At 32.4% G+C, this 72,089-nt stretch overlaps 4 protein-coding genes across 4 annotated transcripts; 2 read left to right on the top strand and 2 right to left on the bottom strand.

The window, feature by feature from the left end:
- The first annotated feature begins 15,554 nt into the window (after positions 1-15,554).
- Positions 15,555-21,403, top strand: LOC124537666 (cuticle protein 3-like). Its single transcript, XM_047114579.1, has 4 exons — positions 15,555-15,649; positions 17,226-17,420; positions 18,964-19,162; positions 20,779-21,403. Exons 1-4 carry the CDS (start codon positions 15,641-15,643, stop codon positions 20,892-20,894), a joined length of 519 nt encoding a protein of 172 aa, XP_046970535.1. The 5' UTR covers positions 15,555-15,640; the 3' UTR covers positions 20,895-21,403.
- A 2,363-nt stretch (positions 21,404-23,766) lies between these two features.
- Positions 23,767-28,448, bottom strand: LOC124537536 (pupal cuticle protein 27-like). The gene is made up of 4 exons (XM_047114410.1): positions 28,442-28,448; positions 24,847-25,056; positions 24,251-24,532; positions 23,767-23,873 (listed from the first exon to the last, which is right to left on the bottom strand). Exons 1-4 carry the CDS (start codon positions 28,446-28,448, stop codon positions 23,767-23,769), a joined length of 606 nt encoding a protein of 201 aa, XP_046970366.1.
- Positions 28,449-39,544: 11,096 nt separating this feature from the next.
- Positions 39,545-41,402, top strand: LOC124537447 (ATP-dependent RNA helicase glh-2-like). The gene is made up of 3 exons (XM_047114292.1): positions 39,545-39,661; positions 40,081-40,666; positions 41,068-41,402. Exons 1-3 carry the CDS (start codon positions 39,569-39,571, stop codon positions 41,331-41,333), a joined length of 945 nt encoding a protein of 314 aa, XP_046970248.1. The 5' UTR covers positions 39,545-39,568; the 3' UTR covers positions 41,334-41,402.
- Positions 41,403-54,235: 12,833 nt separating this feature from the next.
- On the bottom strand, positions 54,236-62,545 carry LOC124537473 (pupal cuticle protein 36-like). The gene is made up of 3 exons (XM_047114335.1): positions 62,395-62,545; positions 60,876-61,512; positions 54,236-55,064 (listed from the first exon to the last, which is right to left on the bottom strand). Exons 1-3 carry the CDS (start codon positions 62,401-62,403, stop codon positions 54,766-54,768), a joined length of 945 nt encoding a protein of 314 aa, XP_046970291.1. The 5' UTR covers positions 62,404-62,545; the 3' UTR covers positions 54,236-54,765.
- Between the last annotated feature and the right edge of the window lie 9,544 nt (positions 62,546-72,089).

Genomic DNA, 72,089 nt, shown 5'->3' with positions numbered 1-72,089 from the left:
TTCTTCCCACAGTTCCACGGTTAGGAATTGATAGGAGCATAACGCACTACTCCAATGCGAATTGGTGGATTCATTTCAACAGAATTTCGTTGAAATTAGACACATGCAGGTATCCTTACGATGTTTTCCTTCACTGATAAACTCGATACGAATTATAAACACATGAAAATTAATTGGTAATCACTGGATCATCTCGGCTGTTTTTTTATAAACAGCTGTCAATAATTAATTCACCGTCAATCAACATCGGCCCTAGGTCGTTGACTTTCATACGACATCCGTTTTTGTAACTTAATGTCGAAGTAACTTAACTAAGCAATCATTATGTGTAACTTAATAAATGTCTAGAAGTAATGAACGTTGTTATGCGTTATTTAAATCAATCATGAATATTTTGTAATCAATACATGCCCTTGTATAATTATATCAATTAATGTGTCATTTTAATCGAGTAATTAAAAGTTATTATTCAAGTATTATTTTGGCTCCTTAATTAGACAGAGTTATGGAGAAATGTATTACCAACTCATTAATTAAATTTAACGATTGAATTGAGAAAACTTTTATATTACTGTTACGTAATTGAAACAAAAAATGGGAATTTTCTTCAAAGTAATATCTCATATATATATCTCATCTCATATATATAATTATGTTCATATATAATGTCATACTATGGACACTATGAAAACAGTGCACTTTTAAATTTTATAAAATTGAAAAAAATTATTCGAGCTTTTTTGGTGCATTTTCGCACAACGAGGTATTTGTAATATATTTTTATATAAGGTAATAAATTAGTTAAAACGTTAATAATTTAAATATAATAAAGATGAAAGTCATTAAATTTATGTTTATCACAAATTAATTTATTACTTCATCAATACAATAAATATGTGATTGTTGGTAATCCTTCATATATAAATAGTTAAATGTATGCATTTATTATTGCCTGTAATTAATTATCATACAGATGTAATTACCAAAATAAAATATCACAATTAGCTGGAAAATATATTTTGAATTATAACGACATTTTAAAAGCATCCCTATTATATACAAAAAATACCATCATAAAAAGTCCCTGAATCTTATAGGGTTGGGTTGTGGCAACCCTAGTGTACCTAATTACGTCATAGCGCATAATCCACTCCCTTGATACTAACTAATGACTATTAGATAAGTTAAATGTTATATGCAGCCATAAATTCTCATTTATGCAGACATAAAGGGCTCGAGTCAAGGTTGAGATGACCAGAGCGTTATGTGGAACATCTGATGTCCGGGAGAAATAAATTACCATCAAGGTTATTCTTAGTATTTCCTATTTGTAAAATAATTAAAAAGTTAAATTAATTTATAGACATTGTTTACATCTTAAGGTGTGATAGTTAGTCTTACATATTTATCCCCAGATATTTTTTAATATAGGTAATGAAGACCGCTTCACGATTTGTGGAAGAAATTGTTCGATTCATGTTTTAAGGAAATTCAATGATGGGATTTGACAGAAATTTTGATATTGGACTAAAATATACTTTTTTTTTATTTCAACTTACCCCAACTGGCAATTTTAATTACAATGCTATCGACACAGAAAATTTTTGGAATTACTGTCGAATCTTCATTAAACTTTTTATACCAAATTCTCAGATTATTGGGCGTCTTTAAAAATATTATCAATTATACTGTATTCACGCGAAATATTTTAGTCAAGTATGATCTAATTTTTATTCCATAGTACAGAATATTTAATTGTTGTGTTATTTAAATCTCATTAAAAATTCAGTTCGAAAGTTTTAGCTAATTATCCTAAAACGTCAAATCTATTAAAATATTTGACGTTTATCCTTTATAGCAAGTCATTTGGCTAATAAAACTGCAAGTAATAAAACATTAGGCATTAACATTTTCTGCCTCGCACAACCACTTTGTAGAACCAGCTTTCGCCAGCGGTTTTTCAGAACCGATACGACATGGGAACCTTCAAGAAAAGAGCGTACTCCTTTCTTAAAGGCCGGCAATGCACCTGCAAGCCCCCTGGTGTTGCAAATGTCCATGGGCAGTGATAGTCACTTTCCATCAGGTGAGCCTCCTGCTTGTTTCCTATTGCATAAGAAAAGGCTGTGAGTAAAATGTCCAACGCTGCGATCACGTCTCACTAATAGCCACGCTCTCCAAACACTCGAGAATCGTCGACTTAGAAGAATGCTTAACTGCTCTAGGTATGTACATGTGTCAAGTATTATGCATAGCTTACCAGCTTACTATGACGTCATTATTACCATTGTCAGGTATTATATAACGGCTGTGAAGCGCCGAAGATAACCTTAAAGCCGTCCCTAGGCTCTGAAAAAATGCCCCATTTTCGATATTTAACAGAAATTGAATAAAGAACGCGTGCATTTTATTCGATAATTGCAGGTTCAAATCCAGGTAAGCATTAGTGAATATTCATGAGCCTAATTTGTGTTTATAATTCATCTCGTGCTCGGCGGTGAAGGAAAACATCGTGAGGAAATGCATGTGTCTAATTTCGTAGAAATTCTGCCACATGTGTATACCACCAACCCGCATTGAAACAGCGTGGTGGAATATGTTCCAAACTTCCTCAAAGGGAGAGTAAGCCTCAGCCCAGCAGTGGGAAATTGACAGGCTTTTATTGTTGTTGTTTGATGAATGAAGTTTCGATACAAAGTGCATTAAATAAAATGATTTATTCATAGCAGGCAAAAAATGTTTACATTTTAGAAGATAAAAAGCATTTTTTATAAATAGATAGTTATCGTCCTTCTAATTTTGCCGCGTCTGTAAATAACTACCTGAGGACTAGCTCCTAAAACCTATATGTATATATATGTGGTCGTTTTATTGTCCGTCTTTGTAATAAATTCACAAACAAAGCTTAATTATTCAGGAAATGAGAATACTAGCAATTTATGCAAAATAACTCCTTAAAAATGCGTTTTTCTTTACGTAGATATAATTATCATACAATACTAAATAAGGTAGACCATCTTCATTTGCCTTTCTGCTCATCATTATTACCATATACATATAAAAAACAAGAAATACTTCATTTAATTAGATATACAGAAATATCTATAATTAATTGTGACTTCACACAAAGACAATTATTTTTTTAAAAAATATATTCTTAGTAAACTTATCAATTTTAAGGAAAAGTACCCAATGCATCGCAAAAATGATCTAAGATATTATATTCCTTAGCTAATATACTCACTGGCGATTAAAGGGAAATGAAGACATGAATTTCTTAATTTGGAGAACAAATATTATCAACAACATTTCACGGATTTCACGGGTGAGATATTGTTTAAAACTGGCTTTCGGTAATTCGCTTTTTGATGCGTGTAAAAAAGATTACATTACATTAATATAATTGCTTTATATAACACAAATCTGATTAAAACATTTTATGGACGTGTAAAAATCCACATTTGTAAATAAGCTACATTTCTTATGTCAAAATTTAATCATTTATACTATATTAGTCCTTTATTATAATTAATAGATTATTATATCACCAAACTTTTATACAAATCAAATTTAGTCGTTTTAGAACTGAAGTGACCTCATATAATTTTATCTTCCGACATATTGGATTTTCATAATGACGTCATAAAACATAACCAGCCTTATTTTATTATTGTTGACCTCGTAAGGAATAAATGTTATTAAAGTAATACGATTCTTAATCATTTAAACAGACACAAACAAGTTATTTGTCAACATCATCAACGTCAACATTCCAAGCTTATGTCTGTCTGTCTTTGTCAAATTAGAATTCCCATAACAAGCGATGGACTTCGATTCGAGCCAAAACTTAATGCATTTTATTAAGCTTAAGTATAGTGGCATGTAAATTTTAAAACTTACAAAAATTAATGCGAAATCGAAAATGAAAACTGTAATATTCCTTGAGCTTGTTACACTGATACACCAATTTGTTTAACAGTGATACGACAAAGGTTCTTGCACCCAAAAAACATAGGCTTCGAAGTAAACCTAGATCATATTTGGATCTAGGTGTATGTTCATAAATCTCACAAAATAAAAACATTTTTCCACCAAAAAAACTTACTTTATATATGCTTCGAAATAGACCCAGACCTAGATCTAGGTGTACATTTATTCATAAATCATACAAAATAAAAACATGACATGACAATTTCCCTGTAAATAAATAAACAAAACTAATCAAGTTATTGCATAAAAATTCTTCTAGTGAGTATTTCAAACTAGACAAATGTATTACGATTTTAGATTTATGTTCTTCATGGATAGACGAGTGGTTATTTAGTCAGAGCCGTCATCAGCTGTGAGATATTCTGTAATCAGAAACTCGAACTTCACGAGCGTGAAATGTCGGATTTTGATATGCGACATAGACTATAATAATTATAATATTTATACGATACAAGTATCAAAACTACATATCATGGTGTATCGGTATTTAATATTTTTTATAATACTATTTAAATATTCAATAAATTATAATATATATAATTTATTCTGCCGCTAAATAGCAATATTCGGTATTTTTGTTACTGTTTTATTCCGGTTTGACTGATGAGGATACAAGAGTAACTTCAGATACAAGGGTCATACTATCTTAGTTTCCAAAGTTGGAAATAGAATGGAAATTGTTATCACTGATAGCGCCAATTTCTATGGCCCATATTTTCTACTTAATATTAGATAGCCAATTTCCCAGTCCGACAACGTATTACATAAAAAAAAATAAAAAATATGTCGATAGATAAACACTCCATTTGATTTTTTTAACATATTTAATATTACTACATATATAATAAATATATATTTAATTTGAATAAATAAACAATAAATAAAAACTCAGCACTTATTAATGTCGCATGAAGCTGTAATAAACGATTTATTTATTTGCAAAATAAAGTGTTAATAAATTTATTATTAAAATATTCATATACAAAATATTACAAGCACAGTAATAGCAAAGCATAGATATTAATAGCACTAGTAAATATGATGGTGTAAAATTATTAATAAATAAAACGAATTATTAAACACGTCTTAATAGGGTGAAGTTAAAATTTAATAATTTTCATGGATCAAAAGAAAATGATAACTACATGTCATTTTATTGGTATATAAGATTTACTACTAATTTCCTTACCAGCTTACCTGTTAGTTATAATTAATAATATTAAATGCTTAAATAATATAAACAAATATGAAATAAAACTAGTTACTATATAAATGTTGACCGCGTGGATTGGTGGCAAGAATGCTAGCAGCATTTCCCCGTTGAATCGCCATTCCGATCCTCTAGGCAAAAAACAAACCAGCCCTCCTGTCACCAGTGGAGGCAATGAGGCGAGGTGATATCCTATTGATGAAGCTTTTTGCACGACTACTCCAATGGCCAAGTGTTTTCACAGCAAATAGAAAAAAAAAGTAATTTGAAAAGGCTTTGTATGTAACGTCTGAGTACCACCAACTAAACAGATATTCCGATAAAAAAAAATCATTCCGTCGGGGTCTACATAGTAGATCGTTACAAGCTTATTCCAGAGGGCTTTGGTGCAGGTTATCAACCATGCTCGATCAGATAAGTCTCATGAACGAACGATCCGTTTACGATACCTACTGCCAACAAGCACTCAGTATTAATAGCCATACATCACTACGATGATGACTGACCTCCAACAAATACAACCATACATCATCCATATATTAATTCAGACAGAAATATTTACAAAAAAAGACGTTTATTATATATACTCGTATATATATTGTTGCAATTAAAAACAAGATCAAAGCGATTGAAGTATAATTTGGCGTACTTTTATTGTCAGTGATAATTACAACCTAGAACACTCATATCATGTTACTAAACCAAGATGGCGATTGTTAACTGATGATTGCAAGTTCAAGTCAATAAATCCTTCTTGGGGCAAGGTATCTTATACTTTTAAACTAAAATTTCGCAGACATTTTTAACTTTATTAAAAATGTCTGCGAAATTTTAAATAATTAATTCAAATCGTTTAAATATATAAATAATTAATTCAAATCGTTTATAAAAAATACATTGGTAAAAAAGGCATATTGTTCGATACAAGATTTTGTAGATGATCAAAAAGCTTTGAATTAATACCGGTTAACTTCCAGGCAGGTCACACGACATACAGTATTTAACTAATATGATTGTATTTTTTAAATGTTGAAAAAGAGTGACTTCTTTATTTCTTGCCGGTTCTTCTCGGTAGAATCTACTTTCCGAACTGGTGGTAGCTTCACTTAATTGTTAAATGACGATTCAAAAGTGCTTGTAAAAGCCCACTTGAATAAAGTTTTAAAACATTTGTGTTTACAATTCATATCGTACTCTACATACATACACGTATATCGTGCGTTGAAGGTGAAACATCGTGAAGTAGCCTGAATGTGTTACCTTTCCATGAAACACTGTCAGATGTCTATCAAAACTGGATTGGAGAAGCGTTCTGGAATAAGCTCCAAAAAGTCGCCTTCAAGAGAGGGTAGGTCTTACCCAACAGTATGTTATTTACTGGTACTTTTATGACCAATATTATCAACGAATTTCAATTCAAATCTATATTAATATTATAAATGTGAACTCTGTCTGTCACTCTTTCACGACCAAGCCGCTGAACCGAATTTAATGAAATTTGGTATGAGGCAAACTTGAACTCCACAAAAGAGATACTACGGCTACGGCTAAGGCTATTTTTTACTTTTTTACCTAAGACATAACAACCGACAACAACTACTATGTATAAAACGACGTATCATATGTAGCATATTGAATTGGATATAAAATCACATACAAAAGACTTTAACGAGTTTACGATTAACTCGAAAGCTATAGTTTAGTAAAGTACACCACTGATTCTTTAGATATGGTAACCGAAAATAAGTGTCAAAGTTGGGTTATTTATTCAAGACCAGTTGTCACCGGCGGCTTCGTTCGTACTTAAAGGGTTGATCTTGATGTTTTATATAAAAAAGTAGCCTAGGTTTTATCAAATTCGGTTCAGTATTATGTTCGTAAGCACGTAATAACACAAACAAACAGAATTACTTTCTTATTTATAATATTAGTATACATTGTAGTCAAATAAAAATATACTTTTAATAGGGCTGTTTTTAATATACATAACGTTACGTGGTAAAGCTTCAAGGTTGACAACCTTGAAAGCTCGTTAAGTAATTTATTAAATAATATCATGGAACATTTGGTAGATGTTTTCAAAACATAATCATATATTATAATAATATATCATAAGGTTTGTTACAATGATGTGAAAAATCACACCATTTTTTTAACATAACTTTCTCACCTTGAAAAATTAAATAATTAATTTGTGTATTATTTTTTATGTACGTTCTAATGTCTTATAATAAACTTATTAATAAAATTTAATGTATATTTCTATGTCTAACTATGTGTGTGTGTTTATAATTCATCTCATGCTCAGCGGTGCAGGAAAACATCTTGATGAAGCCTGTAATTTCATAAAAATTCCGCCACATGCGTATTCCACCAACACGCATTGGAACAGCGTGGTGGAATATGTACCAAACGTACTCCTCGAAAGAGGCCTTAGCTCAACAACAGCCTGTAAATTCCCACTGCTGGGCTAAAGGCCTTCTCTCCCTTAGCTCATCAGTGCGAAATTTACAGGCTGTTGTTGAAATATTTAATAAAAAATAGATAAATAAATAACAAAAATAATATACATAGTTCGAGTCGGGTGTCCCACGCCTCTGGTTTTACAAAGAATTTACTTTAGTGGTAGGGCTTTGTCCTTGGTGATAGGGCATAGCCCGTCTGGGTAGGTACCACCCAATCTTCAGTTATTCTACCGACAAATGACAGTACTCAGTATTGTTGTGTTCCGGTTTGAAGGGTGAGTAAGCCAGAGTAACTACAGGCACAAGGCACATAACATCTTAGTTCCCAAGGTTGTTGGCACATTGACGATGTAAGGAATAGTTAACATTTCTTGCAACGTCATTGTCTATGGGTGATAGTGACTTACCATCAGGTGGGACATATGCTCGTCCGCCAACCTATACCATATAAAAAATTAATTTTCCAATAAATTATAACATCATCGCGTAATGACGTCGACTTTATATAATTTAATCGTGGTATTTAGGATAATGATGAGAATAATAATGCTCTTAGAGCTAATAATGTCGACTCAAGGAATTTTGGCGTCATTATTGTATGTTAATGGCGTTAAGTATCAAATATACATTGATTTTTCTATTGGATATTATTCTGTTTAGCTTTATAATCTATAATAATAAACGATGTTTATCTGAAGAAACTTTAAAACCAATATACATGAATCTAGACAAAGGAAGCAGTGGCTTTCGGAGAAGGTTTTAGTATATACACAAACAACGTCGGCTGATGTTTTTGGTCGTATCGCACTCGTATATTCGTTCCGTTCTTTGATGTCATTGGTGGTCTGTTGATGCGTCTTCAACAGTGCTCATGAAATATGATATAATATCATATTTCCAATAATAATAATATCATATTTCCAATAATAGAAATAAAAGATCATTTCAGATATCATGATGATATTTTCTATATTTAATTTATTTTTATTTAATTTCAAACCGAAAATGAGGTAAAAAACTTAAAATATTACAGCTGTTAAGAGCTTATATCAAAATGTTGCTCCAATGAAGGTTTGGAAGAATTTTATTGAATCTCAATCTATCTTATTTAATTACCTTAATATATCAACGATTACCAAATTAATTTATTCCATAAATTACTGCTTAAAATTCCAATATTCAAGTGACATACATCACTAGTTATTGCATTAGAAATGATCACATAAAGAATGTTAGAAAATAGGCCGGTAATAAAATTTAAACATGTAATAAAAAAAAACATTTACCGTACAATAGTAGTAAAAATTAATCGAAGATTCCATTTTATTGAATCAAGAATTTAACCTTTGCAGCCTATCTCTATTAGTCATTCCCATCCTTTGTTTCCACGAAGGTTAAAATGTTTTATTTGAAATATTAGATTCGCTTATGTCTAGTGATGTGAAGTAATTTGTAACGAGGTCAAAGTTGAAAAAAAAACATAAAGTTTTAATTTTATAGATGTATTTGTGTTAGTTAGTAATATATGAGGTTGGATTTGATTTTTTGCACATCTCTGAAAAATCTTTGTTACTTATGTAATACTAATGTCTTTTTCTTTCTGTTATAATTTGTATTTTATATATGAACGTCAATTTAAATATTTATTACAGGTGGTAACTCTGTATATCTGATGCGCTTCCTAGCCTAGTCCACTACATTAAATTTGATGAAATTTGAAACAAAGTAGGCTGTTACTCCAAAGACCGATATGAGATTTTTATTACATATTTTCGGACGAAGTATTTTCGGACGAGATGGCCCAGTGGTTAGAACGCGTGCATCTTAACCGATGATTGCGGGTTCAAACCCAGGCAAGCACCGCTGATTCATGTGCTTAATTTGTCTTTATAATTCATCTCGTGCTCAGCGGTGAAGGAAAACATCGTGAGGAAACCTGCATGTGACAAATTTCATAGAAATTCTGCCACATGTGTATTCCACCAACCCGCATTGGAACAGCGTGGTGGAATATGTTCCAAACCTACTCCTCAAAGGGAGAGGAGGCCTTTAGCCCAGCAGTGGGAATTTACAGGCTGTTGAATGGAATGAATGAATGAATGGACGAAGTAAGAAAACAGACTGGCAAGTGATCCACCAGATGGTAAATGTACATCACTGTGGAACATCGGGTCATTGGTAGCGTAAGAAAATTTTACTCATACGAAGTAGTTTGATCAATAGACTCTCCATGAAGATTTTGAGCCTATTATATATAACAAGAACTAATGTTTTATGTTAAGCAATTAGTATGTAACGGCTGTAAAATGTTAAGATATTGATACCATTATAAAAATGTATTTTGCGTTTTACAACTTACTACTTTCAATTTGATGATGCATTTATTTCATAATTACGAATTTTATGATGATAGTAATTTCTTAACATTTCTGGACAACTCACTTTTGGAATAACTAAGCCTAGCCATACTTACTGTTGTGTTCTGATTTGAAGGGTGAGTGAGCCTAATTCCAGATCATAGAGCATTGCATTGACAATTTAAAGGATGTATGGTCATTCTTAAAGCACCAATATATTTACATGGGGTTGACTAACAGTTGCCCTCTTTGTCAGTCTGCCTACCTAACTAAATCAGAAATCCGCGATGTTATAAAATATTAATATCTGTAATGTGCAAAATTGAGAAAAGGCAAATTATCACAAAGTCTTCATTAAATATCATAATTAATTTAATATTACCGTTTAAGTCTTTTACTATACATAATTATGCTTTGAACCCATTGCTTCGTATTACTTAAGGTAAGCAGATCTGTGAGACCGGTTTGTGATTCGAAAGGCATAGGTTCGATTCTGACCTCTCCAGCTATTACTTACTCTTTATCTCAGTCTAAAACGTCAGAGTTGGTTGAACTTAAACGTAAAATTATTGGTTTTCCTTATCCCATACACAGAATAGAACAACAGAATCTACAAAATTAGTATACATATGGAAGATACCGTCTCTTATAGGAGAATAGACTACTAGATATGTCTAGTAGTCTATAGTCTCTGCTTCAAAGTCAAAGCCAAATCCTTTATTCAAAATGGAAGTGTTTTCACTTTCTTATTGATTGTCGAAATCTACCACTGGTTCGGAATATAATACCTCAGACCAGAGAAGAACCGACGAAAGAAATTTAACGGGATCTATTTTTTTTTATATAATATCAATTTACAATATACAATACACTTCAGATGTCGACATATAGGAATAATATAATGTAATTTACTCATAGCAAATTTTCCGTAGCAGTTCGAATCTGGAATCTTATGCTATCATATTATAGAAAGAACGTCGATTGTTTTGCGCCATCTCACTCATAAATAAAGGAAAAGAACAAGACAAACACACAAGAAATACCAAAACAACTCGGTTAATTTTAATAAAATAAAAAAAAAAATAAAAAAAGTTGTCGCTGATAAACGGCAATATCTATAATTTTGAAAATAAAATAAAAATAGGATGATCCTGTTGTACATTCTAAATCTATTTGATTCCAAGTCGTAGGTTTATAGGATATTGATAAGGATTGATAAGGATCAGCTATAATTGTTCTTAGGTTTCGATTGCATTTCTTGAGAAATATTTAAAATCAAAACGATTGGTACCGCACGTAATCTTATTATAAGTTTGCTGTATTTGTGAAATGTATAATGATGTCCTCCTAAATTCATGACGTATTCCCATAATCAGTTGATAATGACAGATTAGAAGCATGACTTCTAACATGACAACCTAGTCGCTGGAAAATTTGATTACAATCCAAGTCAAGGCCATACTCAGCCTGTTCAAACATGGCATAATACTATACTTTAAATATAAATTAGTGTCCCAAGGTGTGTAATTTCTCAATACAGTTTGACCTCTTGCGGTCAAACACTCAGATTATCGAATGTCTGAAACCAGATATTGAGAATTGACTGATGGCTTAATTATTATAATTTCGACTTGAAAAATTAAATGTTAATTTTCTTTGATTGATTTTTTATTGTTGTAAGGTTTGACACTTTTTAAATTATTGGATTGCATTAAATCTGTTATTAAATATTATTGGACTAACTTACTCATCATGAGATCAATTACTCCGAATAGTATAAGCATTGTTATTTTTTTAGTGATGTAGACGCTTATAAGGAATAGTTTTTGGAAAATAATTTTGTGCGAATTTTGCCCATAGAACGTCGGGATTTTTTTTATCGCATAGATTGGCGGACGAGCATATGGGCCACTTGATGGTAAGTGGTCACCATCACCCACAGACAATGACGCTGTAAGAAATAGGAACTAAGATGTTATGTCCCTTGTGCCAATACTTACACTGGCTCACTCACCCTTCAAACCGGAACACAACAATACTGGGTACTGTTGTTTGGCGGGAGAATATCTCATGAGCGGGTGATACCTACCCAGAACCAGGACTGAACTACTAGTTAAATATATTGATGCTAGTTGCTAGTAGACAGGCAAACAATGTTACTTTGTTCAGATAGATGGGCGAGGAAGTAATTGCCATCACAAGAATGAAAGACATAGCAACTTATATTTCGTGATTGGTTTGGGGAATAAATTGGTAAAAACATTGATGCTTCTACAGATTTTTGCACCGATTATTAGTTATTTCTTAATTGTTGATATACTTTAAATCATTAAGTAAATGTTACGCGTATTTTATATCAGCATTTCGATAAAATTAAACGAATTAAATCGACTTTTGAGTGACGGGCGATTAAAAAGCCATGCTGATTATTATCTATCTTGATTTTTTTCTTTTATCACGATAATTAATCTCTTAAATAGGTACTTAAAGTATCAATTAATAGTAATAATCAAAATACATTTTTTTAATGTTCTAGTTTATCTTTATATACATATAATAATCTTGGAGTGTCTGTTTGTAACATTAAAATAACCGAGTACTAAATGCACATATGCATTATTAATATGTACCGTGTTACAAGTTCCAATATAATATGACATTTTTTTACAATTTTTATCTGTCTGGATGTCCGGCTAACATCTGAAACGGCTGGACAAATTTCAACGGGACTTTCATTGACAGATGACAGACAGACGCAATAAGGAGTAGGCTCCAAAATGTTTTTGTTAAATTCGAACGCGCACGTTGCAGGCAGAGCTAGTAAGTCAATATAATCTATCGGTGTCAATTTTTTTTTTATGTAATGTTCTTGGATTTGTAAAATTGTTACCTCATTGCTATGGACAATAAAAAGGCACATTAAAAATTTAATGGACTTTTGAGTCCAGAAATTGGTAAACGGTTCTCTGCCTAGAAAAGCAATTAAAGCTATCTGTACTGCCTCAGAAAATTTCCGATCGAATTTTAAAATCCTAACACATATTAACGTAGGCTCATAAAGTATTTTTAATTCGTCATATAGAATGAAGTCGAATGTTAGGAATGGTGTAATAGAACCGACATGGCAACCAATAAATGATACCACTTCTCATACAAAATAAAATAATTCAACTTTATATACAAAATAATGGCATGTTCTCATATGGAAATACACGAACACGAGCTAAAACCTTTTTTTTGGAATGACCTATAAAAGTATTTTTTTTTTAATTTCAATAACGATAGTAAATATAACAGTTGCAAAATGTGATCATTGTATTATCTAATAATTAATAAGTTGGTTTTGAAATTTAAAAAACTTTCTTGTGTTCCAGATTTGAATTGTAATTAAGTTTAATTACATGTACATAACGACTAATGTTGAATAACTGACGGCGTCAACGCAATGAAACAAGCTTTATACAATGTCAAGGTCGAATATTCGTACTTGACCATTCAAAATCAAGTCAATTCTCATTATTAATAATGGCACAAAGGGCACTTGCAAATATGCTTACAAGCGTGTTTAAATATAATTATTAACTATTAAGCTATTTAACTATTTTATATTAACTGTCTTCAAAAAGGAGGTTCTTTACTTTTTGTTTGGACTCTTTTAAATTTAAGAAATAAAACATCGAACAACAAAAATGTCAAATTCGGATTTTGTGTAAAACTGATTATCTCAAATTATCATTTAAAAGGATTTTGTTTGGTTAAATTATTAAATTATCCGGAGTTTTTTGCCGGTTTCTCTCGGTGGAATCTACTTTCCGAACTGGTGATAGCTTCACCTAAAATAGTTGTTAAATGACTTGATGATTCAAAAGTTCTTGTAAAAGCTTACTTGAATAAAGTATATTTTGATATTAATTTTGAAAGTTACCGCTGCTTACATCAGCTGAGATCCAGTAATTAGACTCGTATCGAAGCGCCTTTTAATACTCCCAAAAATTAAATCTTTACAAAGCATTTTATTTTCATAAGAAGGTTTGACGCTTATTTTTCAACTCAATTGCAATGTGGGATTGTGTATACATATATTATAGAATCCCTTTCGACAAATAAAAGATAGTTAACAATATGAAACCTAAGCGTGGCTTACCCGAATTGACCCGAATTTATTGTAGGACTTTGTAGAAGCCTGTTTGGGTATGTTAGGTTAGTTCATCGTATCTTCTACCGCTTTTCAGCGATTCTTAGTATTGTTGTGTTCCAGTTTTAAGGGTGAATGAGCCAGTTCTGAAGGTTGGTAGCGCATTGACAATGTAAGCAATGGTTAAACTTTCTAACAAAGCATGTCTATGGGTGGTTGTGACCAATTAACATCAGGTGGCCCATTTGCTCAACCAATACATGTAATGAAATTGGAGTGTCTGTTTGTAATATTAAAATAACCCCTTTTGACTATTATGAGTTCACGTTACATATACCAAACATATTTATACAATTATTTTGTCCTTCTGTCTGTTTGTGGAATGGTCGGTTATTTGGTTGTATTTTGCTAAGACTTATACTGGCAGAAACCCGCAATACGAAATCACTTTGGCTATAAAATTTTATTGTTGTTGAATTGAAACGCACATAATGTTGCGAGCTAATCTAGTTATATATAAATTGAATCTTTATACCAAATTATTCAATACATTTAACGCTTCCTGTGTGTACCTGTAGTTATTCCGACACCAGGACAAAATTTTAATTTCTACCTTCATCTTCCTTTCCCGAGGTTGGTACTGCATTACTTACATGAGGAATAATTATTATTTGTTACAGTACCACTCAACTTCAGGTGGCCCATCAGGTCCACGTACATATATATGACATACAAAAAAATAACGAAAATATTCGGCTGATATTCACTATTTCGCGCTAACCCAAACATTTTATATAGTTAATTATAATAAATATAAGATTACAATCACAAGTTATATTTTTACATTTTTATTTATTAATAATAAAACAATATAAAATTTTTGTTAATGATTAACTATTATACAAAATCCTTGACACTAGACATATTAAAATTTAAATTTTATTAAAATAACCCGTAATTAATCATTTCGCTCATAAAACGAGTTCTTCTATGTTTAAATATTACAATTAAAGATATTATAACCTTAAGGTTAGTAAATAATTTATTTTTAAATAAATAATGACATGACTTCCTGCTTAAACTATATTTTTTTAATGTAGATAGCAAAGGCATCATTATTACGACCCGATATGGAACCTCCTTTTTTAAACCGCTGAAGAATGCATCAATATCCTTGACATCTGGGAATTATTCTGTCATATCCGTAACAATATAGTTCACAGCACAAATGAAATAAGAATTCTTATTTTAAAATTAATTTATAAAATCAAAAGTCTTCTAAGTAGTTGGCTAACAAAATGAGGATTCCAAAAAAAAAAAAACTTACGCAAAAAAATCTAAAGTTCAACTATATATAGAGAAAAGTTACATTATAATGTTGAATGAATTTTGTAACCATCGCATCGAGTATATATAGACGAATAGACGATAGAATCGTCACTTGTGTGATCACCTCCGACCTGATCTAACATATATCATAATCATGCAGCTGGTGAGTACATATTGATACATCGATTTTAATCTTAACTTTTTTTTAAATCAATTTTAAATCAAACGTCAATTTTAATGTGCCATCCAAAATAATATTCAGTGTCTACATTTTTTAATCGATATTAAAATTCGAAATTTGAATTCGATTTTTGACAATGATAAATGATGTTTCAAAATCTGTGATAAATTATTGTCTATTTAAAAAAAAAAAAACGATTGATCGTGAAATTGGTTGTCATATGTAAATGTCTGTTAGGTTGACAAAGTTTAAGTCATTATTGACTTGACCATTGAAATAGATAAACTTTAATTTATTTTGATGATGCTTTAAGATACTTTAACATCATACGTTATGTATCAGATGTCAATGAATGCAAATAGAGTTCATATAACAATGTTTCTAGTTATTGTATGTTTTGCATATTTTTTAGTTTTTCCAATAAATTATAGACATCTTAGAGATCGATAACATAGTAACTATTTTATAAACATTTATTTTGTTTCTGGTATGCTTCTACGTTAAATATTTATTATTAAAATAATTCTAACTTATTTTTTTTTTAAATATTTAATGTTAAACATACAATTTATAAGAACCGAATTTGCCGATTTTTGTCGTCTCCTTTTCAAAATATGGATTTTGAGATTATGAATGAAATGTCATTGTCTAGTTTTTATAAGATAATTATTGTAAATATGTTAGTATTGGATAATTAATTATAGATTTATTTCTATGGTACAAGACCTTTCAGATATAATTTATCATTTAGTTAGTGAATGTACAAAAATCATAATTATTAAGTTAACGATCTTTTCAATCAAAAACTTATTATTTCACTATCAAATGTATAGTGGGAAATTAAATTTGAATATCACGCAGACTCAATGTCTGTTTATTTCCTAATCTTTGCTAAACTTGAGAACCAAACATTTTGTGAATGCCAAACAAAATACGCCTTATGATCAGGACGATAAGATTGATAATACTTCACAGCAAATTTCTTTTCATGTGAACCGCTTTGTTCAGGGTTGTAAGCGATGGTAATGTCGAGACAATGAGTATTGCATTTGAGATAAATATACGTGTGAATGATTAATTGTGAGAACGGTAGCATATTTTTATCTTTTTAATAATTATGTTTTAGTCGAAAATATTAAATAACAAGGCAAGTCAATAATGTGAACATTTCGTCACCGGAAATAATTACTGTTCTTACGGTATTCGGTTGAATGAAGTCGTTTGTATTTATAACATTTAATAGTTTTCGTTTGCGGTTTTGCTAGCGTTTGCGGTTAGGTGTTAGGCGTAAAATGTCTATGTTAGATTACATTAAGGAGTTCAAGTTTCTTTTATTCCAAATTTCCTCAGACAGTCAAAATTACTTTTGCACCCAAAATATTAGTACAAATAATTTCATTAGTCCAAATAGTCAATCCTCAATCTGTTATTGTTTATCTTTTACTAAAATTTATTGAGTATGAAACATAGCAATTAATTTTCCATAGCCCATATCAAGCTTCTTCATTTTATCATATTTATAACAGTCAACTTACTTTATCATTTCTTCTTTCCTCAGTACATCATCGCCATTGCCTGCTTCGGCATCGCCAGCGCCGCTTATTCCCCATACCCAGAACAGTCCAACCGTCCCCAGGCTGCCTACGAGAGGAACGCGCGTATCCTGGCCTACGATTCTGATGTTAAGGAAGACTCTTACAGATACAATTATGAGACCGAGAACGGTATCAAGGCTGAGGAACAAGGACGTGAGGTATGATATTATAAACTCTTACCTTCCACGAAATCAAAATACACAACTTTGAAAAATTGTTACAAGATTATATCAATTTCTATAACATAATATTTTGTCTTGTATTTTATTTACGAAGCTTCAAGTTGCTTCTTAAATTCATCATATAATTTTAGATTCCATAAATCGTATTTTATAATTAATTTTCATCGTTTTCCAATTAGCATGAAATTTCGATACGAAAATCTATTAAGTTATGCTAATAATATAACTGAATTAATTTAATCGTCGAAGCAAGCTGCAACATTATAACTCGGAACATAATAAGTCACTTAAATGTCATAAATGTAATAAATCTTTAATCAAAACCATAGATGTCGACTAGATGCGATTACTAAAACCATTTCTGATTCACTCGATCACATTAAAAGTGATGCAACACTAATTTATGCACCGGTACCTTTGACCTCCATACATTATCTGGAACTTTAAGCCGATCCCATTCGTAATACACACGTTTGATACAATCACCGGTCGAAAGGGCATCGGTCATCCGACTTGCATCCAAAATGTCGACATTGCGCAAAAGTTTAACATTTTTAGATTTATTTTATCGTCAGTAACATCAACATATCTTTACATATAGCCTGTATCGAAAACACCAAAATTTCTAACTCTATATTGGACAGTGGTTTTTTTATAACGGTACTAATGAAATTTTTTTTGTTTTTTTTTATATCCCTATTTATTCAATGTATGTCTGTCCCATCGATCTTTAGCAATTTGCCTTATCGAATACAATATACAAGCTACTTATTTCTAGTTACATTAGCTAAATCTTAAAATATCTTTACAAAACAAAACATATATATTTTTCCCCAAAATACCCTTTGAACGGCTAATTTCGCTAACATCTAAAAAATTATAAAGCAATGGGGAAATACCCAGAATTTGACAAGCAGATGTTACATCGATGTTATGAAATAGATGTCATCTGGATGACAGAATGAAATCAATTTACACATCACCTGTTACCAAAGTGTGATCAAGGTTAATTTATGGTAAAAATATTCGTCAACGTTGAACTTACCAAAATATATCTGTTTTTAAATTATTCATTACGATTTCAACCAAATATAGCATTTGATTAAAAATTCTTAAGCCATACCTTACCTTAGCGATCGTTAAATTATTTGAGGATCATCGCCATAAATATTAACTGTGACTAATGTAGAATTGCCCGTTTAAAAGTGCACTTTAACCTCAATAAATTGTCTTAAGGTTTATTCGAAGTAAGTCCGTCCGGTGGTACCACCCACTCACTATATACCGACAATTAGAAGTACTTAGTATTGTTTCGGTTTGAAGGGTGAAGAGTCATTGTTACTACAGACACAAGGGACATAACATCGTAGTTCCCTAAGTTTGACACGCTGGTGATGTAAGAAATAGTTAAAATTTCTAAGGGGCCAAAGTCTATGGACGATGATGATCGCTTTTATGTATAAAAGAAGTAATAATTCCATAGCAGATTATATAATCAGAACTTCTTTGTGAATTTCAGGTCGATGGAATCGAAGCTCAAGGTGGCTTCCAGTACACCGGTGATGACGGTCAAATCTACTCTGTGAGCTACACAGCTGGACAAGCTGGTGTCCAAGCCCAGGGTGCTCACTTACCCACTCCTCCCCCCACACCCGAAGCCATCTTGAAAGCTCTTGAACAAAACGCTCGTGATGAAGCCGCTGGAATCATTGACGATGGTGAGTGTACTTTAAAATTATAGTCTTGTTAATATGTCTACTTATAACGCTCAAGATCTCTTTAAGTAATCTTTCTTCTTAAATAGTGTTTGGATGGATTTTTGTACTTTATCATACCCGATTGGTTAAACGAATCTGAATTTAATTTGGCACAGAGTCGATTACAATCCCAAAAAACATGGATACTTTGTCCAAAGCCTGCACTCATCCTTAGGCTAGGCCACGGTCGAAACCTAGTAAAACCGATATATCATTGAGAAAATGGAAATAGTTCTAAATTTGTATATTTTTAAATGTACCCATTTAACGGTCAAGCGTAATTATGTACGATGAATACTAAATTACGAAACGTCAATACTAAAGATGTGTCTGTTTCTTCAATTAGAACGTCGAGAAATTTACGTATTGGGCAATTTTTATACACTAATGTAGGTTGTGTTGTAGCGTTTAAAGCAATTACATCGCTTGATAACAATGGGTTCACAAGACGCTGAATTGAGCAATGTTTAAATTGTTAATTTTATCTTAACAATGAAAAGGAAGACATTCATCGAAAATTTTAACGTGCATTTTTTGCAATCTTGTTGTTAGAATTTAAGTAAACGATTTTATTGGTCCACACTATTTGCTGCTTTTTAAACTCTTGATTGTGATTGGTTGAGAAGACTTTTAAATTGATATAATTAATGAAGATATGGGCATATATATCAGTTTAATAAAACAGAACACTGTAATCTGACGCTCATACCTCATGAACAAAGAGATGAGTTATCAATTTCAACAAAATCCTACAGTACATTAAGATTAGTATTTAAGTGATTCCTTATATAATAAATACGAAATATTACATAAATCTAGAATAATATATAATCTTGACGATGCAATCAAAACCTACGCTGACTAGGCGGTACATGACCTTTCTTGGATTACGTAAGTCTGGGAAGTGCTTAACCGAATCGTATGCACTTTAAATACAACTATTTCCAAAACAGTAATGATATTTACTTATGCGAACTCATGGGAATATTGGTTTCCGAATTATTTTGCAATTGAACTAACCTTACGTCTATATGAATAAGGTTCAAATTGGTTCATCAGAGAAGTGCATATGAAAGTGAATTTCAATAATTGCCTATCGTGAGAATTTATTATGTATTTTTTAACATGAGTCATTCTATTGATTTAGAGATTTATGACTCCTTGTTTATTTTTAAACTATTGTTTTAAAATTTTTCCTTAAACAATTTTACTAGTAATTTGCTCTTTCAAACGATAAGGCGAATCGTCACAAAGGAATATTCATAGTGTACGTATGTAGTACATACCTATTCAATTTATTATTTTTATGAAATTCAATAAAATTGTTAAGCAATGGCATAGCATATGAGAGAGAGAGAGCATATGTTCCCAACCTTCTCCTCAAAGGCTTCTTCTTCCTTCTGGCCTTAGCCAAGCAGTGAAAAATTTACAGGCTGTTGATGTTGAAGTCGTTTGTAAAGCAATGAGACAAATAATGTCATATAACATTCAAATTATTTTATTAAATAAATGGCTTGATTCAAAAATGTAATTAATCAAATGACATGACACTTAAGACTTTTTGTTTTCAATTCCAGGTCAATACAACCCCGGCAAATACGGTGGCGCTGCTTCCGCCAGTGCTTTCGTTCCTCAGCAGAACTATGCGCGTGCGCAGGCCTCAGCCGGTTTCCGCAAACCCTACAAGTACTAAATCTAAACGAGACCTCTTATAAGCCATGTTTACACTTAGATATCTAGAAAACTGAACTTATTACTTTTAATACTTGCTCTAAAAGGGCTAAAAATAAGAGGCTAATTATTTTAATAATGAGTTCTGCATTCTAAGTCTTCTTTCATTAAAACAAATGCTTACAGAATAATTCTGTGAACATATTGCTTTTAATCCACTGTTCATACAATTTTTTTTATAATTCTTTTAATCTTTATCGTAAGTGGACATTAATTAGGGTCCAAGACATTTTCAATATAAGTTTGAATACTGGATATCGTAGACCCTAATTAAGGCCGGCTCATGGTCGATATCAGATCATATGATCCTTTATGGCTATCTAAGTGTAAACGAGGCGTTAGATAACAACATTAGCTTACGATCAATACAAAATAATGTGATAATAATCTGTACTTCAGTAGTTATAATCCATATCATGGAAAATTAGTTTTTATTTATTCTATGAATAAAAAATCTTTTATATATAAATATTTTTTGTTTTTCTTTTTCGTCTGATTCAAATATGTACAGCTGTTATTTACGAATATATGTAAAATTATTTTGTGTTAACAACAGCATAGATCACTACTGTATAATGTTAGATAATTATATACGAAATTTAATTATCAAAATCAAAATCTAAATAAACTTTATTCAATTAGGCTTTTACAAGCACTTTTGAATCGTTATTTTACAATTAAGTGAAGGTACCATCGGTTCGGAAAGCATATTCTACCGAAAGGAACCGGCAAGAAACTCAGTAGTTACTCTTTTTCAACATTTAAAAAAATACAATGTTATGTTAGTCTTAATTTAAATTAACTGCAAATCAAAATATACAAACACTTTTTAATCGTTATTTTATAAAACTGTATTAAAATTAAAGCTATCACCGGTTCACAAATTAACATTATATTCAATTAATTAAAGCAGACATTCCTAAGTCGGATGTCGGATTTCAGCGTTTAATGAGTGAGCTAAAGAACTCACTTCTTATTGAATATAAAAATTTGTGAGTGAGCGCGTAAATTTTTCTCAAAAAAAGATAGATAGTATTTCAGTCATCGTATTAGACTCTAATAGCAATCTATACTAATAGGATATTTTCATTTATTTGAGATTATTTTGTAGGATAATCTTAAATCCAGTGGCGGATTTACCAATTGGCTAAGTAGCCTAGAGGCTAGGGCGGCGGATTAAAAGGGGCGAATTTAGCCCAAATACGTTATTATCTTTCAAAAATAAAAAATACTTATAATTATATGTATACACATTACCTCCGTAATCCGTGTATCTTCGTCACTACATAGCGGGTTGAAAAATAATCTCAGAAGTAGTACCTAGTTCATAATCATACTAATAACGGGAAAAAGCCGATGTAATAAGGACGATAGAACACAAATCTAAAAGTTGCAATTTCAAAATTAATGTAGGTAATTTGAATTTCAAGTCAGTAAGGGCGGCAAAAATTGAATAGCCTACTTGTAAATACGCCACTGCTTAAAACTATTAGCTAAATAAATTTTGACAATGTGTGATTTCAACTGCGACTTGTCAAAAAAGATGTTAAGTTTTAAATTGGTTCATTTAATTTATTAACCAAAAAGATAACAAGTCAGACTCCACGTGCATTGGCAATGTTATTTATCATAGCGAAGTATCTAATATATTTATTATAAACAGTCTAACCTCCGACCGTTGTGCTCAAGTATTTTCGATGGAAAACAAAATAGCAACATTAAAACTATGGATAGACCGATAACCGTTAAAAAGTAAATTGATTTAAGTATATTTTGAAGTTTAATACTGAAGTTAGAGAAGAACATCTTAAGCGTTTTTCAAAAACTTTTTAATAAGTTTATATGCATGCTAAATATATTTATATAAGAAATCAATTCCTATACAATCAAAGCCTAGATTTGTTCGGGGTGTAATTAAAAGTGTTTTTCTGTAAAGCTGGGAATAAAATTTTGCAAATGGAATCACCTCAGCTCAAGTTGAGCTGAGATGGCCCAGTGGTTAGAACGCGTGCATGTTAACCGATGATTGCGAGTTCAAAGCCAGGCAAGCACCACTATATATATGTGCTTAATTTGTGTTTATAATTCATCTCGTGCTCGGGGGTGAAGGAAAACATCGTGAGGAAACCTGCATGTGTCTAATTTCATCGAAATTCTGCCACATGTGCATTCCACCAATCCGCATTGGAACAGCGTGGTGGAATATGTTCCAAACCCTCTCCTTAATGGAAGAGGAGGCCTTATCTCAGCAGTGGGAAATGTACAGGCTGTTACTTTACTTTACTTTAAATGGAATCAACCTAAATGTACATTTGGATTTTGTATTTGGAAATGCTTTTGAAAGTTTTTCACATAAAATTATCTAGTTTAGAATAAAATAATTTTTTAACAAATAATATTTCCAAATGGGTTCTTCATTTTGAAGGCTTTACTGTATTGTATATAAGAAAGGTGTTTAAAAGTATGAACATTAAAATAACTAATGATATAACTCAGGAGTATGTACATACTCATATCTTTCACTGTCAGGGTTTGTTTTCTTAATTAACTTTAATATTGAAAATTATTTTCAAAATACATTAATAGAAGACGAAAATAAAAAGGAATCAATATACCAATATACCAAAGTTCCAATGTAAAAGAGGTTGATTTTTTCAAAAACACTCAAAACTATTCAGTTGAACTATACTTGCTATGAACAAAATGAAAATAATTACTAAAGAAAATATAATTTTATTTATAAGATTTGCATAAATATTTCCACTAAAATAAATAATATACACTTTGATATTTTAAAAATAATAAGTCAAATTATTTTGAAGAACATTTTCTGATTAATAGGTATATCCTGAGTTGGGGTTGTAATTACCCTGGCCGGCAGAGCCCTGACCAGGTCTTCCTCCACCATTGCCTTGACCATCATTATCGGGGCGGTATTTACCTGTAAATTATAAGGAAATTAATTCCATACGAGAAGAAGCTTTGACTCGATCCATAAGGAAATTTTATTGTATCTTAAATTTTATGACCAAAGTGTACACTGGCACAAAGGACATAACATCTTAGTTGCCATGTTTGATAGGTCGATAGATAAATGGACCAGTTGTTGGTAAGAGGGTACCATTTTATCTATGGACATTGGCGCAGTAAGAATAATTAAGCATTATATATTCCATGAACCACCAAAATTGTTGAAAAGCTTGGTAATGATGATGTCTTTTTTTACTGAAATCTAATCAATCAATCAATGCTGAGTATTTTTGTTTGGAGGTCGAATAGGAAAGTACTATTTTACTCAGCGAGAAGAACATTAGGTACCTAATGTAGCTTTAGAATACAAATTATAATCACCATCGTCAAATATACCGGCCGCCTCATCTTGCTCGTTCTGTTTCAAAGCCAACAGGATTTCTTCAGGTGTTGGTGGTGGTACTGGAAGGTGATCACCCTGGGGCCTGTAGCCATCTTCTCCAGCTGTGAAGGTCACAGAGTAGACCTTTCCATCATCACCCTTGTATGCGAAAGCACCTCTTGTCTGAACTGTGTCGCCAGATTCCTCAGCTTGGATGCCATTGGATGTTTCGTACGAGTAACGGAAACCTGATTGTTAATTAGATAAGTTTTTATTAATATGTAATGCACTTTTATAGAAGATATACAACTTCGTGCTAATTGTATATTTAAATACAAATATAATTGCATTGTTAGTGATTATAAAAGAAGGATTAACGTCACTATTCTGTAAGAACTCATTCTCACTCACGAATATAGAGTCACAATGATAAAACCTTTTAATATAGCAAAATATTATTGATCACTTTCTGACTTTTGGAATCGTAATCTGAGGGGAGAAGTGTTTGAATACTTATAAAATAATTCTATAGATTGAATCAGAAATTGTTGTATGTACGGACCGTTTTCTCCAACTTCTTGATCTAATTTCAATATGGCAGAATTCTTCTCCTCAGCTTGTTGGGGGCGATTATTGCCAGAGCCCTGTCCACTCGGACCAAACTGACTGGACCCAGGTGCTCCAGGACTCTGGGGTAGATAGGAAGCTGATGGTAATTGAGCAGCAGATGCCCAAGCGAGGATGGTGAAAAAGATTATCTGAAACATGAGAACTATTTTGTAATTGCAACAAATTATCCCTTTTCTCTTTCGAATCGCATATGATAAAAAGAGACAAATCATTGTTTAGCTATGCACCCATATAATACACACCCAAGCGAACACCAGTTTTGTGTTTATAATTTATCCCATTCTCATCAATGTATTAAAACATTGTGAGAAAACCTGCTGGAGTCTAATTTAAATGAAATTCTGCCACATGTGTATCTATTAACATCAATGCAGGGTGGTGAAATGATCGTTGAAGCTTCATATCAAAGGGATATGGTGTATTTGTGAGAAATCTATGGACATGCTTTTTTAAATTTACTTACTTACTGTTTGTATAGAAAAATATTTCTATGTTAAAAAACACATTTTACTAAATTTGTTAGCCAACAAGTCAATTTAATGCTAATTTTACTATTTAATTAGTTTATAAAAATCTTACCATTGCGTTCATTTTGTTTTGTTTTTGAATTGAATTGATATTTCAATGCGATGAGTTGTACTGTGCCGTGTTGAACCCGGGATGCGCTTTTATATGTAACAAAAATATTCAATTCAACAATTAAGAGATTGTCAATAGCGATATTTTGACTCTCGTGTACCTTGAATATTTGAAGATGCGATTACTTTCTATAATTATATGCAAAATAATAAGAATATTACAAAAATATATTTTTATGTTAAGGTCATTTGCTGAAATTTTTTTCAATTTTTTTTATTTTTTATTTCTCAGACGCTGTGATACCTGATGGTAAATCTGTGACCATTGCTTTTGACGCTGTAAGAAATATTCACCATTCGTTAAAGGAATCCACATAACTCGTCATTTAAGCGGTAATTATGTTTGGTGGTACTATATGTTGTGGATGGTATAAAAGTAGTAAAGTAACTGTCTGGTAAATTTACCACTGCTGGGCTAAGGCCTCCTCTCCCATTAAGTAGAGGGTTTGGAACATACGGTGTTCCAATGCGGGTTGGTGGAATGCACATGTGGCTGAATTTGGATGAAATTAGACTCATGCAGGTTTCCTCATGATGTTTTCCTTCACCGCCGAGCACGAGATGAATTATGAACACAAATTAAGCACATATATATAGTGGTGCTTGCCTGAGTTTGAACCCGAAATCATCGGTAAAGATGCACACGTTCTAACCACTGGGCCATCTCAGCTCAATGGTATGAGGGACGTGAACAAAGTCTTGCCGTTAAATATAAAAAATATTTCTTTCTTAAAAAATAACACAGACTTTAAAGTGATCACTAAAAAAGTAATAAAATAATTGGATTTAAACAAGAATTATTGAAGACGGACGATTTTGAGTGAAGAACAAAATATAGAAATATGTACATACGATCGGCCGATTTCAATAATACGTAATATTTTTCACTAGCATTTTTTTTATTTGTTTGGAAAACACATGTTAGGCAAAAAAAAAGTAGCCTATGTCCCTCCTTGGAGTTCAAAATTTGCTTCATACCTATATTTATTTATTATTAATTATTCATCGTGTTCTTAAACCTACGTATTACAATTAGCATGACGAATAATTGAGCGCTATAGTAGTTAGCCACATATGTACAGCGCCATCTAGTGACGCGTCAAACATAGTGTACAAATCCTACATGAAATATCACGCGTGTGCCATATTTAATTATGATCGATCAAACATTGTCGAATACATTTTTATATTATGGAATTATGGAAACTAAAACATAAAAGTCAATTTTGCCTACCTACCGAGCATTGAATGAATTAGAACAAAAATGCATACTGACCCATTTTGAATATATCTTTGAAATATGTAACCAGTGTATATTTTATAATTTGTGTATGCTTGATATAAACATTGTACTATTATATTTGAAAAAAAAAATAACCTACTTCGAACAACGTAGTCTGATTATTTAGCATAGTGTGACTGCAGCATTATCTATGAATTAAAAATTTGTTTTACATAAATGTGTACACAGCATTATTGTAGAAATAAATTCAATGAAAATGTAATGGAGGTAAATGAATAAAAAGCACGCAGTCGGCATTGGAGTGTTAGTAGAAGACCCAGTCAGCTCTTGTCCAGACAGTGTAACTGTTTCAATCATCCTCCTAAATTAAAATACATATTGAAATAAGTTTATTGTATGAAACTTTTATTGTTCAAATGTATGTAGTATGTAGGGATTTATTTTGAGTGCGGGCGTGATAGTATCTATAAACTGTCTATATGCGTATTAATTGGTAAAGGAAAAATAGTTCCGTTCCGTATTATAAATTTAAAAAAATCATAATAAATTTGATATATTTTAATTTTTTTTAAAATGATTTTAGTTCGAACCCTACTAGCATAACATACTAGAAGTATGAAAAAAATACCATACCGTATATGACGAAAATTTAAATTATAGGATTACTAATTTTTAATTTTCATTGAACTAAATATGTGTGAGCATGTCCTAGATAAAACGTTTATCATTCAAGTTTCGGTCACGTTCAAGTAAGCTATTACGGGAATAAATATGTGAAGTTAAGAATATAATGAGAGCTGAGATGGCCCAGTGGTTAGAACGCGTGCATCTTAACTGATTATTTCGGGTTCAAACCCAGACAAGCACCTTTATATATGCATATGTGCTTAATTTGTGTTTATTATTCGTCTCGTGCTCGGCGATGAAGGAAAACATCCTGAGAAAACCTGCATGGGTCTAATTTAGACGGAGAGACTACCGCTGGATTTTTGTGGATATACCGGTATACTAGATCGACTTCGGCGCCCTGTTCTGGAACATAACACATTTTCCAGTGTCAATAAAAAAAAGATTTAAGTATGTTATTAGGGATTTAATTAATTAAATCACGGCGTTGGTTATTCACTGAGATTATTCAATGGAAAAATAAATAAGGTACAGTTTATATTCTCTCCCTTTCTAGATCCCTCACTGGAAAGAGATCAGGGTCCAGGGGCTGTTGAGAAGTACTTCAATTCATTTTTAGAATTAAAAAAAGAAGATACAGTACTACTATATGCACATAAGTATGGTTTATCATGTATTGCAATATAAGTACTGTACTTTAATTGCCAAAATAAAATAGAAACATTTTACTGATATTTTTTCCATAGAAGGCTTAATATATTTGGAGACCAGGGCCACGGTATCAGCAGCATCGTTATAATAAATAAATAAATACGTACAACAACGTCGTACACGACGGTACAACAAACTCACAGACCCCAAACAACATAGAAAACTAATGAACTTTTCATCCATCGGTTAGAAATCGAACCCGGGACATGAGAGCGTACCCATGAAAATCGGCGTAAACCCTGCTCGACCACAGAGGTCGTCATTAGTGAATCTCAAGACCAACAAAGCGGACGTGCTGATGAACGAACATTTCATTACCATTATTTTTATGAAACAATTGGGAAATCATGTTAAGTACGCAATCCAAAGCTCACGAGTTTATGGCTGTCAAGGTCATGTGAAGGGCGCAATGTCGAACATTCTCGTAATGAGAATCTGCTACATTTAGAGAAAATCAGTTGAATCTCTTCGTACGATATGTATGACCTCGAAAATGAGGTTATTTAAGTGAAACTTCTTTGCATATCAAGAGTAACATTACAAGGTCAAATTTAAGTTCGGCGTTGTCATATTTAAAACTGGGTTAGTACTTTTTTGACGTAAATAGTTTTCTATGTAATATTTTTTTGTAATTTATGCAATGATGTTTCACGTGGTTATCACTGACCTAATTTCCAATTCTAATCTATAGCTATATTAATATTTCAAATGTGAAATTAACTCTGTCTGTTTATATGACGCTCTTTCACGAACAAATCGCAGAACCGAATTTGATGAATTTGGTATGAAGCAATCTTGAACTCCAAGAAAGCACATGGGCTACTTTTTTGCCTGATACGTGACAACCAACCCTAAAACGTGAACGAAGGGTGACTACTAGTAACTCATAATGAAAGTGATACATTATCGATTTTAAGTCGAGTCGCAACTGGATCATTAAATTAGTAGAATAGGAAAACTGGCTGAATAGCAACGATAACATATCGATGTTAATAGAATTGGCGCATTTTATGTGGATGAAAAAATAACGAGAGTAACTACTGAGTTTCTTGCAGGTTCTTCTCGGTAGAATCTACTTTCCGAAACGGTAGTAGCATCACTTAATTGTTAATTGACGATTCAAAAGTGCTTGTAAAAGCCCACTTCAATAAAGTTTATTTTGGAGGTGCCGTGGCTGCGTCATATTGATACGATCCCGCAGCCGCTCCGACCCATGCCGAAGACGACCGAACTACCCACTGTGTCTAGTAGACACAGGGTAGACACAGTGGGTAGTTCGGTCAGTGGTAGTTTTCACCTAACACGATTCCTAAGTTGTCTCAATATCGTTCTAAAAGATCGATATCGATGTGATCATATATCACCTTAATAATCAAATTAAAAAAAAAATTACGACAGCCGCCCTCAGTTCAATCAGAAAATAATGAATTTTAATCGTTATTTCTAATTTTATAATATTATTTTCATCATTGTTATACGCGATTTAAATCCGTTAAAACTAGTTTTATTTTATAAACCTGTCTACTGACAAAGGCAATCCCGCCCAGGTTAAAAATGCGTGCAAATAACAAATACAATTTGATTTTCTTTTTCTCTGTTTCATTTTTATGTAGATGATTACGCACACTAAGACATCCTATTAGCACATCCACACTAATGCAAGCGCCTTCGTGAGTTAATAGATAAATAACAGGTACCATTTATCTATTTCTGTGTAATTCATTTATTTCATTTAAATTAAAGTCTTGCCATCACTCACTCAATCATTAAATCTTGCCTGGGATTTGAATTCCTTACCTTATGAGTCACAATCTTGGAATAGCGTCTCTTTTAAGCAAAATCGTAAATCAAATCTTTGCATACTTGCACGGAAAATACATTCAACTAGCTATATATGGCTGGAATTCTGTATGTCAATTTTACTTGACTTTTTGGATAATTTGAACCTAAAACAATTCTCAGCCAACTTCAACGCCAGCCAATTGGAAAAAGTGTTGCTGAGACGTTATGTGACCTAAAAGAGTACCAATAGCCATTGTTATTACAATTACTTTCTGAGTCCACACAGTTGGCAATGAAATTATTTTTAGCCAGACACTCCAATTTCGATTAACCTGATGTACAAAAGAAGTCCGTTGGTTCAGGGGTACGTCACATATTTTCTGGTGGCATCGTAAAAATTATCATTTACACAATTTATATATACTTATTATTATTTATATATACTGGCAAAGTATGATATTGCCAATTTTAAATCGAGCAAAAAACGTATCGATTGTAGTATCTACGCTCGTCTGAGTTTGTGTACTTACAACATTATATCACCGTCGTCCTGTTTAAATTATGAGTATGCCTATGCCCAGCCGAGATGGCCCAGTGGTTAGAACGTGTGCATCTTAACCGATGATTGCGGGTTCAAATCCAGGCAAGCACCGCTGATTCATTTGCTTAATTCGTCTTTATAATTCATCTCGTGCTCAGCGGTGAAGGAAAACATCGTGAGGAAACCTGCATGTGACAAATTTCTTAGAAATTCTGCCACATGTATATTCCATCAACCCGCATTGGAACAGCGTGGTGGAATGAATGTAGGTGAAATGTATGTTCCAAACCTTCTCTTTAAAGGGAGAGGAGGCCTTTAGCCCAGCAGTGGGAATTCACAGGATGTTGTTGTTGTTGTTGATGCTTATGCCCTTGTTATAAAATCCCGAAGTTAAGGAGACGAATAAAAGGTGAGATCAATAACAAGATATTGGGTTTTTTATCAAAAAATTGTCAGTAGTAGACTTATATGGATGTTGAAAGTGCGTACAATTCCGTGCCTCGGTAAGCACGTAAACTTGGTTCTGCAAGTGTTCTGTTTCCAGTCATATCTGGTACGCCGACCCATTGGATTAAGGAAACGAAGCAACAGATAGCGTATCCGTGTTTGCGCATACACTTGATGGTATATCCTGCGTAGTTAGCTGGTGTCTCTTAAGATTGGCCTGTCAAGACGACATCATTATCATCGCACAGAAATAAGAAATATAACATCTTCATTACATAGTATAAAACAAAATAGCTCATTCCCTTCTGTCCCGATGTGTGCTTTTATCGGATATTGAATCGGTTTTTTTAATAGATAGAGTGATTCAAGTGGAAGGTTTTTATATATAATACAAAGAAAATATAGCAAAGAAACAGTTATTTAGAAGCTTCCAATGTGATGTCGTATATAAACAAATTCTGTAGAATATTTAGTATCAGTATAGCACCCGTGCGAAGTCGGGGAGAGGTTGTTAGTAGTTCATAATATATCGAAGATGTAATGAAATACTTCTTATGAATGTATTTATGGGCAGAAAGAACCAAATACCTCACTGCTGTAAATATTAAAAAAAAAAACAACATTCGATATTTAAAAGTTAAACGATTGGACAACAACAACAACAACAGCCTGTAAATTCCCACTGCTGGGCTAAAGGCCTCCTCTCCCTTTGAGGAGAAGGTTTGGAACATATTCCACCACGCTGTTCCAATGCGGGTTGGTGGAATACACATGTGCCAGAATTTCTATGAAATTTGTCACATGCAGGTTTCCTCACGATGTTTTCCTTCACCGCTGAGCACGAGATGAATTATAAAGACAAATTAAGCACATGAAACAGCGGTGCTTGCCTGGGTTTGAACCCGCAATCATCGGTTAAGATGCACGCGTTCTAACCACTAGGCCATCTCGATATCACGATTAGACATTTTGTGGCAATCGATTTATTATTAAAAATGATTCGTTTAATTCTGTTTTTTTTTTTAATTATGAGCAGCACTTAGTAGCTTCAGTTAGGTTAAAGCTAATGATATGCTAGTACGGTAAAAAAACTATTAATGGCCAATTGCCTGAATAATTCGTGATCACTTACATATTATAACCAGTTCCGTTTCACACAAATCTGTTGAAAAGGTCAAATTGAATAAAATGTTCACGTAAGGCTGGTTACAAACGCTTCTCAATAACATTACTATTAGACAAAACAAAAATACACTATATAAATGTATTACAAGAATATAATAATCAAGAACAAATTATTATTATCAAAACGCTACCCGCCAAAATTTAATAAATTTAAAACTAATCTGACAGTTTGATATAATGACGTTCGGATAATAACACTAATTCTTCTTATACTATACTATTCATTATTACTAAGGCACGTCTTTAAAATATCGTAATTTAGTCAAATACTTACGACATACTTGGCATCTGAAAAATTCAATTATATTTTATTTCAACTGATATTGAATAAAGATAAATTATAATGGAAGATTCAATTATCTAGCTGTTGTTTTCTTCTTTTGAAAGCATTGTCTAGACCCATGATTCACTAAAAAATCAATATATTTAAACAGAAATTAAATATAATTATTAACTTAAAGTATAAATAATATTAGGTAATGTATTTGATATATATATTATTAATAGTACCGATTCTACGAGGCTCGTAAGTAATAACGTATCTCGTCTGTATGAAGCCTTAACTAAAAAACCAATTCACGATTTAATTGATTTGTACCGGCGCTATTTATTATTTTAACATGAAATAAACGACGATTGAATGAGACGATACATATTTTTTTTTTAATTACGCAATTTATATAATTATGGCGGTAGTTAAATTGATTCTGTTTTACGACCCACGAACCTTTATTTTTACACGAGTTCAAATTTGGAACGCTGTTCATAATTCTTAATTTTACTCTAGTAGTTAAGGCTAGATTAATTAAATTATTGAACCTTATTATATCATTTGAAGGCGTCTGTATCGTATATACTTAACCATACTTTATTATATATAATTACAATATAAGATATAAGCGAATTGGGCAATCTTTAGATATAAATACTGAACGACGTAATAAAAGGTCTCATAGTAAAAATACATACACTAACCTATACTAATATTATAAATTTGAAAATAACCATGTCCGTCTATCTGAATATCTAATATGTCCATGCAAGGATATAGGCAATTCTCGTATGCCCAACATCTATAGACCCTAAAACACAAGCGTAAAAGGGGCTACAATTTGTTCAATATAAAATCAATCACATTTCACATTCAAATAAATCTAAAGGTACTAAGAATGTCAGTATACACCAAACTATTTTTTTTTTATTCCCAATCAACTATCACTCACGTTAAAATTTGTATCATGAAATTATTTTCTATTTTTTGTGGCTAAAATGTGAAATTAAATTATGAAATTTTATCTTATGCCATCAGAACTGCAGCTAGTTGTAATGACAGCAGCTGTGAAAATCGTGAATACCATAAAGAGTCGACAAATTCCAGTAGAAAGAACACGAGAATATTTATTGATTAATGAGATTTTGACCCCGAAATCAAAACTGAGTTTTCATGTACTAATTTTTTTGTTAATTATTATTTATTTCGTGCTCGACTAAAGTTAAAGAAACCCCCTAAACTATTCCATAAAAAGGAAGCTAAGTTAAAGTTCACAATATTTGAAAACATTGAATAATATTCACAATGTTTTCTATTGATTCTCACAAACTTTGATTACAGAAATTGATATATATATATATAATATGTGTCCATAACGTCATATATCCCTAAAGGAATAAAAAAGTAAAAAAGCAATGTATTAATTAAAAGGCGGCAATGAGTAAATTCCGTCTAAAAGTTTTTGAAAGTAGCAGATTTTATCAGGCGCTCAAGTTTTAATTTATGTTTTGCATTGCTTTTAAATTACAACAACCTATAACGGAAAAAAATAAAACGAATCTTAAATTGAAAAACAATATTAAAAAAGGTATTATTACTTAACAAATGTACCCAGTGGTACAAAGGTAGGCATTGACACTCCATTTGTCATCAATTTGATCGACATTGAGATCTTAGATCTTATGTGCCCTATGCCTGTGATAACTATGGGTTACTAAATCACTTCAAATCGGTACACAACAAACTTAAGTATTAATATTTAAGGAATAAGTTAGATGTACCCGCCCCGATATGCACAAAATACTTCAGCAATATGAATGGTGAAAGCTTCATTAATAAAATAATACGCGTTTTATTGACATTGTTATTCAAAGAAAGAAATGTTAATTTAGGACACGCACAAAAACATAAAAAGTATAATAAATTAAATAACCAAAATTAAAAATTTTACCTAAGTAGTAACTTAATCTACAAAAACCACAACGAAATATATTCTACCGGCAAATAGCAGTACTCAGTTTTGTTCTGTTCCGGTTTGAAGGGTGTGAGCCAGTGTAACTACAGACTCAAGGGACGTAACATCTTAATTCCCAAGGTTGGTGGCACATTGACGATGTAAGGAATAGTTAATATTTTTTACAGCTTTGTCTATGGGTGATGGTGATCACTTACAGGTGGCCCATATGCTCGTCCGCCAACCTATAATATACATATAAAAAAAAACAATTTGTTAAGCAATGACCAACTCGAATCACTTGTAAATATTCAATGGATTATTATTTTGAACGGATTTTTGTAAAAACTGTTTAATTTATATCATTTATATTAATCTCCAACTTCAGCTGTAAAAAAGCTATTATTTCAATAATCCCTATTGATGCATTGTATATGTTACGACAATAACTAAGTGGTTCCGTGTTTGGTTTTATTGAATACGATTTTAATCCGATTTGAGTTCGTATCCGGATTTGAGTTTAATAAGCGATCAAGCTTTAAAAGTTTTTATTTTATCCTTGTAATGTAATTCGTAATATTATTATATATAGTGCTGACAGAGAAACGAAATGTGTACAAAGCAATGAATGGCAATAATTCAAAATTAATTTGTAAGATTATCGTATATCGAATATTAGTTATCAAATACTAGTAGTCACCCTCGGCTTTGCGTTTTAGGGTGTTGGTTGTCATGTGCGTAATTTCTTGGAGTTCAAGTTTGCTTCCTACCAAATTTCATCAAATTAGTTGCGGCGGTTTGGTAGTGGAAGAGCGAGAAACAGAGTTACTTTGACATTTTCAATATTAATATAGACAAATATTTATTTATTATTATATAAATAAATAATAAATAAATGCCAAGAATTTACTTAAACGTAATATATGAATGATATTCTACTGGGTATGTAAATGTATGGTGTTCTAGAGTGGAGACCGCGTCTCGGCAAACGTAGTGTAGGACGTCCGGGGAGTGACGATAAACGCAAGGCGGCAGGCAGAAGCTGGATGCGAGTAGCCGGAGAAAGACCTATGTCCAGCAGTGGACAAAAACGGGCTGATGATGTGATTTGATGTGATGTGGATATGGAGAAACATATATGTATATGTCACCGTAAGATTACAAAATTCTTTAGATTACAATCTGACGGGACAGATTATAATCTGTCGAAATAATATGAACTGTGAAATATGATTGCAATTTAACGCTAGTAATTTAATCACAAGTACAAAAATCATCCTGCATACTTTACTTCTCTTCTGGAGAAGGATATTATTCCACATTCGTCCAATGTGTATTCGTAGAAACCACCTTCGCTTCCTAATTTTCATGTACACGGTATAATTATACGCTAGAAAATATAGATATAATTAATCTATTTGTGATTAACAAAATATTGACTTATTAAAATAATAAATGTAATTAAATAATTTTATATAAAACTAGATGTGCTCGCGACTTCGTGCGCTTTGAAATTAACAAAAAACTTACTGTCCTAGACTAAGTTTCTCATTATTACGTTGACTTTCTGCCAGTGAAAGTATTGTCAAAATTGCTTCAGCTCTTTAAGAGATAAGTCTAATTAAACTGACAGACAGGCAAATAAGGTCATTTACAAAAAGCATATACTTTAATATTACAAACAGACACACCAATTTTATTCTATGTACATATGATACATGTCTTTGAGTATCAAATATTTACAGATAAAAGAGAGGAACTAATTACGTAATTATTGATTCTTGATCAAAGTATACCGTGATTGAGTTGAATCGAAATATTTATACCTTTCTCTATGTAGGTATCTAACAAAGAGGTTTTATATATTATTATACTTTTAATTAATAGTCTTCGGTACTCATTGTTCAAATTTAATAGTCTTTATTTCACTGAAAGATTAATGGAAATTATTATAATCATTATTATAGTAATATTACTTTCAATAGCCTTGTCATCCATCTGGTTGAATTAGGCTGTCAATGCCCCCTCCCCCCATTCTAGGATATGATATTCTAGAGTAGAAATTTGGAGCTTATTTCTACTGATAGCCGAGTGTTAGACTGTAATTATTGCAGACACCGTCAAAGTCAGCATGAATTCGCTTTTGTATATTACCCTAGCGCCAGTTAACGGTCGGTTCTGTAATATCGAACAAAGATTTAATATGTATGTCAGTCAATCAATATGCCAATCAGCAATACATAGTATTATTGTATTTCAGTTTGAAGGGTGAATGAGCCAATGCTACTTCCACATCTTCGCTCCCAAGGTCAGTGGCATTGGCGTATTAAGATTAATATTTCTTACTGTGTCTATGGGCGACCATGATGACTTAACTCAAAGTGACCTTTTTAGTCGACTTCAAAAAGGAGGAGACAGACATTTTCAACTTTGCCGTTCCGTAAATTCCAATCGTTTATAAAAATTCATTGGTAAAAAAGGCATATTATTCGATACAAGATTTTGTAGATAATAAAAAAGCGTGGAATTAATACCTGCTGACTTCCAGGCAGGATATATCAATTTAAATAATTGTTTTAACTAACATGACTTTGTATTTTCTAAATGTTGAAAAAGAGTAACTATTGAGTTACTTGCCGATTCTTCTCGGTGTAATCTACTTTCCGAACCAGTGGTACCTTCACTTAATTGTTAAATGACGATTCAAAAGTGCTTGCAAAAGCCCACTTGAATAAAGTTTATTTTGATTTTGGATCACTTCTTTTTTTGTTGTTGGATTTGAAGTCGGTGTCAGCCAAGAATGCCCTACTATATATATAGCAAGAAATAAAACGAGAATACGTTAAGAAATATGTTTTTTACCAAAAAACTTTTTTACAACAATATGTCAATCAAGGGACTCTTATCGCTTATTTCTCTTGGTTGAAACCGGCTTTCAATAATTGGACTTACATTATATAATCGGAAACCGTCTTTTAAGTTGTCTAATATTTTTCATTTCTTTTTACTTTTATATTCTAGTCTAGTTACCTAGTTCTATTTTAAAATATACAGGGTTATTGGTAATTCGACGTATTCCAAACGTAATGTAGACAAATTTCAAATAAAATTTATAAACTGAAACAGTTCAATAGTTAAGTTATGAGTAGAGCATTGTGTATAATAGCCTTATTAAAGTTCTTGCCTAAAGGAGGAAGGGGAATACATCGAAATAATAATAACCCTGTATATTCAAAAACATAAAAAATATCTTTAAAACTACAAATTACTTTTAATATGTAAGAAGCTTTTAAATTGAATAAACTTTAAATATGAATGTGAGATAAAGCTTAACGTTAATAGCATTTTTATAGCTTTTTAAGCTCAATCATTAACGAAATTTTGTTGCGGAAATTATAACTAGGTATATATTATAAAACAAAACCCTTCGTTTATCCATCTGTCTGTCTCAACGCAATAAATTCATGAACTACACGAGGAAGGCTTAGTTTGTTAAGGTTTTGCGTGAATTGGCTAATAATATGACAAGGTTATATGTGCACTAGGATATGTATGCATATTATGATATTATATGTCCATTTCGAAGAAATAATAATATAAATAGATAAACTATAGGTTAACATCCTAAGCAATTTGCTGATCTTATTTACCATGTCGTTTTTTATAATAGATTACTATTTTCACTTAACCTATGTGCACTTTAATATTACTTCCAAGTTTCCGATGACATATGTACGTCCAAAATGCCATTTTTCAAATTCGTAAAGAACATGTATAATGAATAAGAACAAATATGTTTTGTAAACTTAAATAAAGTTTGCTTTATTTCATGGAACCTTCAAAGTGGTGTACGAAGGTTAGTAATAAATATAAAAATAAGATTAGTGTCCTCGACCAAGTAAAATAAAGAGCTCGGTTAACCACCATTAACAATCTCCATCAATTTTATTCATCTCATGTTCATCGGTTGATAAACAAACAGCTCGAGAAAAGCTGCTTGAATGGCAATTTATTTGTTTTATAACACGCGTTGATGTCTTTTGTAAGAACATCGGCTTATTGGGCAATTCAATAATACTAAAAAAGTAAAAGTAAAGTAAAAGCCTGTAAATTTCCTACTCCTGGGATAAGGCCTCCTCTTCCAATCAGGGTTTGGAACATAATCCACCACGCTGTTCCAATGCGGGTTGGTGGAATACACATGTTGCAGAATTTGTATGAAATTAGACAAATCAAGCACATATTATAGTGGTGCTTGCCTGGGTTTGAACCCGCAATCATCGGTTAAGATGCACGCGTTCTAACCACTGGGCCATCTGAGCTCATACTAAAAAAGGATCAACAATAATTGAAATATTTTCAGTCTAATTCAAAAGACACATTTAGTTACAGAAAAGAACCGCAAATTATAGTTTCAATCATTGCAGAAAACAACATAATATGAACACTACAAAAAGTAGGAGCAATCTTAATTTTTTTGTGTTGTTTTCTTTTGATATGATTACTTAGTTTATTCTGAATTTAGGTCAATTTTCTTTTTCAATCGGTTAAAAATAATAATTTTTAATTTAAAAGGTTTTATTTTAATTTATAAAATAACATCTGATTGAAAAACAGGACTATCGATAAGCTTGCAAATGGTGTTTAATTATTAGATTATACTTTCTTTAGGTATCTGTCAATAACTATAATTTCGTTTACAATAAACATAAAAACTTCAAATATATCTTAGCAAATAATAATTAAACAGAGTTGAATAAGTCTCAAAAATTATAAGATGTAAAGCTTCAATATTTTCTTTTGTTAAGTTATTTTAATTAAATATAAATAAAAAAAAAATACGACTGACGTGACTCGCTAGCGAACTCACGTTTACAATCCGCCAAAATCATCAAACAACTTATTACAAATTAACAAAAAAAAAACTCTTGCAAAATTGAACAAACGAGCTAATTTATAATTTAAACAAACGTTCTTCTATTCACGAACATCAAATTACAAGCACGTTCGAGATCCGTACCGAGCAGCGAGATAACGCTTGAGACAGCTTTCATAATTGAATAATTGATTATTACGATTAGCTGAAATTAATTAAACCATACCCTTGAAAATTTCTGACAGGCAAGGTTGTTCGAAAAAATACTTCGGCTAATTACTCGTCAATGCGAATCATATCATGCCGATGTTTTATTACATTTGGTAGAGTATATTACGTCAGTATACGAGCGAGATCTTCAGGATTAGGATCTGGTCAGATGGTATATAATAGGTCAGTCGGTCTCACGGTAACACAGTTCTTCTTGAGCTTCACATTTGGTAGTACATCCACCGGCCTAAATATGAAACTGGTAAATTAATTTAATCATTTTTTAAAATCTAGTCTCATTGTATAAATATTTAAATAATATTGTATTACATATTTTAAATGGAGTAATGGCTAACAAATAATATTTATATTATTTATTTGGGGTAATAGTGCATTAAACATTGTAATTTCAAACCTGGTTGTCCACCAGTTTTTACTGTACTTAATTTGTATATAATGATGGATTTCGTGTTCCACTGTGAAGAAAAACATTGTAAGAAAACGCATACGATAGATGAAAATCTGCCATATGTATACCCATCTCATATTAGAGCAGCCTGGTGGGATTCAAACCTTCCCTGTGGGCTTATTCACAGGTTGCTGTTTATTTCAAAATAAATGTACCAAATTGTATGAAAATCGAAAAGGAACAATTAATATGAAATATTAAAACATTTACAGTTCGTTGTTGCTGCCTTGATTGCTGTGGCCTCAGCTGGCCGTCTGGAGCACCTCGAGCGCTCCTACTTGCCTCCTGACAACAACAACGTTCAGAGCGGCTTCGGTAACAATGGTGCTAGAGGTTTCGGCTCAAATGGCGGCTCTCAAAATGGTTTCGGTACTGGCAATAACGGTTTTGCCAGTGGTCACGGTTCTGGAAGCAATGGATTCGGCCACAGTACTAGCAGCAATGGATTCGGCCACGGTGCTAGCAGCAATGGCTTTGCCAACGGTCACAGCTCTAGCAGCAGTTCCGGCTTAAATGGGCATGGATCTTCTGGATTTGGTTCTAACGGTGCCAGCTCGAATGGATTCGGCGCTAATGGCCATAGTTCCCAAGGAGTTGGCGCTAACGGTCACAGCTCCAGCGGATTTGGCGGATTTGGTACAACTCAAGGATCAAACGGATTTGGAAATGGCGCTGGAGCTGCTAGCAAAAATGGAGCTTTTGTTGGTGCCACATCTAACCAATACCTTCCTCCCGACCATGGGCCATCTGGAGCTGGATCCAACGGTTTCAGTGGATTTGGAGCTTCTTCGAACAAACGTAAGTACGGATAGCCTAATGATTTGCTAACAGTAAATTAATTGGCTCTAATTTATTTTTCAATTACATATACATGCCTCATGCAGGTGTATTATAAAAAAACAATTTGATTTTACATCAAAGGCACGGACAACAATTCTGTCGATATATAAACTAAAAAAAATAAAAAATATTTCTATTAGAAATAGAAAAAATAACTCACTTGACCAGACTCTACCGCTTCTCCTTCGCTCCAGAGAGGGGAATCTCATACATGAATCAGTTTAAATTCTTCCATTAAAAATTTGGGAATGTCATGGAATAATCTTTAATTTCTTTGAGACGAATTTTTCATCCCACAGGCTATACAGGCTGTTACTTAATACTCCTTTAGGATTAAACAATATGTTTTGTACTTTCAGCATCATCAGGATTCGCCAGCCAGCAATACAACCAAGGTTCCCAATTCGGCAGCCGTAGCAACGGTTTTGGACATAGCTCCGGTGCAGCTCATGGATCTGCAAATGGAGGTTTCAGATCTACATTTGGATCTCAAGGATCCAACGTTGGCTCTGGCTCTCAGCCACAGTTCGGCGCTGCCAGCCGTCAATACTTGGCTCCTAAGACTTCATCTTTCCAGGACATTCCTCAACAACCTTTCGACGAGGAAACTGGCTATCACTACTGAGAAGTCATTGAATTAACTCAAATTAATGCTTGTGTTCAAATATATAATAAATGATAATATTGTATCATATTTAATTGTTTTATTTTTCTATGCAATTAAATTAGAATGACGTACATAAAACTAATAGTATTATAGTTAATACAAAAAAAATATTTTTTTTCATTAATCTTAGATGTGACGTCATAATACATAATACAGTTAAGACGACTTCACTAGGAAAAGCGTGATTGAGTATTTATAAATAGTAAAGTCTAATAATTGTAAAGCTGCGAATATAAAACAAAATTAGATATATTACGAAATATTAAAGTGAGGCAACAAAAGCAAAAAAAAACCAAACGGGAATACAAATTCTTGGTGAGTAAACGCATCATTTCGCATGTGTCTCCTTGTTAATATGTCTTGTTATGGGCTTTGTGCAAGCCCGTCTGGGTAGGTACCACCCACTCATCAGTTATTCTACCGCCAAATAAAAGTACTCAGTATTGTTGTGTTCCGGTTTGAAGGATGTGTGAGCCGGTGTAACTACAGGCACAAGGGACATAACAACTTAGTTCCCAAGGTTAGTAGCACATTGACAATGTAAGGAATAGTTAATATTTCTTACAGCGTCATTATCTATGAGTGATAGTGACCACTTACCATCAGGTGGCCCATATGCTCGTCCGCCAACTTATACCATATAAAATGTTAAAATTCCTTTCATCATCATCCTGTTCTTATCACAATTTAATTTAGGGTTGGCGCAGCATGTCTTCCATACTTACGTATCTCTCTAACGTCATCTTACGAGTAACATTATTTCCAGTCATATCGTCTTTTAGATAGTCCATCCATCGCTTTTTTGATCGTTTCAAAAAGCGATTTGAAACGATCAAAAGAAAACCTGTTATTTTAAATAATATCGACGAACTTTGCAGTCGCTGTTGATTTTCTTTTTTGTTTCATTTCAATGTTTTTCAAGCTTTTGATTGACAATCTGAGATATAGAGTTTCATTTTTACAAATATAGCAATATATTAAATCAAATTCAAATATATGAAACCAAAACAATAACAATGTTTGTTAACTTGGAACTAGACGCATGATGTATTAAGATTTATTTTAATAGATAATTTAATAGAAGGAATACTAATAATAATAATAAAAAAAAAAACAAAAATAAGACAATAAAATAAATCAATAGTAACTCATAAAAATCAAAAGGAATAAGCATTTATTGTTATTTAAATAAACTAACATAATCATCATCATCATCATCCTCATCCCGATTTTATTTGGGGTCGGTGCAGCATGTCTTCTCCTTCCATACTTCTCTGTCGGAGATCTCTCAAGTAACATTCTTGCCAACCATATCTTCTTTCACTCAATCTAACATATAACCTCACATACTATTCTATTAAAAATTTCTGTATGAAGGATGTAATACTTCGGGAGTACAAGAGATTTTTGTTTAAACAAAACTCTCTTTTTATCGACTCGCTCTAAACTAATATTATAAATCTGAAAGTAAATCTGTCTGTCTGTCGCTCTTTAAAACCAAACCGCTGGATCTAATTTAATAAAATTTGGTATCAAGCAAATTTGAACTCCAAGGAAGAATAGGCTACTTTCTTTTTCTAGCACATGCCATCTTTAATGATAGCTTCATTACTTTAAAAAAAAGCTCATGGATTACTTTTTGTCAGCTAAATAGTGCGTTAAATTCCTGTTGTTTTTATTTTCTTTATTTTTTGTTTTTCTGTTATATTATTTAGTTTTTATGTTTATAAACGACGACAGCATAGGTCAATAATATTTTTTTTAAATTGTTTTTTTAAATTAATTTTTAAATATTTTAATTTCAACTTTAAATAAACATGTTGACACGATACACTGTGAATGTTATGTAAAATTGTAATCGATGTACATATCAGAAGTTGTTTTTTTTTGGATGTTGTGTAAGCCATCAATTAATATATATATATATATATATATATATATATATATATATATATATATATATATATATATATATATATATATATATATATATATATATATATTGTTAGTGTTCTTATTAGATAAATAAATAAATGACATCCAAACCCCTAAAACGCGAACAAAGCCGGGGACTACAACTAGTAACTTACACGCAAGACGCTAGACTAACGAGGCAGTAAAACGAATTAATCATGGCTATGAATTATTAGTAACGCTTCATTGTTTCAAAACTGGTTTAACTTAACATCAAGGAAGACGCTACACCTGTTACTTATAAAAATATATTTACGTTTTTTGTTGTAATTATATAAAATTGGCTGATATTTCGTTTTGTTAATTACTTCATCAAGCTTTTATTGTTTGTTGTTGGTTTTGATTATTATGGTCATTAATGATCATAGCCATTGTTACTGTAAAAAATATTTCTTACAGTGACTGATGCACCAATTTATCTTGGAAACTCAAAACAAATCAGATCATATCGAAAATATACTTTATTCAAGTAGGCTGTTATAAGCAGTTTTGAATCGTCATTTAACAATTATATTAAATGAAGCTACCACTGGTTCGGAACATAGATTCTACAAAGCTCTAGCTTAGAGTAAAGTAAAGTAACAGACTATAAATTACCCACTGCTGGGCTAAGGCCTCCTCTCCTATTAAGGGTTTGGAACATAATCCACCACGCTGTTCCAATACGGGTTGGTGAAATGCACATGTGGCAGAATTTTGATGAAATCAGACACATGCAGGTTTTCTTGCGATATTTTCCTTTACCTCCGAGCACGAGATGAATTATAAACACAAATTAAGCACATATATATATATATATATATATATATATATATATATATATATAGTGGTGCTTGCCTGGGATTGAACCCGAATTCATCTATTAAGATGCACACGTTCTAAACACTGGGCCATCTCGGCTCTTAAGTCATGTTGGCTAAATACAATTATATATGTATGTAATATATCCCGCCTAGAAGTTAACAAGAATTAATTCCACGCCTTTTTTAACATCTTACCATCCATTCATCAGTTATTCTACCGTCAAACAACAGTACTCAGTATTGTTGTGTACGGGTTTGACGGGTGAGAGAGCCAATGTAACTACAGGCACAAGGGACATAATACCGAAGTTCCCAAGGTTGGTGGCGCATTGACGATTTAAGGAATAGTTAATATTTCTTACAGCGTCATTGTCTATTAGTGGTGGTGACACGTCCGTCAACCTATACCATAAAAAAATGCGTACTTTATCAGTGTATTGTATATTTAATAAATACTGAGTCTTCATCATTGGTGATTGAACGTTTGATAAGCGGATGGTATCTACCACAAATTCGTACCACCAAGGCAATCTTTTATAATCACTATCAGATCCTGTCGTTAAGAAAATATTTACGGAGACTGTGAAAAAGCAGCTTCGACAGACAAGATACAGTAATAAATTATAAAGCTGCCGGTTTGGAAAGTAGATTCTACCATAAAGGACCGGAAAAAAACTCGGTTAGGTAATGTTATATAAAGCCAGGTATGGTATTATTCTATTGGTAAGCAGACTGATAAATAATTGTGAGAGTTTGTTACAGCACCCAATCAAACGACTTATCAAAATCATATAAATATTTTAATTAACGTTTAATAAATATAATTCAGTCAATATAATTTATTGTATTTACTGAATGTATATTTATTAATTAAAGGGCAATTACCCTATGATCCAAACCTCATTACAAATAAACGGAGATCTGACCTTGTTTGCCCTTCTCATCCTGTCAAATCTGCCCTCTCTTCTCGGCTTTTCCCTTTCCTCGGCTCCTTACTTTATAAACGTTTAAATAAAAAAGTTAATACTTACCCTTTGATTCTAAGTCAATGTAAAAAATCAATAACTACCTGGCTTAAAGAACGGTCAAATGATGAAATCGAAAACCTCCTAATTGTCAATAAATAAATATCACACATGTTCACCCACACACACACACACACACACACACACACACACACACACACACACATACACACACGTTTTTGCCTAATTTTAAGCTTAACTATAATTTTTCTTTTCGTTTAATATTTTTATATTTGTATAGAACATCGTATTGTATTGTTCCGCGGAGGGCCTAATAACTGCGACACAGTTTAATAACTAATGTAGTTATTATGGTTACATTTGTCCTACTATGTAATTTTTACTTGTTCCTAATAGAATATTTTTTTATTTTATTTTTTATTTAATTTCGACGGCCTACGTGATCGAGTAGTGTGTACATCGGTTTTCATGGGTACGCCGTTCAAAGGTCCCAGGTTCGATACCCGGCCGAGTCGATGTAGAAAAAGTTAGTTTTCTAGGTTGTCTTGAGTCGGGGTGTTTATGGTACCGTCGTTACTTCTGGTTTAGCTACTTACATCAGATCAGATAAATGTAAATAAATAAAGGGATCAGAGTAATGAATGTAATGTTGTCCAATATTTATTATTATTATTATAGATAAAAAAAATTAACAAAAAAAAACCGACTTCTAACAAAACACTATTTTAAAACAATTAAAAATTTATTTTCAATAAAATTTTAGAGTCCTCCTAGGTAAAATGAAATGAAAAGTATTAGACTACTTAAAAGTCGATTCACGATTATATAACGTAGTTATAGTTATTGTTATATTTGGAGCCGGTGTCAGCCACGGGCACAAATCTCAACAATCAATCAAAAGAAAGACGCGATAGCCCCTTGATTGACCCAGTATATCATCGTATAAAAGGTAATTTGTAAAAAAACATATTTCTTAAAGTATTCTCGTATTGTTTGTTGATAAATATACTATAGGATTTTCTTAGCTGACACCGACTCAAAAAAAAATACGAGACGAATAAGACGAATTGATAACCTCCTCCTTTTTGAAGTCGGTTGAAAATTACAGCCCTTAGCCCTTTTTTAAGCTTGATTGAAAGGTTAATTATTACTTAAATAAAGGCGTTGCTACTTTATTTAAAAAAATACAAATTAATTTAAAAGATGGTTATAATTATACAATAATTATTATATATATTAAAGAAAAATCGATAAACTGTATAATTTTACAAAAATGTTATATATTCTCTCATAAATAATGTATATCCAATTAGAAGTAGCGGCGAATAATTTTCTCAGATTCTTGAAGCTTAATGTGCGATCGTGACGACTCGGTATATCATCATAATCAGGGACTACACACACTTGATCGCAAATATCATAAGTAATAAGATGACTAAGTTTATACTAGGTTTTGATAAAAAAAAATTTTTAACAAAAATTAAACTAACTTTAAATCTGTATTGTTTACATTGAAAGGACTACATATTGTTTCAAAATTACGACGAATGCTAATGAATATATATTATAATTCATTGACAAATAGAATTCATGGGTTTAGTCAACTTTGTCTATAGACATCAATGCTGAACGATGATAATGGCACTCTAATTTAATATGTTGTGTCATGTGTGTCTGTAATAACACATATTATATTAAACTTATTCAACCTGCAAACCGGAACAAATCAATACAATACTCTTTAATGTACAAAGTATTGTCAAAGTCAAAAACCTTTATTCAAAATAGAAGTGTTTACTCTTTCTTATCGATTGTCAAAAATCTACCACCAATTCGGAATATAATATCTCAGACCTGAGAAGAACCGGCGAAAGAAACTCAGTGGGACTTTTTTTTTATAAATTATTGTTGATATTTCAGATTAAATAAACTGATTAATTAGTAGTGCCTACATAGATTTTGTTTATATAAATCAATAGTGCTCAGTGATATAGGAAATTCCACAAAGAAACACACATACATCGAATTAAATTATGCCACGATTATGGTGGTGGTGGAATAATCTTTAAATATTCTCCTCTGGATGATAGGAGGCCTTAACTACAGGAAATTTTCAGACTGATAATATATTTTGACTCATTATTGTTCTGATATTTTTATGTAATTGATAGTTCACAGGGTCACCTGATGTTAAGTGATCACCATCCATATACAATGGCGAGCTTAGAAATATTAACCGTCCCTTACTTAAAAAGTCCCTACATACATACATACTTTTTTTAAATAAATTTTTGTGATATGTATTTGACATTCACATGACATTTACTATAAAAATACTTATTTTTGCATCATCCATAAGGGGGTTGAAATTACCTTTACCAATATCTATACTATCACCTGGAGAATACGTCGAATGAACAATAACCCTGTATAAACTTTATAAAACTTTTATTATTGTAGTGCAAATCATAGAAATTACATACATAATATGTAGACTATACTAAAAACAGATCCGTTATATATGTTTCTCTTAAACATAATATTTAATTCCTGTAAGAATACACTTTGATTGTAGTTTTTTTTACTACGAATAATTTACCATAGATATTATACGACAAATATGTATATAACATAATTGTATATTGCAGCCTTAAAAAAAAGCATATTGGATATTTTCTAATGCACGGACAACCACAACAGAATTATATTTAAAACATCGAATTAAATTGTGCGTACAACTGCGGACAAGTGTATGTTCTACTACGCTCATCTTCATACCATTTACAGCATTACATTTAATACCAAACTTGGCCGTCTCGCCGAGCCATGTACATCGAGATGCGTGAGGTCAGGTGAATCTTCCTTCAGATCTCTTTGAACTAGATAGATAGACCGCTTATGTAACTCGTTAACGCTTATGGCAGTGATGTGTATTGGAATCTTACGACCATTTACGGTTTTACGATTTTCATACAACATTATGTATATTTCAATTTAGTTTAAACTTAATGGTTTTAATTTTTATGACTTATGTTAAAACGAGGTGCGAATATTGGTAAGGTATCCTCCTAAAATGTTAAGAATGGTGCAGATTTTTTATGATTTGCCAGTTAGCCAATAAATCGGGGTCTCACTTCACTGCATGCCTGGATTTAAATTTGCGATCATCGTTTATAAGCCACAGTCTTAGCTACTTTATACTTGGTGATATAAAAACAGGTTATAGAACTATATAAGTACTTCCAAAGCCAGGGGTACTATCTTTATAACAAAGTGCTGGTGTAAGTCTGCACCAATAATCATCAGGTGGAGTCAGACACACAAACAATTACAGAGTGGTCTGTGTGTCTGGAAGTCTATTCACTCGGGTGCCTCGCAAAGCACGTGAATCTGTTGTGCGGCTAAATTCTTTCAGGCCGTGTGTATAATTCGAAAATGTGAAATTGTTCTGTATAAAGCTTCATCAATAACAAATGAATAATCAACAATCAAATCAAATGATCAAAAATCAACAACACTGAGTGTTTGGCGTTGAAATATGCATGAACTTGGTAGTACAAAAATGGCCTAAAAATCTTAAATAAAACAGCCACATTGGTTTGAAACTTTTTTTATTTTTATGAGTTACTTACAAAAGGTTATATGTATAAACTGAAGGCCTATAATAAATTATACAATACGTCATGTTGGTTTTATTTAAGTTGATGACAAAGAGGATGCAGACCAGTCATAATAAGTTCAAGATATTATTAATTGAGACACCAGAACACTCCTACTTTATGCTACAAATATGTATGATTTAATATTCTTGTAATAATAATGACTCCATCATTTTCATGCATACAAACGTCATACATAGAATAAAAATATTGTTAGAAATGAAACACAATGACACAACTTACAACTTGAAGTTATTATGGTAGGGATTTATAAACCCCTCTGAAAAGGTACTACCCATTCATCAGATTGGCCATGTAAAGAATGGTAAATATTTCCTACAGCCCCATTGTCCACGGGCTGTGACAACTACTTACCATTTACCCATCTGCCCACCTATATCGTAAAAACAAACAATTCTAATTTGACAGTTTATATTTAGGATTTGAATGACATTTGCAATTAGCCCGTACCTTGACTTAATACATTGACGTAAGGAATGGGTAATGATTGATTATTTTTTGTTTAAAACCTCTATTAGAATACTACTAATGCTCCATATTAACTATTGATTAAAACATTACTAATATTATATCAATTAGCTTCTATATGGAGTGGGTGTAAGTTATAACAATAGCCTTGAGCCAGGATCGATCCTACAACAGGCGTTCCGTAAACCAATGCGCTATTGACGCTTCATTGTTACTGCGCCAAAAAACCCCTTATAATTGGACCCATTTTGCAAAAAGGATAGGTTTTTTCATAAAGTACTTTTATGAAGGTACCTTTAGTTTTCGTTTACACCTCTTTGTGTTATAATTATATACCATTTCTGTTATGCTTTTAGATCTTTAATTACAATTATAATTATGAGAACCATTATTTAGATTATATAATTATTTGTTTGTACATCGTTAGTTATTATTAGTTTAATTTATATTATGTCTGAAAAGAGGATATTCAAATGATTATAAGATATTTGTAGAATATTTTACATAATATATATATTATTTTATAAGTATTTTTGAACGCTTTTATATCGAACTAGCTGTGGCCCGCGGCTTTACTCGTAGGTAAATTGATTATATAACAGAATAATTTTAAATAAATTTAAGAGTAACGTCAATTTAAAATTCGAACTTAAAAAACTAGAGTCTTCCATACAAACTTTCAATTCTCTATTTCCTTGCCAAAAATAAATTGTCCTGACGACCTAGATTCATGATGATGAATCAGTTGGTCAGGTTATTTTATATATTTACATGTATAGCCTTATAATTTTATTGTGTTCAAGCAAAAAGATGACTGAGGCATCATAACTACAGGCACAAGGGAAACATAATCTTGGTTCAAAAGGTTGGTGGCGCATTGGCGATGTAAGAATTCGTTATTATTTTCTAAAACACCAATGCATGCATTGAACCCGTGTAAAACCCGGGCGGGTTGCTAATATAGATAATAAATAAATAAATAAATTGCTAAGTTATCTATGTATATTAATGTGAAAGTAAAAGTAATAAAGTAAAGTAACAGCCTGTAAATTTCCCACTGCTGGGTTAATGGCCTCCTCTCCCATTAAGGACAGAGCTTGAAACATTTTCCACCAGGCTGTTCGAATGCGGGTTGGTGGAATGCACATGTGGCAGAATTTCAATGAAATTAGTCACATACAGGTTTCCTCACGATGTTTTTCGTAACCGCCGAGCACGAGATGAATTAAACAACACAAATTAAGCACATAGATATATAGTGGTGCTTGCCTGGGTTTGAACCCGAAATCATCACATCGGTTAAGATGCACGAGTTCTAACCACTAGGCCATCTCGGCTCACATGAGAAAGTAACTTTGTCTGTTTTCTGTCGCTCTTTCACGACCAAGCCGCTGAAACGAATTTGATAAAATTTGGTATGAAGCAAACTTGAGATATAGGAAAGAACATACTCCTTGTTTGCCTAACACATGACAACAAACACCCTAAATGGCGAGTGAAATCGCGGGCGATTACTAGTGTATTACAAACTTGGCGCCTAAATCACCTACCGTTTTTTCTTGTGTCATTTTTTTTCTAAGCCTCTAATGAAATAATGGTCATGGTCTTAATAATCCTGCTTCCTAGTAAGGTTGAAGCTTCAGCGTAATTACAGTTATAACTCAGCAAAATTAGACAGAATGCAATTTATCTTAATCTAGACGATTATATGACTAATGTTGACTACCACGACGCTGATTATTAAAGAGGTGATTTCAATTTTATTTATTTTATAATGATTTATTGCACGATACTAATTTATGTTGGACTAGCTCTGCCGAGGATTTCGTGCGTGTTTGAATTTCACAAAAAAAGCCATTCTTGTAGCCTAAGTTACTTCTCATTACACCAGCTATCTGCCAGTGAAAGTCCAATCGGTCCAACCGTTCTAGAGATTATCTGGAACAAGTTAACAGACTGACAACGATTGAAAAAATATTAATAATTAGTATATGTACCGTGCTTATGTATTTAGTAAAAATTGGTTATTCTAATTTTACAAACAAATTTGATTATACGTACATATGGTGAAGTTATCCAACTACGCTAATAATATTCTCTACTAGCCAATCTAAGTAAGGAAGTGGAAAAAATACAGTGTAATCCTGAAATACAATTGAATAAAAATGAAGGATTTCGGCTCGAATCTCTAAACAATCTCAGACTCAGGTGCACTCTCTATATTCCAAATCAAATCAAAATAAACTTTATTCAAGTAGGCTTTTACAAGCACTTTTTAATCGTCATTTAACAATTAAGTGAAGCTACCACCGGTTCGGAAAGTAGAATCTACCGAGAAGAACCGGCAAGAAACTCAGTAGTTACTCTTTTTCAACATTTAAAAATACAAAGTCAAGTTAGTTAAATACAATATTAATATATCCTGCTTGGAAGTCAACAGGTATTAACTCCACGCTTTTTTATCATCTATAAAATCTTGTATCGAATAATATGCCTCTTTTACCATCACCATACCACTACCATGTATTTTTTATAAACGATTTAAATTTACGAATTGGCAAAGCTAAAAATGTCTGCGGATTTATTGACAAACGTCGAAGAGAACCGGAACACACTTGTGTATGAAATCGAGTCTTCATTAAACGAAGTCTCGAATTGGGGCCGGCTCAATCTAGTCCATTTCAACCCCAAAAAGACGCAAGTTTGCGCGTTAACCGCTAAAAAACACCATTTGTCGTATCCCCACGATTTGAGAACATTCCGATAGCCGCTACAGGTAGTATCGGAATACTAGGCGTTGATATTTCGAGCCTCGTTCAGTTCCGCGGTCAATTGGAAGGCAAAGCCAAATTGGCTTCAAAAAAGCTGGGCGTGCTCAGCAAGGCGGGACAGTATTTCACGTCGGCCCATCGCCTTAAACTTTACAAGGCGCAAATTCGGCCTCACATGGAGTACTGCTCTCACCTCTGGGTGGGTGCTCCCCAGTACCAGCTCCTTCCATTTGACCGCATCCAACGTAGAGCGGCTCGAGTTATCGACGATCAAGCCCTTTCCGATCTCCTTGATCCTTTGGCTTTGCGTAGAGATGTCGGATCACTCTGCATCTTCTACCGAATTTTTCACGGGGAATGTTCCGAGGAATTGTTCTGATTAATCCCGGCTGCTGAATTTCACCTTCGGACATCTCGCCAAAATTCTAAGTTTCACCCGCACCACCTTGATGTCCGAAAATCCACAACAGCGCTATTTCTCAGACATTTTCTGCCTCGCACAACCACTTTGTGGAACCAGCTTTCGCCGGCGGTTTTCCGGACCGATACGACATGGGAACCTTCAAGAAAAGAGCGTACTCCTTTTTGAAAGGCCGGCAACGCACCTGCAAGTCCCCTGGTGTTGCAGATGTCCATGGGCGGTGGTAGTCACTTTCCATCAGGTGAGCCTCCTGCTCGTTTGCCACCTATGCCATAAAAAAAAAAATAAACTTTGCCGAGTCGCAAACTTGGCGTTATAAGCTTATTCTTACTTCTAGTGCAGATAGTACAATGATTAATACTGATTTTATCAAAGTGATCAATGCCATTGTGAATACATAATATTGTTGTAAATATATCGTGACGCAACTGTGAGTATTTCTACTTTGTTAAAACATCCCGAAGAGAGTCTCTAGCTTAACTGTCATAATCTGATAGTTTGACAAAACAGACATGAAAGCAAAAAATTCTGACACAGGACCGTCATCGGTCATACGTACGTCGACGCATCGGAATGTATAAAATTCGATCTTCAAGACTCCTGGTTATTACTGACAATATGAGAGAGGCCTAGATTTTGAACCCAGAACTGGGATCTGTGACCTTATATCTAGTCACTAGACCAGCGGGACAGTTGACAATTTTAATATTGTTTATAACATTAAATTTTAGTATAATTAGAATATTTATATCGGTTAGATTCTTTTGTTTTAATTTTTGAAGTTCCATTGCTGTGGAATATCGAAATAAAGAACACGTATTAAAATATATTACCTATATAATACTAATTTACATTATAAAGGCGATTGTGAAGCTGTTTTTGTTTTTTATTTTTATGGTATAGCTTGGCGGATGAGCATATAGGCCACCTGATGGTAAGAGGTCACCATCATCCATAGACAATGACGCTGTTAGAAATATTAACTATTCCTTACATTGTCAATGTGCCACCAACCTTGGGAACTAAGATTTTATGTCCCTTATGCCAGTAGTTACACTGGCTCACTTCACCCTCACAAACGCTGTTACGCTTTTAAATCTAAAATAGTCAGCACTCGACTTTTTTTCCATATTATAAGCCACACATAAGACATTGTTGACGTATAAAGTTTTAATCACTTCTTTCATAAAAACAGCATCGGTACCTAAGATTTTGTTATGTTCCTTGTACCTGTAGTTACACTAGCTAACTCATACTTTGAAATGGAACACAGCAATAATATTACTCCTTGGTATATACGATGTCCAGGTAGTACCTGCCCAAATGGGCTTGCGCAAAGTCCTGCAAAGGAAGACGTTGTATAGTAAAAGGCATATGTTATTTAACGGCTAAACAAAAACTGGTAATTTTATGTCTATAATAGATGGTGACGAACGAGCTTTGAGTCGATTACTTTTAATGTTATCACCATATATTTATACTTATGTATCTGTTTATTAAGTCTTTTTTTAAACTGCTATTCTTAGTTTAAAAAATAAAAAAATATTAATTTATATTATATTTATGAATGAATGTTTCTTTCCCTGTGTCAATTAAAAAAAAAATTAAGTGTCATAGCTATTGCATTTGCAGATATTGCATTTTTAAATTTCGAATGATTTTTAAATAGTTTTTATATGTTTTTATATTTATTGTTCTTAGTTATATTTAATTATAAATATGTGTAAATATTATGTGTAAAATAAAAGAAATATAAATTTGCTTTATAACTTTAATTCATTACGTATCATATTTACAATCGTTATAAACTAATGTTTATTACTTTTTTTATACATTTTTTTCAACTTACGTCTAGAACTGTCCATTTACATAGCCTTTTAAAATCTAGAACTTACATGTAAAATTATTTAACAAGAAATGAAATGTAAGAGGGCAGAATGTTATTTGAGATCATTAATGAAGATGAGAGGTAAGAAAGACTGTGTAAATAGACGATTGAGTATTGAGTCGGTGCACGGCAGTGCAAAGCCAAGTTCTTTGATCCTGCCTAGCATTTATACAGGGCATAACGTATACCGTTCACAGCGTATTTCGTTGTTTATCATTGTCAACAGAGGGCGCTAAAAATAATATAACAATTTATCTTCACGTAAAATTACTAGCCAAGTTTTTTTGTACGAATATCACGAAAGACCGTCGTTGATTGTGGATATTCGGTGGTTTTAAAATATTTTCCAAATTTATTCGTATTAGAAAAACCGAGCTAATATATTTCATTGTCCCTCATTTAGTAGCGGTATCCGGTTTGGGAGTTGAAGTTGCCGTTGCCAGACCCTCTGGATCCAGCGTTGGGGGCCAGGTATTGGCGAGATGCAGCGCCGTTGAAGGCGGATGAGCCACCGAAGCTTGAGGCACCGTTGGAGCCACCGAAACCAGAGCCGCCTGAAGAGCCACCGAAGGCGGAACCACTGGCACCACCACCGAAGCCGCGAGAAGGAGCACCGTATTGGCTTGATGGGGAAGAATAGCCTCCTTGACCAGAGTAAGAACCAGCGCCGTTGCCCGCGCCTTCACCGCGGTATGAGCCTATAAAAGAAAGCATAGCATTATAATTAAGTACATTTGTACAAATATCATATTATATTAATCATAAACAGAATTGTTTTAAGCTCTGGTTTGAACAATAATAAGTAGAGAGCTTAATAAATGGAAACATTGTATTTAATTTAATAAAACATATATGTGGTTGTTAAGCCTATAATATTTTTAGTTCATCAGCTGAAGCGTAGCTGAGCTGATTTTCAATTATCGAATATTAAAAAAATACAGCACAAAAAAGTCATATCTTATACTTCTATTATCTCAAATGTAATTCTTATTGGCAACGCATTATGGTTGAATTTCGACTAATGGACGATATGCACTTAACATAAATATAGCTTTTAACTATTTGATAGTAAATTGAAATTATTTTAAATTACAAAACATATATTTCATTTACAATGCATCACATACACATGTTATATGAATTGCTATGATGATTAATGTGGAGCTTCTAAACTGGAGATAAACAAGCTTATACAAAACGCTATTAATATTTATCATATACGACAATGTTACGTCACAAATTAAAAAAAAAAGTATTTATGCAAATTATAATGAAAATAATTTAATCATAGTGCATTGAGACTGATAGTGTTATTTTTGTAAAATGAGATGATTAGCTTTGAATATGAAGAACTATTTGACTTATTAATTTAGATCCTATATGCAATAAAATATTAAAATTATATTTTGTAGTCTGTGCTAATAATTATAACCTACACATACATGAATAGGTACCTATATAATATTGTTAATCTTATTCATTATATCGTATTTATTAGAAAAAAAGAGACAAACAAGAATTTTAAATTGTAATTGAAAAAGTACTGTACTAATATATAGAGTTACTGAACGAAAGACAACCAGTATAATATAAAAAATAACATCTGTATTTGGTAGCATAATAACTAATTAATAAATGTCAGACCCTATCGTTAAATATTTAAACGTTTTGTATCGTCTGTATTTGTTGGTATTATAACTATTTTATAAATGTCAGATATTAAATATTAGATCGTTTTCAATATGTATCACCATCCGAACGTTTACTGGCCTCACGGGACAGTCTCTTCCGAAAGCCATTCAAGGTTGTGATCGGTAACAATTCCGACTTACAAGTTGTAAACGTTGACCTTTGCGAGATTCACACCTTTTACTTAACTGGAGCAATCTTATGTTTTGTACCATCAAAATATACTTTGTTCGAGAACTCTTGAATTGGTAATTTACGAAGTTATTTTTACATTAAGCTACCACTGGTTCGCGATAAAGATTCTAAGGAGAATAATCGGCAAGAATATCTGTAGTTATTTTAGTTGACAACAAATTTAACTTCTATATTTGATATATTTCTGTTTTTGTTCGGTATAATACAAGTATGGCTTATTAAACATTTAGCTGTATGCAAATGTAAATACTTTACAAAGATCTTTGACATAAAACTTAACTTGGTAGAGGTTAATTTCCTGTAGAGGTGTTTTTTAAAACGAATGATGATATATAAAAAATGAATTCGTTTCATTGCTATTATTGAATTATTTAAATATAAACGTGTATAGAATTATTTGACATATTTAAAAATTTATTGAATAAATATGAAAGACAAAATATGTGATTCTACCAGCTTGTACGAATGTTATGTACTTCAAAACATGTGGTAATAATACCTGGGTATCTTCTATATTTCAACGTGTAATCATAAAAGTATTCAACGCAATTAAGTGGTTTTTACAGGTATATGTTGCTTATATATCTAGCATAACAACTATACATTGTAGATTATCGTTAACTCAAATCATATATTAGCCTATCAACTTATAATTTTGACATGTCTGGATTTACTGTCAAAACTGAAAACGTGACAAAAATACTTGTATTATCCACCCACGCACACTAGTAGAAAAGAATACGCATTGCGATTGTCAAGTATTAGCTATGCTATCACGCACACTTGGATAATAAACTCGGCCTGTTTGTTTTAGTTCTTTTGAAATGCTATCAAGATGTAAATAAACTTATTATGGTACAAAACGATGTCTCTATAAAGTAAAGGTATGTCCTACGATGAATGTTGGGCTCAGGTCACTTATCATTTGGGAAGTTCGCAGCTTATACAACGCTGCTCCAAAGTAGGGTTGGTAGATAAAAATTTCCTCGATTTTTATTAGAGTTACATAATTAATTATAATCAAATGAAATTTTGATGGTGTTTATTTTAGACCGTAATCGTTCGTAAATGTTAACTTATCGTTAACAATCGGACCATCTCATTGTTCTATTTGAAATTTAATTGATTTTAAATAATGTTACAAGACGCTCCCAGCGTAATGTTTCAATTAAATATTATACAATCTTATTTATGCAATGGCGGGAGATTATTATGGATGGGAGCTTACATAAAGGATTTGACCCGGTTAAAAATTGTAATACATTCTTACAAAGCTTGATTGCGTTTAGATTGAAGGGGATTTAAATTGAATTTACTTTATAATAACTTGAACTTAGTACATATATGTGAGATTTGTATTATATTGGGAAAAGATTTAAAAAAAAAATGACAATTTAGACCAAGGAAATATATACATACAAATATAATATATGGATCCAAATAATTAGTATGACATAAGTGGCTTTGTGGAATAAGCTCTTAAAGTACCTATCCGTAAAAAAGTCCACTTTACTTTTATTTTACACTAATAGTCGTCCGCAGATTCGCTCGTTTTAGGGTGTTGGTTGTCATGTGTCAGGTAAGAAAGTGGCCTATGCCCTTCCTTGGAGTTCAAATTTGCTTCATAATAAATTTAATCAAATTCGGTTTATAGGTTTGATCAACAAAGAGCGACAAACAGACAGACAGAGTTACTTCCACATTTATAATATTAGTATATACTCGATTATATATGTATAGACTCGATATATATACTCGATAATAAAATCGATTTGTTTGACCTTTGTCATTAATATCTGCAACGATAACGCAAATTCTACACTGACAGTGTAACATTCATAGATAAATTAGCATAGTCTAAAATCGTAAAAAACGAATAACAATTTAAATCGAAAATTTCAAATAACATCCAAATGGTCATTAAGAATATTACTTCAGAAAAAGATTGAACTCGCAACGATCATTTCTGAACAAATGTGAGAAACATTCAAAGCGAACGATTTAACACACGACGCGCAAGATAACCCTCAACTGCTTTGTTAACTTTTCCCATGCGTTCCTAGTTACGTTAAACAACTTTGTCATGAGACGATTGCATCTTAGGGTTAAATAAACGGACGTGTCGAAACCGTTTCAGCTTCATTGTGAGTTAATTGATACAATTATTTCGTGACGATGGAACAACTCGATAAAAGAGTACAATAATAAGGCGTATTTAAAATCTGAAATGCTCGGGTGCAATTTTGGGACCACTAACATTCCTTACATTTAAAAATGATTTAAAGCTCATTTATTTTATGAATACTAATATAGTACATCACGTAAGCCATTCGTTTTTCCTTTTGAAGAACTATGAAGTAAATATGGCGTTACAAAATAAGGCAGTGCATCTCATTTCGCAAACGGTCATAATGCGAATTCTCATGCAAGAGTTAATATTAGAATTACTGTACCAGCCCTTAATTTCCAAACGCATTCATTGCGAAATACAACATTGTTACTATGTTTTGCGAATATTCTTTGGACTATAGTGGTTAGAACGCGTGCATTTTAATCGATGATTGCGGGTTCAAACCCAGGCAAGTAATGAATATTCATGTGCTTAATTTGTGTTAATAATTCATCTCTGAGTCGGCGGTGAAAAGAAACATCGTGAGGAAATGACATCGTGACAAATTTCAGAGAAATTCTGTCACATGTGTATTCCACCAACCCGCATTGGAACAGCGTGGTGGAATATGTTCCAAACCTTCTCCTCAAAGGGAGAAGAGGTTTTAGCCCAACAGTGGAAAAAATTCACGTTGTATGGACGAAATATTTATCTAAAGAAATACCACGTATTATTTTAAATGTTAGAGATATATTTCATCATATTAGTCAATATGATTTAATCGAGGTTCAATCACCAATAACGTGATCGTCATAAATAGTAATATGAAAGTAATCGATGTTTAGTCAGCTGAGATCCCGTTTAAGATGAAGTAATGTTACATTATAACTTCTATTAACGTTTCATCTCCAGTGAGCACGCTATTTAACTGTCATACTTTGTATAATATTATGATAGATATAAAATTATAAAGCGAACAGTTTTATTATGTTTACGTTTTATTACTACCGAAATGAAATTTTCGTGCCGTGCTTGGTATTTGACAAATAATTTGAAATTTGTATTCTGTAATATTCGAAACTCACTCGTTCTCGTCACGATTTTGTCTATTATTTAGATCAGTAAATGGATCGTCCGCTAACGCTCCCATACCTTCACTTTAAGGAATAACCTTTTTAAAGGATGTGAGCACATCGGTGCTGTTCGCCACGCCTTGAACGCGGATAGCGGTCACGACGCAAATATACAAACGATTTCTGATGACTGACGTAATATTCACAATATTTGTATAGTACGACACAATTTAGATGCAGCATCGGCAAAATTCGTAAAACCGATGACATCCGAAATAAGTACGCTATCCCAAAATACCAATATTTATTTCTTATAATATAATCTTTGCACAAACGAGGAGCTGTTTCTATTGAACTAGCCGATGCTACATCTAAGTTGTGTCGTACTATAACTACTACTATATCTTTGATATGTTTAAGAATTTTAGAATGAAATTTTTGAAAATGGAACGCCGTTAAATCTTTCCACATAGATGTTTCGAAGCTAAATTAGTATATCTAAATCTGTCATAATGATTACCAGTTGCGGTATGAGACAATTAAAGGTCGACCTCTGCACCATCTGCCCCAGATTGGTTGCTAACGATCACGCGAACTGTTGCAACTGGAAGTGTCTTCCATTTCATATTATTTCAGTAGAGTGACCTTATTTTCGAACATGTTCTAGAGATATGTATTCACTTTATAATCTATGCATATCTTGTCACAATTTCAGCATTAAAAAAGAACGGACTTTATAAAATCATTTCAAATATCGAAGAAACTTTTTACTAGAGGCACTCTAAATATTTAATTACCAAGGAGTCCATACATCATTAGGAATGATTAAGTCTCGTTTGAATAAAAAAATATTGTCACATTACAAATTACTAAAGGACAGCAAGGTTATGAGATTATTCACCATATTTGGTTGAAATTACTCCGATTTTTTTATATTAGCAGTCGACTTAATGTTTTTAGTGTACCGAACAGAAAAACCAAATAGTTTAATAATATGTACGAAATTGACAACACGTTTTATTTTTTTGTATCATCAAACGAGTGAGCGCTTTTTGTTAGCCAAGCAAAAACCTATGTACGTTTTATTTCATAATTATTGACCCAATAAATTACATAATGATCGTACAAAAAGACGTTACCATACAGCGCCATTAATATTACCCAACTTATTAACAAGATCCTTAGAAAAAAAGTCTATGACTTGATAATTCTTTCAGATATAATTATCGCGAAAGTGGCATTCTGATTTAATTTGGGGTCAAACATATAAGAGATATTTGCAAGAAGATCTAAAATTTGGAAAAACATAGTATTGCTACTTTTGTCGGCTCGTTAAAGTATAAATTTCTGGGGTGCGGAAAGTTTATGGACTTGTAAAGTATCGTTATTTACAATGATCGTAAGATTGTGAAGTAATATAGAATACATGTTGGAGGACTTACCATCATCGACGATGCCAGCAGCCTCATCACGGGCGTTCTGTTCCAAGGATTTCAAGATAGCCTCTGGGATGGGAGGAGGGGTTGGCAGATGGGCACCACGTGGCTGGTAGCCGTTCTCATCGGCTGTGTAGGTGATGCTGTAGTCTTGGCCATCATCGCCCTTGTAAGCGAAGCTACCCTGAGATTGGACACCATTGGTGGCAACTCCGGACGCATCAGCCCTGATGCCATTGGAAGTTTCAAAATCGTAAGAGAATCCTTCGGCTGTTACTTCGTTGTTCAATCTCAGAATTTGGGCGTTAGCATCAGCTGAGTTGCTCCTGCCTCCAAAACCACCTTGGTATGATCCAGCTCCAGCTCCAGCGCCAGCTCCTCCAGCTCCGAAACCAGCACCGTTTCCAAAACCACCGGCGCCAGCTCCGCCGTAAGCTCCGGAACCGGCACCACCAAAACCGGCACCGGAACCACCAAATCCACCGGCACCGCCAGCTCCGCCTCTACCGAAACCAGATCCAAAGCCGCCAGCTCCCGCTCCAGATCCTGCACCATATCCTGCACCTGCTCCTCCTCTAGGAGGGAGGTAGGCATTGTCGAGGCGGGCTGCTGAGCAGGCACCGAGGATAACAGCAACTACTAACTGCAATTAAAGAAAATTATTATTACCAAATTTCAGCTGAAATTCTTAACTAACTTTCTTTACCGAAATTTCTATTTAGCCTCTAAAATTGGATAAACTGTTGATTGACTGGAAATATATTTCATACAATAAATGTATCAATGAAAGAAAATGAGTTTATACTGTAGATATGTATATCGTTTTATATCTATGGTAAAAGTTATATAACGAATCTAAGCCATTTTCTAGAAAAGGTCGAGGTCCATAAATGTCAACAAACTTAAATGTTAGGCCCGTAAGCATTTGTATTGTTCATACTTCGTAAAATAGGAATTACATTCCAGACCATAATTTCGTGAAAAATTAATTATCTAGTAATTATTTTTACCTTACAGATTGAATATGTTTAGACTTAAGCCTTTGATAATTTATAAATATACCAAGTAAATTAAAGCAATTTGGTTGTGGTTTTTCCAAAAAACCCAAAGCAAAAAAAAATATCAAACTTTAACGATGACAAGAAAATTCCACTTACAAGTTTTCATTTCGAAAATGGCGGTGAAAAATATATTTATGAAAATCTTAAATAAAAATAATAATAATATATGCCAATATAATATTCCATACTAAAATACATTGTGGAACAAACTTGGTAATTTTAATGGGGTTTGAATTTTAGGGGGTAATTACTATAAATGCATTAAATTTAATGCAATTAAAAAAATTGAATATCCCGAATATTAAAATCCCTCAGGAACGCAATAAAAATTAAAATCCAATATTATTAAAATTAAATGATAATTTGGAAAAGTGCGAAAAACGGACAATCAGCCTTCGAAACAAGGGGTATCCATATAGATCAGATACCTCGTTACAAATAAATTAATATTATCTTAAACTCACCAGTTTCATATTGAATTATTATTTTCAATGATGCTTCTTGGATGGTTTGCGATGAACTGTGCTCTGCTTTGATGATCTGATGGTTATATACCTCCTTGGCTTAGAATGCTTGATGAAAATGGTATCACGGCCATACACAGCGCATCACGGCAGTGAGGTCTCCCTTATAGATTGTGTGAGTAAGGGACGAAGTCTGCCATATGTTGCACATTTTTGGTACTAAATGAATTTTAATTATTATTATTATTTATTTGGCGTTCTTTATTTAAATATTTATAATTTTTTTTATTTTGTTTTAATTTACTTAATCGTTTATTGATTACAGCGAAAGTTTTAAGGCTTTTATTTTTAAATAAGTATTTATTAAAAATGTTTAATTATTTTAAGTATTGATTTTTTAAATATACATATAGTTATTATGACTGATTTGTTTGTACTTGAAAGTTTCGTTTTAAGTTTCGATTATAAGAGCTTAAGTAGGTATTACAAAACATCGATCACTATGCTATAAATGTATGAAAATAATATTGCAATAGATTTACATAAATGATGTTCGATGATTTTCACATAAGCCTTTATTTAAACGAGACAAATATAATTTATGTTACAAAATCGTAATATCGAAAATTGCGAGAATGCCCAACATAACTTGAACTTGAATAAAACTACTTAGTCACTCATGAGTCATGAGGTAAATAGGTTCAATTCTTTAGAATTATTCTCTATTTATTAAATACTAGCGACCCGGCTTCGCACAGATGCATAATACTAAATGTACGGGTGAAGTGCTAATACTAAATATACCACATAATTGCTTATTAAAGACTTCACATTAGAAACTTCTAAAATTATCAGTGTTTCTTTAATATATTGTCCATGTATTAGATACAAAAACTATCCTCTCGAATCACTCTATCTGTTAAAAAAAACCACATCAAAATCTTTTGCGTAATTTTAAAGATCTAAGCATACACAGAGACACACACTTTTATACCATGTAATGTATTGATTATTACAAATTTCGAATATAATTATAAATTATATATATGAAAATTAATGCTTGTTTTGTTTGTGTGTGTTACAATTGTGAAATTGTAACTGAATGTGGTAGAACAATGTAATATGTTATATTACTCTATATATTATACTTAATATTGCACTATATATATGGCGCCGGACTCATAATTTTATTACTAGCATTATTTACTTTTATTTTATCATGTTTAAACAAATTATTAACAATTAACATTAGCTAAGCATTATTTGTAAATGTATATTTTGTAATGTCTTTAATTATGTCACAAAGCCTCCTCTCTTTTCTAACAGTTGGAGTTTATTCCACCACTCCTCAACAAAGAGTATTCGTGGATACATTATCGAATTTTATATGACACAAGCAAATTTAATAAAGATGCTTTATTTTTCAAAAAATTAATTAGCGCAAATGAAACATGATTTTTTATGTCCAGATTAGAACCCATAGTCTTCAGTTAAAGTTCAGTTTCACTGAACCATCTCAGCTTCGTTTTGCTAATACCACGAATTTGGTAACGTGAAATTTTGACATTGTATCGTTTTAGAATTTTCGACAGCGAAGTCATTGTTAATTTTAATTCGATAGTAAAATTTTATTGATAATGAAAGTCTAGCCGTTCGTTTGAAACCGTTTTTGCAAAACTAGAATCATTTGAATTTTGTTTATGTGTACTAGCTATGAACCGAGATGGATTAGTGGTAGTAACAGGTACATTATAATCCATGATTGTGGGTTCAAACCCAGACCTGGATTTTCATGTGCTTAATTTGTGTTTATCAATCACCTAGTGCTCGACGGAATTCAATTCAATGAAATTCTGCCACATGTGCATCTACCAATCCGCATTGGAGCAGAGTGGTGGAATATGCTCTAAACCTTCTCCTCAAACGGAGAGTTCAACAATGGGAAATTTACAGGCCGTTGTTGTTGTTATGTGTACTATACATAGAAATTTATTATTTTAAAACTTTGATTTTTACAATTCTCAGCCGATATATCAAGAAACGGTACAGGGATTATTAAATTGTGGGTCGCAATTTGTACATGTGAAAATATAAAGTGTTTTTCTAAAAATAAATTTCAAAATCAATTTTAATGTTAATGACCTATGTGCGAAATGGTTTGGGTTACCCTTACCACATTTAATACCAAACAACAATACTTAGGAATTGTGTATTCTGGTTTAAAGGGTGAAGGAGCCAGTGTAAGAGATATGTAACAAGGTTTGAGGTACATCACGACATACTTACCAGACGTGCTTGCAATAAGTGACGGATTATAATTCCGTTTCATTACAAACTGCTATTATATAGTAATCTATAAAATGATATTGTAGGAAAATAAATTCGTCAATAATAATAATACTGGACAACATCACATACATTACTCTGATCCCAATGTAAGTAGCTAATCTTGTGTTATGGGAAATCAGAAGTAACGATGTTACCACAAACGCCCAGACCCAAGACAACGTAAATAACTTATGAACTTTTTCTACATTGAATTGGTCGAATACATTCTACCACGCTTTACCATAGCGGGTTGGTGTTATACATATGAGACAGAATTTCTATGAAATTTGACACATGTAGGTCCTCTCGATATTTTCCTTCATCGCTGAACATGAATCATAAACACAAATTAAGCACATGAATATTCAGTAGTGCTTGCCTGGGTTTGATCCCGCAATTACCGGTTAAAAGACATGCTTTCTAACCACTGGGTATTCCTTTTTTTATGTAATAGGTTGGCGGACCAGCTAATTATTCCTTACATCGTCAATGCGCCACCAACCTTGGAAACTAAGATGCTATGTCCCTTGTGCCTGTTACACTGGCTCACTCACCCTTCAAACTGGAACACAACAATACTGCGTACTGTTGTTTAGCGGTAGAATATCTGATGAGTGGGTGGTACCTACCCAGGCGGGCTTGCACAAAGCCCTACCGCCAAGTAAAGTTAAGTTTAATTACTATATATGTGTGTAAATAATCAAAGGATAATAGTCTCGTACTTTACCTAACTTGTAATAGTGAGTTAGAATCTCATTGATTTATTCCCAGGTGAATTTAGATAAATACATAACAATCAGTGGCTCGCGTTAGGAAACAGCGGTGATGCGGTTTATATTATTCTGATGACAGTAATTACGGATTCTCACTGTGAAAACACACGGCGTTATATTCGCCCGAACCCAACATGGACAAACACACTTTTTTGGGTGATAAAACTTAAGGACATAGAAATTATAGGTAATTAATAAATACAGTAGTATCCCAATTATCCGGACTCATTCGTCTCTGCTCTTATTAGAACGAAAATAATTTTAAAATGTTTTGACGACACAGCAAGATATGTTACGACAATTACCTATATTCTTGCTACCGACAGAGTACTCACTCATTTGTTTGCGAGTCAGTCAGGGAGTTGACTGCAATTAAAAGATGTAATTCATTGAGTCAAAGATCATTCGTTATAATTTTTCAATATGTATGACTCTTTTGGAATTGATTGACTAGTTATTTTTTTCTTAGACATTTAACACTCTTAATATGAAATATAGTATATACCTACTAATGAAGCATTTCTCAAACTAATTTTATTTCAAATATAGAAAGAATTTCAAATAAGGAAACTATACTAAGGGTTTCCTTTTTTTTTAAATCAGTTCGGACTTCACATTATCTTTCAGTGTAGAACACTAGTGGTCGCCCGCAGCGTCACTCACGTTTTACAGGTTAGTCGTTAGGCATTAGGTATTAAAACAGCCTATGGCCCTATTTGGTGGATGAGCTTTCTTTATATCTAAATTTCATCAATTTCCGTACAGTATTTTAGCCGTAAATAAGCAACAGACAAACAGACAAAATTACTTTCGATCACTTTCGCATTCATAATATTAGTATAACAAATATAAAATACTTTAATACGTTTATTTTTTTAAATATTACTTGTAAGTACATCTTTCGTACGTTAAAGCAAAAATTTTTTTCAACACTTCACATAATTTTATATATTCTATATTACTTAACAATCAAACCACTTAGGGTCACTAAGAGTGTGAGAAAAATATATTACTCATAAAATATATATATTTATCGCGACATAAAGATTAAAAGACAAAAATAATACGTTTTTGTTCCAAACTAAGTTATAATATCGTACAATTTTTAAAGCAAGTAAGCGTTTAAAAATAATTGCTCGACGATATTTCATCCCGTATTACTTTCATTCGTGAGAATCATGAAACATTTTGAAATATTTTTTTATGCCTCACTAGTTATAGTTATTTGTGAATTACTTTACGTGTAAGTAAAATTGTTAGTTTATTATTAAAATAACAGTTATATTGATGGAGATTTTCAATTAAGATATTGCTATTGTTTATATAAAATATCTGCAAAATAATGATTTCTTTTTTGTTTGTTTTTTTTTTTACATTACTCTGATCCCATACATATATATATATACTGGAGAAAAGGGAAATTAAACTATATTTGACAGCAAATTTACGTGATGTCATTGATCGAAAGCTTATTTAGTCTATGGTATTCACTATGGATTTGCGAAAATCGTATTTTGAACATCGACAAAACTGTTATGGAAATTTTTAAACTAAAATAAATTTGAAATACATAGTTAAGTGTAATAGCGTTGTATTAAAGATAATTATATCTTAGTCATAAGCTCTTAGTAGTGTATAATATAGCTGAGTATAATAATAATAATGTAATCAAACGAAAAATAGATCAGATATTTCTTTTAGCTACGCTAATTCAACGAAAAGAAATATTGATTCAGGTATTTAATACATATCATATACATATATAAATACTTAATACATACAAATTTAAATCTAAATAATAAACACAAATTAAACTCATCTAAACTTGGATTAGAATTTCATCAATGGTTAACATTAATTTGTGGATCCGGGCTCTTGACTTTACGAATTATCTGTGTACCTAATTATTTATAACAAATAAAAATATATAAGATAATTATGTTGCTAATGTACTTAATATAGTTAAAAAAATAAACCCGGACGTTAATCACGCACCGGCCGTCTAGTTACGTGACACAACCTAACGATAATTTCAGCATTATTATGTTATGTTATTAAAAAAATATATAAGTATGATGTTAATTATTTTAACAAAAACTTAAGTGATTAGGGTACTGTGAACAGTTTATTAGCTATATACGTTTTATTAAAGTCGTAATTATTACGCACTTATGTATTTGTATTTGTTTTATACTCTATTTAGAGTCAATTAATATATTTCTTAAGATCAGCCGAGATAGCCCAGTGGTTAAAACGTGTGCATCTTTACCGATGATTGCGGGTTCAAACCCAGGCAAGCATCACTTAATACTGATGTTCTTCATTTGTGTTTATAATTCATCTCGTGCTTGGCGGTGATGGGACAATATCGTGAGGAAACCTACATGTGTCTAATTTCATAAAAATTCTGCTACATGTGTATTCCATCAATTGGAACAGCGTGGTGGAATATGTTCCAAACCTCTTCAAAGGAGAGGAGGCCTCAGCCTATCAGTGGGAAATTTACTGGCTGTTGTTGTTTGTAATAAGACACAATTTTTTTGATTTTGGAAACAGGAACACAACTAAAATTACGTCGAGTGACGTCAGCGGTCTTAATGTATTAAGATTTCAATATATGAAATTCCAATTAATTCAGCTAAACATATTATTACGTATGTCGTTGAAAAAAACTTACATGTCCGTGATCGATCGAGCGATCGTCTTTTTTTTATCACCGATGATCCTGTCTTTGACCTGACTAGATTAAAAAAAAAAAACATTAATTTATAAAAACAAGGAATTCCGACAACTGACTGTGTTCTTTTTTCAAACAGGATGTAAAAGGGTGTTATGAGAGCATCGTATATTTTTTATTCAGGCTTATTCGTGTAAGGAATGACGTCATCACTTAGCCTTAACATGCACATATTATGTACTGGTACGCTCGGCTTCACTCGTTTTAGTGGTTTGGTTGTCATGTGTTAGGCACAAAAACCTATGTCCTTCTTTGGAGTTCAGATTTGCTTTATACCAATTTTCATCAAATTCGGATTTGGTCGTGAAAGATCGACAGACAGACAGACAGACATACTTTCACATTTACAATATTAGTATAGTTATGATATTTACAGTAATTTCCGCTTAGTTCACATTTATGAAAAACTTTAAGATAAATTTGAATATAGAATATAATAAAAATTTAAATATACTTCCAAGCATAGTATTGTACTATACTGGAAGGAAATATACTTGGAACTGATGATTGTTTTGGGTTTTTGGCCAGTAAACACGAACGCTGCCTTGAGAGATAATGACTAGTTCCGTCAATACGCTCAGCACATTCTGGAAGTGTGAAGGGTGCCATTGGGATAATGCTTTTACCCCTTTAAAAAATCCAGGTAAAGAATTTTAGCATCGTAATTTTTGAAATACCATTGGCAATTATCTATGGAATTAATTATATATTGATTCGTACCTTTTGTTAACATTTATATACTAAAACATTTCCTGAACGTGTTAGGTATTCTACGTAATTCCTCAATAGATCAATGGTATGTTAACCGCGTAAAAATGTGAAAGGATTTGATGCAATCCTGACCATTTGGATTTTTTACGCCCACTCCTAAGTACTGATTTAGACAAATTCTGTATAGGTACATAGTCTCCCAAATACTGAACTGGGTGAGCCTTGAAAAGATTGCTAACCGAAAATCTTTAACTCTCGTGATAATCTCCCTTATATTTGAAAGCTACTGAGAGAAGATGTATTTTAGAAGAAAGCTAGAATATGCTCGCCAATAAGGAAATTAACTTTTACTTTCACTTTTAAATATTTTTTTTATAAGATAGGCGGCAAACGAGTAGGAGCTTCCTACACCTGATGGAAAGTGACTACCACCGCCCATGGACATCTGTAGTACCAGGGGGCTAACAAGTGCGTTGCCGGCCTTTGAGGAACGAGTACGCTCTTTTCTTGAAGGTTTCCCATGTCATATCGGTTCCGAAAAACCGCCGGCGAAAGAAAAAAAAAATGGATTGAACTGTCACCCCAAATATGAGGTATTTATGTATTGCGTAGTCATTAAGTGTATCATTAGTGTAATACAAGAGACACACTCTGAAATTGGTGCCTAGTACTTGCAATTTCAATAATTCATCGAATATTCACCTTGAATATCAATCGTCTGTTCTACTAAGGTCTGATATTTCTATTCAGTAAATTTATTTATCAACAATAGCAGAAGCGTTATAGCTCTTATTGAGCTGATATGATTGCGGGTTAAAACGCAGCCAAGCACTGTGTTTATAATTCATTTCGTGCTCGGCGGTGAAGGAAAACATCGTGAGAAAATCTGCATGTGTCTAATTTCATCGAAATTCTGCTACACGTGCATTCCATCAACCCGCATTGGAACAGCGTGGTGGAATATCTTCGAAACCCTCTCCTTAATGGAAGAGGAGGCCTTATCCCAGCTGTGGGAAATTTACAGGCTGTTACTTTACTTTACTATTATATCTCCGTAAAATTGTCAAAATATCTATAAATATTATATTTTTTATTCTTAATATTGACTTTGTCTTTGAACAGAGCTTGGCCTCTCATTTTAGGTTCAATTTTATTCGCCGGTTAACCTTCATTTTTTGAATTAAAAAAAACTTATAATTACTTGAAGTGTATTAGTAATTAAAACAGGTAATTATTATATAAAATGTATATTGAATTCATATTATCGATATCATATAAATGTATGTATGTAAATTTAAACTTTAATATCTGCAAAACCTTGGGTATGGAATCTTACATTGCAGTATATATTATTATTTTATTAGGTATCACATCTAGAGCGGTGTTATAAAAAGTATTCATTTATTTTAATAATACTCCTTGGTCAAAGACTTCACAGATTATTAAGCCGCATAGCTTTGAGCGAAGAACTGTTTATTTTTATTGATTTTAAAAATATATTTCTTTTTTTATTGGGAATACTTTGAATACTAAGCGTTAACCTTTTGGTGAAGTAACAGCAGAACTATTGTATAGGAAATAATTTTAATACTATTATTCAGTATTTAGTCACTGTAAGTCAAATATCAAGATTAATCCGATTTGTGAAACTTTAAGCCGCACTTAAATTTGGAAAGACAATTCCCAATAAAATACTTAAGTTCCGTCGTGTAGTAGTGTTTATATTAAATCTGTCACATTAATATAAAGTCAATATAGAGTCAAATCTCCACTTGAAACTCTAGTCCAAAAAATATGGGTTATTCTTTCAAGATATTGACGACCTCCGTGGTCGAGTGATGTGTACACCGGTTTTCATGGGTACGCCACTCCGAGGTTCTGGGTTCGATTCCCGGCTGAGTCGATGTAGATTATCATTAGTTTTCTATGTTATCTTGGGTCTGGGTGTTTGTGGTACCGTCGTTACTTCAGATTTTCCATAACACAAGTGCTTTAGCTACTTACATTGGAATCAAAGTAATGTATGTGATGTAGTCTCATATTATTAGATAATCGAAGATAGGAAGTTACCAGTACTAGTGCTCAACGAAAATAACTACTGACTATGAAAATATACGATGAAGGAAATAGTGTGAATCTGAGTGTATCAAAGTGTGTCCAGCAGTGAGAAATTTACAGGCTGTTAATGTAATGTAATGTAAATATATAATGTGTCATAAAAATACGTGTATAATTCTAAAAGACGTCGTATGCAATAAATAGTATTGTACTTATATTCGGATCCGCCACGGTTGTAACTCATGTTTACGCTTAAGGCTATATATAAGTTAAATTCGAAGTTGCCCATTTCTCGCCGCGAGCCACTCGATATTAGAATATTACATCAATATATAATAAGGTTTTGATGAGGCTCTGTCTGTAGGTATGCTAAATATTTATTCTTATAATAATGAACGTAATAATATGTTGAATATAATAATGTTTGTCTGTTTATGAAAGGTAAAGGTGTAGAGGTTATATATGGTGATTTAGTTTCTCTCGATAGTTTCAAGATATCCTTACATTTCAAACATGTGATTTCATTAATGTTAGCAAATGTAATGAGCACATAAAAGTTTGATTGGAATTGCCCATGTGTCTTTTAATGCTGTTGTATAATAATGTATCTGATGATTTGACATATTATGTTGTTAATTGGCTTTTTTGTATGGTTTTTTATTTACTTTTGACTTTTATGGCGTCACTGAGTGTGGGGGCGAATACTAGACTCAGTCTTGAAGTTTGCCCCCTTTCGGGCTCCGAGTGACGTGAGTGACTAAGGGTGTCAGCTATGAAATGGCACCTCGGTCTACTATGTAGTCTGTGGGCTGAGAAGCGATTCTATTCATAACCTGTTAAATGGACGTCAAGACCGTTTTCGTAACGTCACTAATCTGTGTGATGTGTAGTCTTATCCCTAAACAGGGAGCGTTTGAGGTAGTGATACTATGGTCTTTGTTGTTGATTACGTGCTAAGGGCACCTGCGTCTGTCCGGAATATTTCCTCTGAAGAAGATGTGACCTTGAATATGAATCAGCGCCATCTATCCCTGTGCAGTTGTAACATATACCATTATACTTAATAGTGGTAAATATATTTGATATGC

Source organism: Vanessa cardui, chromosome 18 (assembly GCF_905220365.1).
Source record: "Vanessa cardui chromosome 18, ilVanCard2.1, whole genome shotgun sequence".
Classification (NCBI taxonomy): domain Eukaryota; kingdom Metazoa; phylum Arthropoda; class Insecta; order Lepidoptera; family Nymphalidae; genus Vanessa; species Vanessa cardui.
Note: the sequence above shows the minus strand (reverse complement) of the source record. Positions and strands in the feature narration are given on the sequence as shown.

Coding starts and splice junctions, on each gene's coding strand:
- LOC124537447 (XM_047114292.1), top strand. CDS start 39,569: ATGGTATATAATAGGTCAGTCGGTCTCACGGTAACACAGTTCTTCTTG. Junction 39,662..40,080: donor CCGGCCTAAATATGAAACTG/GTAAATTAATTT, acceptor AAACATTTACAG/TTCGTTGTTGCTGCCTTGAT. Junction 40,667..41,067: donor TGGAGCTTCTTCGAACAAAC/GTAAGTACGGAT, acceptor TTGTACTTTCAG/CATCATCAGGATTCGCCAGC.
- LOC124537473 (XM_047114335.1), bottom strand. Junction 55,065..60,875: donor TGCTGGCATCGTCGATGATG/GTAAGTCCTCCA, acceptor TTTCTTTTATAG/GCTCATACCGCGGTGAAGGC.
- LOC124537666 (XM_047114579.1), top strand. Junction 17,421..18,963: donor CTGAGGAACAAGGACGTGAG/GTATGATATTAT, acceptor TGTGAATTTCAG/GTCGATGGAATCGAAGCTCA. Junction 19,163..20,778: donor CGCTGGAATCATTGACGATG/GTGAGTGTACTT, acceptor TTTCAATTCCAG/GTCAATACAACCCCGGCAAA.
- LOC124537536 (XM_047114410.1), bottom strand. Junction 24,533..24,846: donor TCAAGAAGTTGGAGAAAACG/GTCCGTACATAC, acceptor ATTAACAATCAG/GTTTCCGTTACTCGTACGAA. Junction 23,874..24,250: donor GTATTCTAAAGCTACATTAG/GTACCTAATGTT, acceptor TATAATTTACAG/GTAAATACCGCCCCGATAAT.